This window comes from Rattus norvegicus, chromosome 7, assembly GCF_036323735.1.
Source record: "Rattus norvegicus strain BN/NHsdMcwi chromosome 7, GRCr8, whole genome shotgun sequence".
NCBI classification, from domain to species: Eukaryota; Metazoa; Chordata; class Mammalia; order Rodentia; family Muridae; genus Rattus; species Rattus norvegicus.
Window position 1 is genome coordinate 41,561,404 of NC_086025.1, and position 72,089 is coordinate 41,633,492.

Consider the following 72,089-nt stretch of genomic DNA (forward strand, 5'->3'; position numbering starts at 1 on the left):
GAAGAATTCAGAGGGGAGAGGAGGAACAGGAAAAGAGGTGGCAACAAGTATATCATTATATTCCTACTTGTGAAAAATGTCAGTTTAGTGTAAAAATTGTATTTAGCTTTATGGTATTAACTTATAATTTATCCCTTTTCACGTTTTTGTGTGTTTATTGTTTAACATATTTCAATTAATGACATACCATTGGCTCCATGACCTTTAAAATAGCAAGGCTTTAATATAGTCAAAATACAGTAAGAAGCCATAAAATGGTCATCAAGAAAAATAGAATGAAAAACTTGGGGTTGTAGTTGAAAATACAAATATCAAAACAAGACTGGATACCCTAAATTAAGGAAGTCATGGAGAAGATTTTTTTTCCCATCTTTATTGAATTGGGTGTTTCTAATTTACATTTCAAATATTATTCCCTTTCCCAGTTTCCAGGCCAAAATCCTCTTACCCCTTCCCACTCCCCTTCTATTTGGGTGTTCAAATACCCATCCTTCCCCCCATTACTGCCCTCCCCCCAATAATTCCATTCACTGTGGGTCAAGCCTTAGCAAGACCAAGGGCTTCCCCTTCCACTGGTGCTCTTACTAGGCTATTCATTGCTACCTATGAATTTGGAGGCCAGGGTCAGTCCATGTATAGTCTCCGGGTAATGGCTTAGTAACTGGAAGCTCTGGTTGGTTGGCATTGTTGTTCATATGGGGTCTCAAGCCCCTTCAGCTCTTTCAGTCCTTTCTAAGATTCCTTCAACGGGGGTCCCGTTCTCAGTTCAGTGGATTGTTGCTGGCATTTCCCAATATATTTGCCATATTCCGTCTGTGTCTCTCAGGAAAGATCTACATCCGGTTCCTGTCAGTTTGCTCTTCTTTGCTTCATCTTATCTAGTTTGGTGGCTGTATACGTATGGGCCACATGTGGGGCAGGCTCTGAATGGGTGTTCCTTCAGCCTCAGTTCTAAACTTTGCCACCCTATCCCCTCCCAAGGTCATTCTTGTTCCCCCTTTAAAGAAGGAGTGAAGCAGCCACATTTTGGACATCCTTCTTGAGTTTCATGTGGTATGTGCATCTTGGGTAACTCGATAATTTGGGGTAATAGCCACTTATCAATGAATGCATGCCATGTGTGTTTTTCTGTGATTGGGTTACCTCATTCAGGATGATATTTTCTAGTTCAATCCATTTGCCTATGAATTCCATGAAGTCATTGTTTTTGATAGCTGAGTAGTACTCCATTGTGTAGATGTACCACATTTTCTGCATCCATTTCTCTGTTGAAGAGCATCTGGGATATTTCCAGCATCTGGCTATTATAAATAAGGCTGCTATGAACATAGTGGATCATGTATCTCTGTTATATGTTGGAGTATCTTTTGGATATATGCCAAAGAGAGGTATAGCTGGGTCCTCAGGAAATGTGATGTCCAATTTTCTGTGGAACCTTCAGAATGATTTTCAGAATGGTTGTACCAGTTTACAACCCCACCAACAATGGATGTGTGTTCCTCTTTCTCCACATCCTTGTCTGCATCTGCTGGCACCTAAGTTTTTTATCTTAGCCATTCTGACTGGTGTGAGGTGGAATCTCAGGGTTGTTTTGATTTGCATTTCCCTTATGATAAAAGATGTTGAACATTTCTTTAGGTGTTTCTCAGCCATTCGATATTCCTCAGGTGTGAATCCTTTGTTTAACTCTGAACCCTATTTTAATAGGGTTATTTGTCTCCCTGCAGCCTAACTTCGTGAGTTCTGTGTATATTTTAAATATAAGCCCTCTCTCAGTTGTAGGATTGGTAAAGATCTTTTCCTAATCTGTCGGTTGCCATTTTGTCCTAACAACAGTGTCCTTTGCCTTGCAGAAGCTTTGTAGCTTTATGAGATCCCATTTGTTGATTCTTGATCTTAGAGCATAAGCCATTGGTGTTTTGTTCCGGAAATTTTCTCCAGTGCTCATATGTTCGAGATTCTTCCCCACTTTTTCTTCTATTTGTTTGAGTGTATCTGGTTTGATATAGATGTCCGTGATCCACTTGGACTTAACCTTTCTACAGGGTGAAGAATGGATCGATCTGCATTCTTCTACATGTTGACCTCCATTTGAACCAGCACCATTTGCTGAAAATGCTATCATTTTTCCATTGAATGGTTTTGGCTCCTTTGTTAAAAACCAAGTGACCATAGGTGGCTGGGTTCATTTCTGGATCCTCAATTCTATTACACTGGTCTATCTGACTGTGTACGTACCAATACCAGACAGTTTTTTTTTCACTATTGCTCTGTAATACTGCTTGAGTTCAGGGATAGTGATTCCATGGGAAGTCCTTTTATTTTTGAGGATAGTTTCAGAAATCCTGGGTTTTTTTGTTATTCCAGATGAATTTGCAAATTGTTCTATCTAACTCTATGAAGAATTGGATAGGGATTTTGATGGGGATTGCATTGAATCTGTACATCGCTTTTGGTAAAATGACCATTTTTACTATATTAATCCTGCCAATCCATGAGCATGGGAGATCTTTCCATCTTCTGAGATCTTCTTCAATTTCTTTCTTCAGAGGCTTGAAGTTCTTATTTTACAAATCTTTCACTTGTTTGGTTAAAGTCACAATGAGGTATTTTATATTATTTGGGACTATTATAAGTGTCTTGTTTCCCTAATTTCTTCCTCAGCTTGTTTATCTTTTGTGTAGAGGAAGGCTACTTATTTGTTTGAGTTAATTTTATACCCAGCTACTTTGCTGAAGTTGTTTATCAGGCTTAGTAGTTCTCTGGTGGAACTTTTGGTGTCACTTAAATATACTATCATGTCATCTGCAAATAGTGATACTTTGACTTCTTCCCTGCCAATCTGTATCCCTTTGATTTCCTTTTGTTGTCTGATTGCTCCGGCTAGGACTTCGAGAACTATATTGAATAAGTAGGGAGAGAGTGGGCAGCCTTGTCTAGTCCCTGATTTTAGATGGATTGCTTCAAGTTTCTCTCCATTTAGTTTGATGTTAGCTACTGGTTTGCTGTATATTGCTTTTCCTATGTTTAGATATGGGCTTTGAATTCCTATTCTTTCCAGGACTTTTATCAGGAAGGGGTGCTGATTTTTGCCCATTGCTTCTCAGCATCTATTGAAATTATCATGTGATTTTTATCTTTCCGTTTGTTTATATAGTAGATTACGTTGATGGTTTTCTATATATTAAACCAGCCCTGAATCCCTGGGATGAAGCCTACTTGATCATGATGGATGATTGTTTTGATGTGTTCTTGGATTTGGTTTGCAAGAATTTTATTGAGTATTCTTGTGTCAATATTCATAAGGAAAATTGGTCTGAAGTTCTCTTTTTGTTCAGTCTTTGTGTGGTTACGGTATAAGAGTAATTCTGGCTTCATAGAAGGAATTCTGTGGCACTCAGTCTGTTGCAATTTTGTGGAATAGTTTGGATACTAATATTAGTATGATGTCTTCTATGAAGTTCTGATAGAATTCTATACTGAACCCATCTGGACCTGGGCTCTTTTTTGTTAGGAGACTTTTACTGACTGCTTTTATTTCTTTCGAAGTTATGGGGTCATTTAAATGGTTAATCTGTTCCTGATTTAACTTTGGTCACTGGTATTTGCTAGGAAATTATCCATTTCCTCCAGTTTTTCAAGTTTTGTTGAATATAGGCTTTTGTAGTAGGATCTAATGATTTTTTGAATTTCCTCTGATTCTCTTGTTATGACTCCATTTTCATTTCTGATATTGTTAATCTGATATTGTGTCCTCTGGTTAGTCTGGCTAAGGGTTTATCTATCTTGCTGATTTTCTCACAGAACTAGCTTTTGGTTCTGTTGATTTTTTGTATAGCCCTTTTTGTTTCTACTTGGTTGATTTCAACTCTGAGTTTGATCATTTCCTGCCTTCTACTCCTCCTGGGTGTATTTGTTTCTTTATGTTCTAGAGCTTGTAGGTGTACTGTCAAGCTGCTGATATATACTCTCTCCTGTTTCTTTCTGTAGGCACTCTGAGCTATGAGTTTTCCTCTTATCACAGCTTTCATTTTGTCCTATAAGTTTGGGTATGTTGTACCTTCATTTTCATTACATTCTAAGAAGTTTGTCTTTCTTTATTTCTTCCTTGACCAGGCTGTCATTGAGTAGAGCACTATTCAACTTCCATATTTATGTGGGCGTTCTTTCCTTATTGTTATTGAAGACGAGCCTTAGACCATGTTGGTCTGATAGTATGCATGGTATTATTTCTATCTTTTTGTATCTGTTGAGACCTGTTTTGTGACTGATTATATGGTCAATTTTGTAGAAAGTACCACGAGGTGGTGAGAAGAAGATATATCCTTCTTTTTAGGACAGAATGTTCTATAAATATCTGCTAAGACCATTTGGTTCATAACTTCTGTTAGTCTGTCTATGTCTCTGTTTAATTTCTGTTTCCATGATCTGTCCATTGATGAGAGTGGGCTGTTGAAATTACTAATATTGTGTGAGGTGCAATGTGTGCTTTGAGCTTTAGTAAAGTTTCTTTTATATATGTAAGTGGCCTTGTATTTGGAGCATAGCTATTTAAGATTGAGTGTTTATCTTGAGGGATTTTTCATTTGATGAATATGAAGTGTCCTTCCTTATCTTTTTCGATGACTTTTGGTTGAAAATCTATTTTATTCAATATTAGAAGGGCTACTCCAGCTTGGCTCTTCAGACCATTTGCTTGGAAAGTTGTTTTCCAGTCTTTTACTTTGAAGTAGTGTCTGTCTTTGTCTCTGAGGTGTGTTTCCTGTAGGCGGTAATATGCTGCATCCTCATTATGTATCCAGTTTGTTAACCTCTGTCTTTTTATTGAGGAATTGAGTCCATTGATGTTGAGAGGTATTAAGGAATAGTGATTGTGCTTCCTGTTATCTTCATACTTGGGCATGAGATTATGTTTGCGTGCTTCTCTTTGTTTTGTTGCAAAAAGATTAGTTTCTTGCTTTTCCTAAGGTGTAGCTTGCCTCCTTATGTTGAGCTTTACTATTTATTATCCTTTGTATGGCTGGATTTGTAGAAAGATATTGTGTAAATTTGTTTTTTTCATGGAATATCTTGCTTTTTCCATCTATGTTAATTGGAAGTTTTGCAGGATACAGTAACCTGGGCTGGCATTTGTGTTCTCTTAGGGTCTGTATGATATCTGTCCAGGATCTTCTGGCTTTCATAGTCTCTGGTGATAACTCTGGTGTGATTCTGATAGGTCTGCCTTTATATGTTACTTTTACATTTTTCCCTTACTGTTTTTAATATTCTTTCTTGTTTTGTGCATTTGGTGTTTTGAATATTATGTGACAGGAGGAGTTTCTTTTCCAGTCCAATCTATTTGGAGTTCTGTAGGCTTCTTCTTTGTTTATGAGCATCTTTTTCTTTAGGTTAGGGAAGTTTTCTTCTATGACTTTGTTGAAGATATTTACTGGTTCTTTGAGTTGGGAGTCTTCACTCTCTTCTATACCTATTATCCTTAGGTTTGACCTTCCATTTTTTCCTGGATTTCCTGTATGTTTTGGGCTAGTAGCTTTTTCCATTTTACATTATTTTGACAGTTGTGTCGATGTTTTCTATTGAATCTTCTACTCCTTAGATTCTGTCTTCTATCTCTCTTGTATTCTGTTGGTGATGCTCGCATCTGTCACTCCTGATCTCTTCCCTAAATTTTCCATCTCCAGTGTTTTCTCTCTTTGTGCTTTCTTTATTGTTTCTCCTTCCATTTTTAACTCCTGGATGGTTTTCTGCATTTCCTTCTTCTCTTTTGTTGTTTTTTTTTCCAGCAGTTTTTAAAGGGATTTTTGTGTTTCTTCTTTAAGGGCTTCTAGTTATTTACTTGTGTTGTCCTGTATTTCCTTAAGGAAGTTATTTATGACCTTCTTAAAGTCCTCCATCTTCATGTTAAAATGTGGTTTTAAATCTAGATCTTGCTTTTCTGGTGCGTTTGGATATTCAGTGTTTGCTTTGGTGGAAGAATTGGGCTCGTCAAGGTAAGAGAATATAAAATATATAACATATAAAATATATATTTATTTTTTATAATACTAAAATTTATATTATTATGCATCCTGATTTATATTACATCTGTATGTCTTCTCCCACCTTTTCTCATACACACACACACACACAAACACACACACACACACGTACACACACACACAAACAATGATTTTTCAGCTCAGGTAGAAACTTAGTAATTAATTTTACAAACACTTTTAACATACAAATAATCTCTCAAAGTAGAAAAATAAATAATACTACTATTTAGGGTTTCAGTTAACACTTTATTTCTTCAAGTATTCTTTTAATTCTAACACTTGTCTTTTTGAGAAAATTCCCTTGATGATTATTACTTGATGGAAAATTTCCCTCTTGAATATGTTCTTAAAAGCCACTCCAATCTCTTAATTTCCAAATTCATGGAAAGAGTTTTACTTTTCTATATAACAATCTTCTCCCCTTTTATTTTCTCATCACAAGCTTTAAAACCTAAGCAGATGGATTTCAGTTCCTGAGTTGCATAATAGAAAAAACTACTAAGATTATTAACTCTTGTAAACACCTATTATTTCATAAATTGAAATTACTGTGTACAAGATTAATCATCTAACATGAACCCTAGTAGACATATTACTTAGTCAAATGTAGGAATGCTCTGAATAACTCCTCTGGTCTTCCGTACTGCTGGTGTTTGTGTCTCAAATCTAATGATTTGGGAAGATTATGAAATTTATTTAGTCTAATCCAATTTTTTCTCTGTTAACCTTGGAACTCACATTTTGAAATTAAAAACCCTAATTTTAAGAATTGTTTTGGTTATTTCCCTTCCCCACTGGCCCTATTTTTAGGTTATTTTAATTATTTACATTTCAAATGTTATGCCCCTTCCCAGTTAAACCCCTTATTCACTCCCCCATGCCCTTCTGCTTCTATGAATGTGCTCCCCACCCACCCACTAAGTTCTGCCTCAGTGCCCTAGCATTTCCCTATGCTGGGTCATCATGTCTCCACATTCCAAGGGGCTCCCCTCCCATTGATGCAGTAACCCACTGCTGGGGATATGATGGCCTCCATGTATACTTTCTGGTTTGTGGTTTAATCTCTGGGAGCTCTGGGAGCTCTGGGAGGTCTGTTTGGTTGATGTTCTTCTTCCTGTGGGGTTGCTAACCCCTTTAGCTCCTTCAGTCCTTCCCCTAACTTGTTGCTCCACTAGGGTCCGGGTGCTTAGTCTGACGGTTGCCTGAGTGCATCCTTTTCTGTATTAATCAGGCTCTAGCACAGCCTCTCAGGGGACACTATAAGAAGGAAGACCAAAGTGTGGATGCTTCTTCAGTCCTACTCAGAAGCAAGAAGGAGGGATCTGGGTAGGAGAGATGAGGGGGAGGGAAAGAGGGCAGGATCCAATGTGGGAGGAGACAGAGAAGAAATACAGAAGGTGCCAACCAACCAGAGCTTCCAGAGACTAAGGCACTACCCAAAGACTTATACATGGACTGACCCTGGCTCCAACCTCATAGGTAGCAAAGAGCACCAGTGGAAGGGGAAGCCCTAGGTCCTGTCAAGGCTGGACACACAGTGAACGGGATTCTTGGGGGGAGGGTGGTAATGGGAGGAGGATGGGGAGGAGAACACACATATAGAAGGGGAGGGGGAGAGGTTAGGGGGATGTTGGCCTGGAAACTGGGAAAGGGAATAACATTTGAAATGTAAATAAGGAATACCCAATTTAATAAAGATGGAAATTTTTTTTAAAAAGTACAGAATGTCAGGAAACAGTCATAATTTTAATATAAGAATATGTTCTCAATATTTTATGAAAAAAATTGTTAGGCAGGGCTTATTGTCAACACATGCCTGTATTCCCAGTATTCTGGAGGCAGAAAAAGGCAGATTTTTTTCTGAGAGTGAGATCAATCTTGTCAGCACATAGAGTTGCAAGACACCAAGAGTGACACGGTGAGATTCTGTAAGGGGAAATTATTTCAAAAAAGTATACAATATTAATTTTTTCATAATTTAGAGTTTTGAGGGTCAGAAATATATCAAATAAATCTTTACCATATTATCTCCTTTTCTCTCAAATTTTAGTTTTTCCCTTAGCCTCGATTACTTCCTATCTTCTCTGCCAAAACATCTTATATTAAAGTAGTTTTGCCTAGATATTCTCAGCAATCTCCAACCGTTTCGAGAATACACATTACTCAATCTGTGAATGACACATTTCAAAAGTTGGTAATTTAATTAAACACCTATTTCCTTTGCACAATTTTGCATGTGTGCAAATCCCATTCATTCCAGCAAAGAAATGTAGAAATTGTTTTATATCATATGAACTTGTCTCTCATGGGAAAATGAAACAGCAGAGCATATATTCATTAATGGGGCTTAGGGTAGAACAGGGGTCCCTGAGCTGACACTGAAATCAGGATTCTTTTTTCTGAGACATGATCAGGTAACATACTGAGTAAGGATAACAATATTGTTTTATAACAATTCAACTTTATAATTTAAGTAAAAACTATTAAGTTTTATCATGATACATTTAAAATGTTTAATAGTCCCATGACTACTTTATGTAAGGAGAATAGTTTTACTAGAACTTAGAGTGGGCCTCAGAAGAGTATAATTTTCCAGGACACATTTCAAAGACCTCCTTTGACTCTAATTTATTAGCATTTTAATATATATGTAACTACATTACACTATTAGGCTAACAGTAGACTCCAAGGATCCATTAAAAAAAAACCTTTGTTTATATTTTCTCTACTGCTATTCACGGTGCTCAAAGCATGTTTGTGATTTAAACAATGTAAACTTCCATTTATTTGGAAAAAGTTATTGATGATATTACAATGAAGAAAAGCAGTTGGAAATAGATGGTTAAAATATTTTGTATCCATATAAAAAAGTTTAATTGCAGTTATAAAATTCAGAGAATTATGCTCATCCTATAAGCCACACATAGCCAAACAAAGAGCCCAGTACAAAGTGGAGAGTTACCTCCCCTTGACATGTTGGTCAGGTGTCCCTTAGAGATGCCCAGAATAATATAGCAATTGACTTTGCTTTTTATTGCCCACCAACAGTTAATGATACAATCATATTGCTGAAGACATCATAACTCTTGGTCAAATGACATGAACAATCAAGTTTTTACCAAAATGGAGGCACCCTTCTTCTTAGTTTTCTGTCAGAATACAAGAAGATGTTGCAGGGCATTTGATCACAGTGTGAATCCCAAGACTGTGTATCTCAGTCCTGGCAGACACTTTTCATCCAGAAGCTTTCTTTGTCTTGTCAACAGGATTAAATAAATTCAACCATAGGTCAAGAGGCAGAGCAAGCAACCAGTTGACAGGAAGTGGACATAGGAGAAAACTAGAGAGTAAAAGGAAGTCAAGAAGACTGATAGAAACACAGGAAGTAGAAGGGAGAGGCATTTAGATTGAGGGTTTGTGAGTCATCTTGGGGACACGGAGCTTCCTTTGGGGATGTTGGATGGGGGGCAAGGTCAAATGGGTGCTTTCTCTGCTTCTCTTTATTAGCAGATTTTCACTCTAGCATCTGGCTTCTGAGTCTTTATTAGTAAAATCAAACATTTGAGATTTTGTTTTTTAAAAAAGCAACATGAAGCTGTATGCCTACTGCTGGAGATAAATTTTCATCAATAGTCTTATTTAATAATAGTGTCAAGTCTTGGGGCCTCCCCTTGAGCTGGATCCCAATTTGGGCCTGTCACTGGACCTTCTTTTCCTCAGGCTCTTCTTTATTTTTGTCCCTACAGTTTTTATTTTTTTTTAGACAGGAATAATTATAGGTCCAAGTTTTTGACTGTGGGATGGCAACTCTATCCCTCACTTGATGCCCTATCTTTCTAGTGGAGGTGACTATTACTGAGGCTATGGTGTGCTCACAAAAAGGGGCCTATCATGACTGCCCTCCAAAAGACCCAACAAGCAGCTGAGTCAGATACAGATACTTGAACCCAACCAATGGACAGAAGCTGTTGAACCCTATGGCTAAATCACGGAAAAGTAAGAAGAAACTGAGGAGGAGGGTGACTCTGTAGGAGGACCAGTAGTCTCAACTAACTTGAACCCTCGAGTTCTCTCAGACACTGGGCCACCATGCAGGCAGCATACACCAACTGATATGAGGCCCCCAACACATATACAGCAGAGGATTTACCAAGTCTGGACTCAGTTAGAGAAGATGCACCTAATACTCAAGGGACTGGAGGCCCCAGAGAGTGAGGAAGTCTGGTGGGGTGGGAGGTAAAGAGGTGGGGACATCCTTGTAGAGGTATAGGATGCATAGGATGTATAACAGTCAGAGGGTGGACCAGAAGATGTACAAAATCTGGACTGTAAAAAAAGATTTTAAAAAAATCTTATTTAACCTAAAAGCCACAATAATCACTAGAACAAGCATTATGAGGCTATCTAACTATTTTCTGATATAATTTAAGATCCCTTTACAGGAAAAGTACATTACTGGTACTGTAGACCAGGCCAAGAGCCCATGCTTCCTATGTTTATAAGTCCCCAAAGTGACCCTATTGTTACTAATCTGCTAAGTGCGCATAATATTAAATTGCTCTCAAATTAATGTCTCTATATATGTAGATCAATGCTATCTCTCAGACCTCATTAGCGGAGGTGGACGTGTATGTGTGTGTGTGTGTGTGTGTGTGTGTGTGTGTGTGTGTGTGTGTGTGTGTGTGTTGTGTGTCCATGGCAACTATTAATGCAAATACATCTGTGGTAGGGCGCTTACCTAGGAAGCGCAAGGCCCTGGGTTCGGTCCCCAGCTCCGGAAAAAAAAAAAAAAGAAAGAAAGAAAAAGAACAAATACATCTGGACAATATAAAGAGTGTTCTCGGAGTTCACAGTCACAGATGGAATATTTAAATCAAACCCCTGTACCCTCAATCTCAGGGATCACTGAAGAAGACGGGGTTAGAAAACTATTGGGAGCCAGCAGTCTATGAAGAATGGAATAAAATGGTGATTTCTGGATCTAGTAGGACTGCTGCTATCATTACCTCACAACAGATGCACAAGAACAAGCCACTCAACAACTCTCATGGACTGGTAGGGGCTCCAATCCCACAGCCAAAAGCAAAGGAATCATTGGCTGCTAATGATTTCTGTACAAGTTAGAGTCAGTTTTCTTTACCAGTATCGCCTCTGGTAAATCCACAAGATGTAGTGAATTGCATGACACTCAAAAATATGTGTTTCAAATTTCTCACACATTGCAAACTTTCATATGGTTTGCTACATAAAAGTGAAGATAGTTAGGAAATAGTTTCCAACATTGGCTAGGAATAACATAGCAACATAGAATCATGCAGTGTTTGAAAGTTAATATTCCTTATCAAATTGAGTACATTTGAATCAGTCCAAAGACTCAACTCCTGGCGTACATATGAAGTTGTCTTAAAAGAGTTTTTGTTTAGGAGTTAAGAAAAATATGAAAGTAGTAACATTCCATGAAATAGAACCATACACTGAATAAAAAGATAACCATTGTAGATCAGAAGATAGTGGTCCTAAGGAGACACTTCCTAACTGGATCTTTTGAAATTCATTGAAATTCTTATCAAACACTCTATTTATTTTGTGTTTTTTTTTTGAGGAAGTAAAAAACAAATTATAAAGTTCATTAGAAATAATTATAGAATCACTCCCAAAAATTTATGAATAATTTAACATTGAACCTAAAATATTTATCAACATTTCCTTTTTACCTAACATATCAGAACAGCCAAGCAGGCAGGGTAATGATGCCGGTTCACTGACAAACATTTTGAAGAACAGAATGCAACTGATACTCAAGAGCTGACTCCACTTAAATCATTTATTTTTGACAAAGAAACTGAAGTGAAAATAATTCAAATTTTAAATTAATTTCATTTAAAATTTTCAATGTTGGAATGCCCTTTATGTATAGAAATGCAACTTATATATTGAGTAATACCATAATAGAATTATTTGACATAGTTTTAGACAAAATTTAGAATTTTCAAGTTTAAAGTGACAAAACCCCTTCTGAGGACATTCTTTTTTAAATCATTTTTAAGTGGGTCAATTCAAAAAGATGTGACTCATGTGGGATTCTTTTTTTTTTTCAATAATGGGGAGTGGAATGAAAAGGAAATCTCAGTTCTCAAAATCACTGGCTAAAGAAGAACCATTTTGGACTTGAATATAGTTTCTACTATTTTAAGGCACAAAACGTTCAATTCACATATCTATCACAGGAAAAAAATGTTAAGAAAAGAAAGTGTGGTAAAATGGAGATGAAATATAAAACTAGGCAAAGGTAGCCTCACGTGCTCTTTTATAACTCATGTGTCCCTTTGCCTATTTATTCCTTCTTTATGATTTAATGTCTTTATAAAGTGGGATATTCATAAAATAACAACAGGAAGTATTACTTCATCAAAAGAGGGAGCCATGAACTTTCTTGTTCTACATAATCACTGCCCTCAATTTTACTGTCAATGTAATTTTTTTTTAAATTACCAGATTATTAATTGAAATAACTTCCAAACTAATAGATTCAAGATTAAAACCTGAAGCTGAATGGTAAGGACAAATATGTTCTATGAGTGACAAAAAATAAAATAAAGCAAAAGGCGTTTATGCTATCCTAAGAAAAGTGGATTACCTTCTTCTAATGTCTAAGAATGGGTTATGACATGCTATATGCTGGAAATCTTGCTCTCTGTTGCTAATCTCCTTCCTAAAATCTGGCATCCCAAATCTGCTTTTATAAAAATTTAATTCCTCTAATTTCTTTCCAGGATCCTGTGCTCTGGGATTCTAGTTCAGCTCAGCCAATAGAAATACAAGAGTTCACGAGACATGACCAACAAAAAAATCTTTGTTTCTCTTCCAGTATTCCAGCTCACATTAGACAGGCACCAAGATAATTTTAATCTCTGTTAGATGAGATTGTGATGTTGTCACATGATTTATCTTTCATGCTTCAATAAATATGAAGGTTATCCCCATCTCTAAAACTTCTGTGGCTTCACTAAACTGTGCAGCCTTTAAAATCTTCCATTATTAATGAAACTACTTCATTCTATTGAATCACCTAGAACAGACCTTTGTTTAAAAATTGAACTTTTTTTTAATGCACCAGGAGTGGTTATATGCAAAGAATTTTATTGCGGTTCTCACATGTTGAATTTGAATCTTCTTGGTGTTGGATCACATAACACTGATGTTCCAGAAGCAAAATATGATGCCAGTGACTGGCAGCATGTTGATATGTCAGCATTACTCTCTATACCACGTTTGAGTTTTCTGATAGGAAACAAAGATTCATGGGAAAGTTTTAGTTATCATGTGTTTTTGAATACTCCACAGTTTGTATTTAACTTTCAAAAACAAATAAGAAGCTTAATATTTATCATTTTCTCATCAGTAAATCAAAGAATGAGAGAATTTATATTGTTGTCTAAAATAATTTCATAAGTTTTGGCAGCATTAAGACAAAAAGTTAAAGATAGATAAATTTAAAAATAATCCAAATTTTCATGTATGTTTACATATTTTTATGATTTGGATACTACCTTGACAATTTGACCCCATAAGATTTGATGAACAATGTTATGACTACAAATATATATTTAAAAAAACACAAATCTTTGTAATAAGTTGAACAATGTTTACTAGATGGATCATTTTCTTGGAGACATATATATATATATGTGTATGTATATATATATATATATATATATATATATATATATATATCTTAGATATAATAAATATATCTAAGAAACTAGATAAAGTGGTATATTGATTGTATAGTTCCAGCATTCCTGAGGCTAACCCAAGTAAGTTGACCTGAATTTAAGGTTATCCTGGGCCACAGAGCATGGTAACTCCATCCCCAGTCACCGAAGCAATTCTAGAATTGAAATTGAGCTTTACTATAAGCTTACTATATTTGACCTCAATGTCACTCCTTTTTTGAAATAAATGTTAGTAAAGGTAAGTGTAACCTCCTTTTAAGCATGTGTTATCTGTCTGCAGTGAACTGAAGTGGTGATACCTAGAGTCAATGCTAAAAAGAATCTGTAATCCCTTTCCCAACTGCCTTGTCTGTCCTCAGTGGAAAAGGATGTGCAAATTCTGCAAAGACTTAATATACCAGGGTTGAGGAAATACCTGGGGGTGGGGTTGCCCTATTCTATCAGAGGAGTAGGGGAAATGGCAGGAGAGACTCCTTGGTAGATGAGGCAGACATGGGCAGCAGCATTTGGGATGCAAATAAATACACATATGAAAGAAAATTAAAAAAAAAGTAACTGCAGCTGTAATTTCCGTGAAGGTTTCCATGCCAGAGGAACAGATTTCAATGGGGTAGCATTCAGCCAACACATCAGCACATTGTCAGATATGCCAGGGCCAAAATAACCAGCCACAGCTGAGGCTTGGCAGGCAATTAGACAGGTGATTCACCTGTAGAGGTCTGAAGTAGTGCACAAATTATTGTGTTTCCTTAAACAATGAGAAGCTTGCTGCTGAAATACTTATTAGATATTAAAATTATGCTATTTGATTCATCATGAAAGAAACTCAGTAACTGCCTCTGACTATTGCCACAGAGAGTGTAGAATATCTCAGAGGAAACCACTAACAGTTGAGGATAACGGCTTAGAACACCATCAAAACGCTATGACAGAGAAAGAATTTTTCACTGAAGCTGCAAGTGTTTTTTTTCACAGAGTTTACGACTTTGTGATTATTTCTCACTAGTTCTGCATTATCTTCTACCCAAGAAGACACAAAAGTTTACTGTTACAGAATACAGAGTGCTGTTTATTCATCTCTAAATTAATAGATATTATTTTAAGCAACCCCTAAAGAAATAGAAAAGTTATTAAAGAGTCTCCCAACCAAAAAAGGCCAAGGAGTAAATGGCTTTAGTGCAAAAATCTATCAGATCATCATAGAAGACCTAATACTAATATTCTCCAAACTATTCCACAAATTAGAAACAGAAGGAACACTACCCAATTTGTTCTTTGAAGCCACAATTACATTGTACCTAAACAACAAAAAGACATAACAAAGAAAGAGAACTTCAGACCAGTTAAAAATTCCCTCATGAATTTTGCTGACAAAATACTCAATAAAATTCTTGAATTGGAATCCAAAAACACATCAAAATGATCATCCATCATGATCAAGTAGGCTCCATGCCATGGATGCAGAGATGCTTCATTATATGGAAATCCATCAAGGTAATTCACTATATAAGCAAATTCAAAGAAAAAACCCATGTGATCATCTCCTTAGATGCTGAGAAATCATTTTATGAAATTCAACACCTCTTCATGTTAAAAGTCTTGGAGAGATCAGGAATTCAAGGCACATATCTAAACATAGTAAAAGCAATATACACCAAATCAGTAGCCAACATCAAACTAAATGGAGAGAAACTTGAAGCAAACTCACTGAAACCTAGGTCTAGACAAGGCTGCCCACTCTCTCTTTATGAATTCAATATAGTATTAGAAATCCTAATCCAAGCAGTTAGAGAACAAAAGAGATAAAAGAGATACAAATTGGGAAAGAAGATGTCAAAATATCACAATTTGCAGATGATATGATAGTATATTTAAATAACCCCAAAAATTCCAACAGAGAACTATAGCTGATAAACAATTTCAGCAAAGTGACTGGATATAAAAATAACTCAAATATCAGTAGCCTTTCTCTACTCAAAGGATATTCAGGATGATAAAGAAATTAGGGGAGCAACAGCCTTCATAATAGTCACAATTAATTAAAAACATGTTGGTTTGACTCTAACCAAGTAAGTGAATGATTTGTATGACAAGAACTTCAAGTCTCTAAAGAAAGAACTTGAAGAACATCTCAGAAGAAGGAAATATGTCCCATGCTCAAGGATTGGCAGGATTAATATAGTAAAAATGGCCATCTTACAAAAAGCAATCTACAAATTCAATGCAATCCCCAATCAAAATTCTAACACAATTCTGTATTACAAGCTGTATTACAAAGCAACAGTGGGAAAAAAAGGATATGGTATTGGTACAGAGACAGGCAAGTAGATCAATGAAATAGAATTGAAGACCCAGAAATGAACCCACACACCTCTGGTCACTTGAACTTTGACAAAGGAGCTCAAACCACGATGGACAAAAGATAGACAGCATTTTCAACAAATGGTGCTCGTTCAACTGGAGGTCAGCATGTAGAAGAATGCAAATAGATCCATTTTTAAGGATTTATTTATTTATTATGTATAAGTGCAGTGCTCCTGTCTTCAAACATACCAGAAAAGACCATCAGATTCCAGTTCAGATATTTGTGAGCTCCCATGTTGTTGGGGAGATTATAGCTTAGGACTTCTGGAGGACTTCAGTGCTCTTCACTGCTTAGCCATTGCTCCACTCCAAGTTGATTCATTCTTATCTCCTAGTACAAAGCTCAAGTCCAAGTGGATCAAGGACCTCCACATAGAACCAGATACACTCAAAGTAATAGAGGAAAAAATGGGGAAGAGCCTCGAACAGATGGACTCAGGGGAAAATTTTCTGAAGAGAACACCAATGGTTTATGCTCTAAATTAAAAAATTGTTAAACAAGACTTCATAAAATTGCAGTTTCTATAAGGCAAAGAGCACTGTCATTGGGATAAAACAGCAACGGACAGAATGGGAAAAGATCTGTACCAATCCTACATCTGACTGAGGGTTATTATCCAATATATACAAAGAACTCAAGAAGTTAGACTGCAGAGAATCAAATAATCCTATTAAAAATGGGGTACAGAGCTAAACAAAGAATTTTCAAATGAAGAATATCAATTGGCTGAGAAATACTTACAGAAATGTTCAACATCTTTAGTCATCACAGAAATGCAAATCACAGCAACCCTGAGATTCCAGTTCATACCAGTCAGAATGAATCAAAACCTCAGGTGGCAGAACATGCTGGCAAGGGTGTGAAGAAAGAAGAACACTGCTCCATTCTTGGTGGGATTGCAAGCTGGTACAACCACTCTGGAGAGCAGTCTGGCAGATCCTCAGAAAATTAAACATAGTACTAACTGAGGACCCAGCTATAACACTCCTGGGCATATACCCAAATGATTCTCCAACATATAACCAAGACACATGCTCCACTCTGTTCATACGAATCTTATTTATATTAGACAAAAGCTGTAAAGAATCCAAATGTCCTTCAACAGAGGAATGGATACAGAAAATATCTACATCAACACAATGGTGTACTACTCTGCTATAAAAAAACAATGATTTTATAAAATTCTTAGGCAAATAGATGGAACTAGAAAATATCATCCAGAGTGAGGTAACCCAATCACAAAAAAGTACATATGGTATGCACTCACTGATAAGTGGATAGTAGCCCGAAACTTTAGAATACCAAAGTTACAAATCAGAGACCACATGAAGCTTAAGAAGAACAAAGATCAAAATGTAGATGCTTCAGCTCTTCTTAGAAGGGGGACAAAAACAGTCACAGGAGGGGATATAGAGATAAAGTATGGATCAGAGACTGAAAGAAACATCATACAGAGACCACCTCACCTGGGGATGCATACCATATACAATAATCAACCCAGACAATATTGTGTATGCTAAGAAGTACATGCTGACAGGGACCTGATATAGCTTTCTCTTGAGAGGCTCTGCCAGAGCCTGACAAATAACAGAGGTAGATCCTTGCAGCCAACCATTGACCTGAGATTGGGGTCCTCAATGGAGGACTTATAGAAAGGACTGAAAGAACTGAAGGAGTTTGCAACCCTACTAGAGGAATAGCAATATCAACCAGGCACCCCAGATCTCCCAGACACTAAATCACCATCCCAAGATTACAGAGTGATGAACCTATGGCTCCAGCCACATATATAGCAGAGGATGGCCTTGTGAAAGGACATCAGTGAAAGGAAAGGGCCATTGTACAGTCAAGGCTTGATGCCCCAGTATAGCAGCATGTCAGGGTGGGGAGGTGTGCTAGAGTTGGATGGGGGAACAGACTCATAGAAGCAGTGGGAGAGTGGGTTTCTGGAGCAGAAACTGGGAAATGGGATAACATTTGAAATGTGAGTTAGAAAATGTCCAAGGAAGGAAAAAAAGAAAAAAGAAAAAAAAAGAAAAGAAAGGACAATATGAATTCAGCAAGAATGTTCCCACAGTCACAAATAACAAAACTAATACTTTATTATCAAGCAAATGCACCCAGGAGGAGTAGAAGGCAGGAAATAATCAAACTCTGAGCTGAAATCAACCAAGTAGAAACAAAAAGGACCATAGAAAGAATCAACAGAACCAAAAGTTGGTTCTTTGAGAAAATCAACAAGATAGATTAACCCTTAGCCAGACTAACGAGAGGACACAGAGAGTGTGTCCAAATTAACAAAATCAGAAATGAAAAGGGAGACATAACTACAGATTCAGAGGAAATTCAAAAAATCATCAGATCTTACTACAAAAGCCTATATTCAACAAAACTTGAAAATCTGCAGGAAATGGACAATTTCCTAGACAGATACCAGGTACAGTTAAATCAGGAACAGATAAACCAGTTAAACAACCCCATAACTCCTAAGGAAATAGAAGCAGTCATTAAAGGTCTCCCAACCAAAAAGAGCCCAGGTCCAGACGGGTTTAGTGCAGAATTCTATCAAACATTCATAGAAGACCTCATACCAATACAACAGAGCCATTGACATGAAGATTGTGCAAGGAATCTGCAAGACATTCTATAGATTGCATACAAGTTCATTAGTTTGTTGAATAAAAACTCTTGATAATGACTTTCATTTTGTGAATTATATGTTTGCTTTTTCTTGAGGAGCAGGCCAGGGATTAAGAAAAGATATCACTAAGGACTCAGATATAGCACTCTTGGGCATATACCCCAAAAGATGCTCCAACATACAGCAAAGACACATGCTCCACTATGTTTAAAGTAGCCTTTTTTATAATAGCCAGAAGCTAGAAAGAACCTATATGTCCTTCAAGTATGGATACAGAAAATGTGGTACATTTAGGCAATGGAATACTACTCAGCTATACTGCTATACACCGATTTCATGAAATTCTTAGGCAAATGGATGGAACTGGAAAATATCATCCAGAGTGAGGTAACCTAGTCACAAAAGAACATACATACATGGCATGTAATATCCACAAATAAGTGGACATTAGCCCAATAGCTCAGGATATCCAAGATACAATTTACAAAATGTATGAAGCTCAAAGCAAGGAAGATCAAAGTGTGAATGCTTCAGTCCTTCTTAGAAGAGGGAACAAAATATTCAAAGGAGGAAATATAGAGACTAAAGGAAAGGCCATCCAGGGACTGCCCACCTGGGGACCCATCACATAAGAAGCCACCAACCCAGACACTATTGCAGATTCCAAGAAAAGAATACTGACAGGAACCTGAGAAGCTCTGCCAGAGCCTGACAAATACAGAGGCAGAGGCTCACAGCCAGCCATTGCACTGAGAATGGAATCCCCAATGAAAGAGAGAAAGGACTTTAGGAACTAAAGATTTTTGCGAACTCAGGAAGAACAACAATATCAACCAACCAGACACGCCAGAGCTCCCAGAGACTAAACCATCAACAAAAGAGTACACAAGACTGCTGGTTCCAGTCGCATATGTAGCAGAGGATGGCCTTTTCTGGCATCTATGGAAGGAAAGGCCCTTAGTCCTCTGAAGGCTCTATGACCCACTGTAGGTGAATCCCAGGGTGGGGAGGAAGGAGGGAGCAGGTGTGTGTGTAGGGGAGCACCCTCATAGAAGCAGGCGGAGGGGAGATGAGATAGGGGTTTGCCTGAGGGGAAAACAGAAACAAAGGTGATAACATTTGAAACGTAAATAAAGAAAATATCCAATAAAAGAAAAAAATGATAACAAAAGATATCTAAATAACATCTATCTCCTGCATTAAAAAAAGGAAGAAAGAAAGAAAGAGAAAGGGAAAGAAAGAAAGAAAAGGAAAGATATCACCATGTGGTCCTAGTTGACCTGTGTCATTTGGGCCTCTGCCCCTCTGCCCCTGTGCCCATCTACCCCTCTAATCCTTTGCCCCTCTGCCTGTGCCTGTGCCTAGGACTAAAGGCATGTGTCGGTATGTCCAGAACACAATTATCAAAGGAGAGTATGAACACAGCTATCCATTACCACAAACTACTAGGACAAATTTTCTACACTTGAGAGAAATATAGGAGAAAGAAATTTGTAGTCCAGTGGATAAAACACTCCCTGGGGAAACATCCTTCCTGACCATCGTATCTCCTTTACTAGGTAAGTATGCTATACTTTAGACAGCTGAAATGGTGATTATTTTCCCGAGTGGGGTCTGATATGCCATACCATAAGAATAAACTCATTTTCAAAGAAAGATGTGGATTTTTTTTAGACTGTTGTGTGTTTCGTTAATTTTGTTTTGTTTTTAGATAATATTGAGCTAATGGATAAGACACATAAATAAAGACAGTTTGTTTTGAAAAGGAAGGTTACTTTCCAAAGCATGTTGGGAAATTCCTTCAGCACAGTATCACTCATACGAAGGAGTCACTCATGACCAGTTCTCAGAATACATGCCACCCTAATTTACAGATAAATATTCAAGTTTTGTTTACATTTACTGGAAATGCATTTTAGTCCATTATAATCCTGTGGAAGGACAGATATGAGACTAATAATTAAAACACTGCCCATGTTTGCTCTTTTATTAAGCCTGTCTTATCACTTAGCTTAAAAGAAAAAACATATAACATCAACTCACAGTACTTCATGATCAGTGGATACTAGTTAGGCAAAGTTATCAAAAATGTAGAGAGAACTGGCTTTATTGACAGCTAGCTCTGAGATAGATGTCTATGCATTGGATCTGTATTCCAGTTGAAATTCTACTGAAGATGATACTTGACCCAAAGCCTTTCTCAATAATCCAGAATTCATTATTAGCCTTATAATCTGCCACTTTGCTCAGTTATACTTGAATAAAATATCAAGGAAGACACGGAAAAAGGTTATGTTTTGGTTCAACACCAATTTCATCTATTCTATTATTCTATTATTTTTGTTTACTGTTAAAGTGATCTATAATTGTACCATCCAGTTATTACCATTACAACATATTTACTTACATTATTCACAGTTTTTAATAAATTTGCACATTTAAATTAACACATTTTAAAAGCCGAAGTGTTACCAGATTTACAACTTAATAAGCCTTGCTTAAATAAGTATTCATTTACATATTATTATTTAAATATATTTTATTCATTATCATATTACTGAGTTAATTTCTTAATTCAGTACATATCACTTAAAGGACCATGGCAAATTGTCATAAATGTTGTCATTAGTTCCAATGATATTTTTGATGCAGTCAATGCTGAGCGAACTGGGAAACAATGGAAATAACACAGAGCCAAGTTTAGACATCATTTGCATACAGAATCAACTAGTGGCTTAGAAGGGCAATTTGATTACATTGCAATTCTTACATTATGGAAAAATGCATAATTAGCTCTTCCTCAAAATAAAAATGGCCTCTACAGATGGATTTTCCTTTCTTATCCACAATAGATCTGCCAGTGATATTATCACACTGTCAGTATGAAAATTCTTCTCGTAATTACTACTACAGAAACACATACAAACTCATTTGATTCTGGGATTTATTTTTAGGCAAAATATTTAGAAATTATTTCAATTCTCTTTTGTAAAATGCTTGCCAGCCCCTAGAAGTTATTGAGCTAATATTGTAAGAAAAAAAAAATGAAACTCGTTGTGACAAAGTGAAGACAGTTGAAAGCATGATTCTACAGTTCTACAGAAAGTGATGTGTTATTTGAATCAGCAAACTATGGCCCATGGATCGAAATTGACCTAATTCCTGTTTTCATACTAGGAACTTTATTTCATAGGAACACATTCTTTTGTTTCCATAATATCAATAATATTATTAAATGTTATTCATAAAAATAAGGATTCAAAGCTGTAGAGAGCACTATCACCATCTTTGGTTGTAGTAACACCATGGTGATGATTCAATTCATTGTTCTTATCCTTGCAACTTAAGACTCATAAATCCTCCAAGTTTCAAAGACAGAATTGCTTCCAAGAGGAAACTAAATTTTGCTCTGATTGATTCCATTCATGTTTCTTCACAGTTGGTATCATCTACTGTTACCAATGAATGGTAAGACCTAATGGTAATGGTCTAATAAAATGGTCACAGAGGAAACTCCTTTCAAATTTAAAAATTGTCAAAAGTGAACACAGTTATATATGTCTATTCAGCATTAACAGACCACTGTCAACAAAGTCACACATAAAACTGCATGTGAAAATAAGATTGCAGTAGGTTAATAAAAACAGGAGACACATAGACTGAGGTCTTTCAGGAATAATTTGTTTTACTCAAAGAACTGCATTTTCTGGATCATCAATACAGGTAAATTCCATAGGACTGTGGTTGTCACAGGGTATGATGGTAAGATAGAATGGAGGGTAGAAGAGAAAAAAGTAATATACACCACAATGGTCCTATAATCTGATGAAGATTACAGATCATAAGAACAGATGAGCAAAGAAATCATTTACCTATGGTTTCTTTTTATTGTTTTCCTCTTCTTCTTCTCTTCTTCTTTGTTTCTTTCTTCTTTTCTCTGTGGGTGTCTGTCTGTCACAAATATGCCATGATATGCATATATGCATGTGGAAGCCAGAGGACAACTTGCAAGATTCAGTTCTTTTCAATTACATAGGTTCTAGGGGTGAAACTGAGACAGTATTTTTTAACCCAACAAGTGAATTCACTACCCTTTATTATTCTTTTGTTCCTGTTTTAACTACCTCCTTTCCTTCATAGAACATTATTACAGAATTTTTATTTGTATGAAGAATAGTTCCATCGTGGCATGCCAAATAATTACATTTCTTGCAGGTGACCAAAGCAAAAGATAATGGATGAGTTGCCATGAGAACAAAGTTACTGCTCTCTTCTGCAAGACTCATAATGTAGATTTAATTCACAAAGATCTACTTACTGCCTTCCAAGTTCTGGAAATAAAGACACGCACCATCATACTCACGTCATTTGGTTTTCTAGATTTATTCCTAGTTTTCAATAGTTAATGATTGTTAATATCTTTTACAATATTGTAAATGTCGCTTTGATTTCCACTGATGAAGGGATGAGTTGAGAGTCATACCCAAGGTTTATAAATACTTGGTTTGAACTGAGCTCAGAGCATTTCTTTCTAATTACATTTAGACTTAGGCCTGGAAGCTTCTATTCTCTGTACAATTTAATCTTCTGCAAGGCCAGACCTTGAAGGCTTTAGCTTCCAGCCCTCATCTGCTAACCTAGGCCTAGAAGGTTTCAGTCTCTGAAACTTACTGATGAATAAGCTCAATTTTTTTCTGAACTCTGGCTGGCTGGTTCAACTCAACTGTTCTAACTCCAACGCATCTCCAAGCCAACTGATTAAAATTGATTTTTACTTTGCTTCTCACTGAATGGTTCTGCTTAAAAACTTGCCTCTGAACTACATGAACTGCATTATGCTGACTGCATGAACTGCACAGAACTGGGTAGAAATGCATGAACTACACAAACACAACTGCATTCAACTGAACTGCATAGAACTCAAGAAAACCCCCTCTCTCCCTCATTGTTCTTAAGTACCCTCTCTTTCCTGTCTATTCTCATGAGAGTTGGGTGTATCCTATCTCTGACTCATTCTGTCAAATTTTCAAATCTTTCTCTGATTCTTTACTTTGTCTGCCTCTCAATTAGATGTCATTGTTTGAGACTAAAGTTCATATTAAAGGCCTATCTGTATCAGAGCCAGAAGGATTAAAGGTGTATACTGTGGAGGTGTCTGTATTCCAGTCAGTCACACAGGCCGAGGTTTTGGACTTCATCTCTTACCAGAATAGCTATGTTGCTGGATTAAAATTCCTCTACAAAATATAATCACTGCTTTCCACATTTGGTTTCTTGTCTTAAATCCCTCCATATATGTTCCTTTCAACTCCTCTTTTGGCCCTCATCCTCAAATTAACATCTTTTCTTCTTCTTCTTCTTCTTCTTCTTCTTCTTCTTCTTCTTCTTCTTCTTCTTCTTCTTCTTCTTCATCATCATCATCATCATTGCTGCTGTTGCTGTTGTTGTTATATAGATACATATGTACACACATATGCACAAAATATGTAATTTTATTTGACATGCTTGTTTTTGTTGTTTGTGTGTATATCATTTCAGGACTGATTACTTTCTATCAGATAACAAATAAAGAGGCTCATCTCTAAAAGAGGCTATTTCTCCCTTTCAGAGAACCCACAAAAATTTCCTTCTCCCACTCAGCCTGATTCTTGAAAATTCCAGTGTTTAGTCCAGTTTAAGCAACCATTTCTAGGGGAAAAAATGGTTTTACAACATTCATCCTGGTATTCTCTCTCATAATCTTTTGGTTCTTCCTTTTGCAATTACCTTGTGCCGGAGAAACAGAAACTGTGGTACAGATGCATCTGCTGAGGCTAGGATGCTCGTGATCTGTTGGTCTCTTTACTATGTGCAATTCTTGTGCTCTGTGTTGGTTTTCATTTGCTGTAAAAAGAAGAATCTTTGATGATTATTGGTAGCTACACTTATCTGTGTGTATAAGGATGAAATTCAGAATGTAGTAAGGAATTATGCTTACCTAGGAAAATGTCAGCATAAGATTCCTTTCAAAGGTACATGACTTCACTGGCTCAGAAAGTTAACTAACTAGACATAATTTAACCTCTTTTCCTTTTTATTAAAATATAATTACATCATTTATCTTGCCTTTTCCAACCTCCTATCTTCCCCATGAGAATCCTTAGAATCACCCATGTGACCTTAGAATGCCTGATCCTTAAGCTAATTCTCCTCTTCTGTCTCCTGGGACACAGATTACCTTTGTGTACTCTTTTGTCTATCCCAACCTTCTGCTCATTAATTTTGCTATCAATATTATCATGTTAACAATTTTGATATTAACTAAAATTAATATTATCCCTATGAGTAATTTTATAACTATATTTCAATATTCTGATACAAATATACTACTAGAAATACATTCATTTCTAAGAGTCATGTTTTGTCTCTTAAAAGAGCTAACTCAAAAAGCCACACTTTTTGATTAGTAGTTTTTTGGACATAGCAAAAGATCAATAATTGGTATTCTAATAGTTTTGCAAATGTTTTCTAAAAAGCTATGTTAAGTGCATCATTATAGTCTATAGAACCTGATTTATTGAACTAAGCTAAATGAACTCGTGCTTTTTCTATTATAAGGAGAACAATAAAGGTCATTCATTTATTGGTTCTTCATGTACCCTTTAGATGTCTTCTCATTTACTGAGCAACATTTGTTAGTTACAGGATGAATGTGGACAGAAGTCTGTAATTCTTTGTTGTTCTTAATATACTCAGAAAGCCAGATGTTAAAACGCTTAAAACATATGACAACGTTTTGTTGGATGTTCAAAGTATATTTGCTTGCATTGATATCAATCAACAAGTCCACATTTATATTTAATACATTTTTGTCTTATGGGCAAATCAAAAAAATAAAAGGATAGGTAAGAAATGATTTTTCAAGGGCAAACATAGTTGTTCTTAAGAAGGCAGATGGTGAGAACAGGAAAATTCAAAGTAATTCATGGGAGAAGAGTCCATTGAAGTACTAGGAATCAGGTTGGATTGTTCCATTCTGTAAAGATCATCAAATCATAGGGTTACAGTAAATGTCAACAACCTTCTCTCCCCTACCATGCATTCTATGTTACAATCATACAGTCTGATCACCATAATTCTTTTGTGACTCTGGTACTTATCTGATAGCAGAATATTGTAACAGATACATGAAAGAGGACTGGCTTCTAGAAGTAATATTTGAAGGTCTACCTAGCAATGTTTTTACCACTTACTCCAATATTTCCCATTAGTGAATGCTAGACATTGGCAAGGGCTTATGACTTCAAATAAACCCACTCCTTGAATTACTGACCTGAGTGGGAGGGGAATAGCCAGTGAATCATTGAAAAAAATTAATTGGTAGCAGAAAAGATAACTTTTCCCCAACTAAAATTCTATTTCAGACAACAAACCTTGAAATTAAAGGTGTTTCACTGAAAAGCTAAAGGCCTGATTGTGTAGAATCCACTAAACCTCTCATCCTGTGGTCTCAAATGTCCAGGGTCATCTCTGTGGCTTCACCAAAATGCAGTCATGCAGTGTAAAATCTGTGTTACATGTCAAGTCTCTTGTGTAATTATAATTAATAATTGCTGAGTTTCTAAACCCTTAATCTAAAATGAACACAACCTATTTTCTTAATATTAAGATACTTATACAATAAGAATCTTCCTCAAATCTTAGATTAAACTCACCATTAAATAATATTTGGGAGAGTGAAAATAGTTGATTTGGTTTGGTGTATATGTGTTTAAGAAATGGTGTAGAAAACTAAAATTGTGTAATGAGATGGAGCCTGTATGAAAGGACAAATAAATTTTATGAACCATAAAGCACTAGGATAATATAGTGTTAGTCTTTTAATTAGGATAATGCATTTAGAGAGAACAAAGTTAAACCCTAATTTTTAAGATAGATGGGTTCAGAGCTATTAGTTCCAACGAAGGAGAAGGAGACTAGATGACTTTTGGCATCGTTCCCTTCTCAATGTACACAAAAGGACTGAAAATGCAGGTTAGTGTTAGGCATGGTAGGAAACTAACACAAAATGTAAGCTTATCCTCCTGTGAAATGATGGTGAGGCCCCATCTGCAGCAATCCGCACTATGATTGCCAGTGAAATGAAGGAGACAATGTAGATGGAAAAACTCAGGAAATGGACATTTAATGGCAACGATGACGGATGCCTCCAGAAAAAAAAAAGGAAGATTAAGGTTTTTCAGAGTAAAGATGAAAATGGAAAGAGCAGAGAATAATGATTAAAATGTATAGGATGTCCCTCCAGTGCCTTCTACCTTTTGAAAATATCTCAAAGGAAATGAATCAATAGCAGTATAACACCCATGGAGTGAATGATAACAGTTCTCCTGATTTTGATTCGAGGGCTTCTCTGCTTATTTATTTAGTCCTTAAAAGTATTGATTTTGGTATGGAGGCTGGTATGATTATTTTTCCTACCATACAGACCAGAAAACTGAGGCCAACGAAGTTCTCTCATGTAAAATGATGTTTAGAAACTGAGTTAGCAGTTCACTTCTTCCAAGGTATGCAATGAAATATTTCTGAACTGCAACATGGCCAACATTCTTAGTATACAGAGTACGAAACCCAGAAAGAGGCATTTTATAAACACCTTAAGATGTAATGCAAAAGGTCCATGATTCACAATTAAAGAAATAGAAAATTGATTAAGTAAATAATTCTTCATTGAACTTTGACAAATTACCTTCATTACATCCTTTTAAGGATTAAATTTACACCTTAAAACTTCATATTATTGAGTGATCTTCACGCTATTATTTTTAGCGTTTGCTTAACTATAGGCTAGCCGTTCTTGTTTATTCTGTAAAACTGTTGCTTCTGACATACAGTGTAGAGAAAAATAATCATCTTAATAGTTTATGCATTTAGTCAAGAAAATAATTTGTATCTGGAAACTTCAAATACATGGGTAATTTCTGTTCTTTCTTCCTGTTTGTTTTTATTTGGGTATTATGTTATCCTCGATACTATTTCACTAAGCATTTGTTTTCTTGTGAGGGTCTCCTGACTATGTGCTTTACCAGTAATCATACACTATATACATTTTTTGTGATCCATTTGATGTGACATTTGTATATGTTAATCCCTATACAGTGATTATTCACGTATAAGATTTATAGGAAAGTCAGTGAACCTAGAGGAAAGATGTTAAATTCGAGAGTAAGAGATGCATTTGAGTTCTCCTCTTGATCCCAAGGTCAATGCTCTACACTGGCTGCTCACTTTACTATAATTATTCAGGCAATTCTGTTCTCTGATCACGTTGCTGAAATGTTCCCATGAGTCTTTTGCCAGTTTTAGGAATGTTTGAGAATAGTGGATAAACACAAAGAAACTGACAAATCATATAAATTAAACTTAATCCTCAGAGCCATGCTTTTATGGCCTAAATCTCTAAAGTAAAAGTGATAAGATTTTACAGATATGATTTTTTAAATTATATGTGATAGTAAAGACCATTTCTCGTCCATATTCAATCAGTAATCTCTGTCAATATTTATTTTCTCATAGTCTCTCATAAACATGACAATATTTATTTCTTATTACCAAAGCTGGACATTACCAATGTCTTAGAAGGCAATTCAACAATGTTCATTCCTATTCGATTAAAGTTCCTTATGGAACATCATCCTTCATCACATTGACTTCATTCTGAGCTCCCAAGGGCAGAAACTAGATGATAGCTAGTAAGGACAGAGGCCAGTTTTCTCAAACAGAGATACCCAAAGCATATTTCCTGCATTGTGGGCCTGGAAGCTTAGGGTTGTTTAATTCCAGTTATTATAGCATACTACCTACTTCAATAGTTGTAACAATTTGCATTTAGCTTTACTCAATCCCAGGGCTTCAGAAGGAAGGTATAGTACACTGTTCTCTTGATTCTTGTTTTTTTCATATTAAAAAAGTACTTAACCCACAGCCTTATAATTGATCACAATCCTTCTGTATAAAAAGAGATTTTAGGATGGGTAAATTTTCTTTTATGTTTCTAATTCCATAGTAATAATTTATAATTTGTAAACAAAAGGAGTAGAAAAGCTTCTGCTTAATAAAGAGGAAAATGTAATTTGGTGAATAGTATTTTGTACTTATGACCTTCTTCAAAGGAATACAGAAAAGGTTGTGAGTGAATCCATATATACTGATTAATCACACAAATAGACATATAAATCTATTCAATTCCATAGAGGGAGGTGGCTTAAATGCTTTTAAATTTCAAATGTTACAGGGAAAAATTATCCTGCCCCTACAAACCCTTAGTGATTTGTTATAAATTCTAGATTGCTTCCTATATAAACTAAAGAAAAATATGGGGGCTTGGGGATTTAGTTTAGTGGTAGAGGGCTTGCCTAGCAAGCGCAAGGTCCTGGGTTCGGTCCCCAGCTCTGAAAAAAAAAAGAAAAATATGGAATAGCATGAAAATATGTCAAAAATAACAATATGTAACTTTATATTTAGTTGCCAATATATTTTCACATTAAAGAATACTTTAATACAGTGATTTAGAAACTGAACTTTCAAAGAATGCCAAAATTAAATTCAACCTCTCTTATTTATACAAGTGTGATCTTAGATGTCTTTCTTGCCAAATTTAGGTCTCAGAGTTTTCAAAAATGTTATTCATTATGCCTGATTAACATAAAAAATGCTGTGTCACCTAAATTATGAACTATGCATAAAATTACTGACCTTGTAATTTTGAGGTTGACTCACTTCAATTGTTAGAATTCACTGTACTCAAATTCAGTGGTACAAATTAATAAAATAATTTAATATCATCTTTATTTTCATAAAAATAGAAAAATATGTATAATCAAATTTATGGTTATGATTCATTCCAAACAAACAGCTTTAAAAGTTCTAGAAATTTCCTCCCACTTCCTCTAATTTGCCAAATTGTAGCAATGTCAATAACTTAAGGTTTTCAACTTCTAATATTTGGTGACATGTGATTATCGTAGAGCCACTCCTTTTAAGAAACATTATTAGCTTTTGCTGATACATTAAAATATTATCAGATCCAACAAATACAGAAATAGTCATTAATCTAACTTAAAACTTAATCAATATTTTACTGAGCCACTAAAGTGTAAAAGATGAGAACAAATATTGCTTTAGACTTATTCATTTTTGGTAATTTGAGAAACAATGTAATCAGTGCCTTGGATTCAGTGTTTTTCTCACTACTAAGTATGCCAGGCCATAGAGAATCTGCATTTAGTTTACTTCGCACATCTTGAATGTATTTCATGTATTCCATTTTAAATGTTTTCTTATGATCTATTTTCTCACCAACCTCCATATGCCTCCATGGAAGACGTAAAAAAAGAAACTATTCCATATGTTTTATGTAAAATATATTGAATGCAGAAAATTGAGCATGAAACTGTCTACTTAGAAAAAAATGAGTGGAATAATTGCATGATTTTTCCCATCCAAGTGAGAGGTATTGTTTAATTGTTCTTTTTTTGCATTTAGGTTTCTGAATTCATAATTCTAGGCATTTACAGTGTAAGCCACAGCTATAAATTTGTACAATTCATCTTTTTCTGTTGGTTTATAAAGGTAAGAATATGTTACTACAGGGACATGTTCTGTGATCACACTCACAATTCTGTGATGGGTTCTGAAGGATGATGACAGAGACCAGAGCAAGACTTTTTTTCTGTCATTAGCTTATAGTGTATGAGCTCAATAGCTCTCCTGAAGAACTTAAAGCAACTTAAAAGATCCTTCATTCTGTAAGTTATCATAATTGTGCACAAAAGCCATAAGCCAGAGAGGGATATTTCATTAGGACTGTTGTTCTCAACCTGAGGGTCACAACCACTTGGGAGGTCACATATTAGATATTATGTTTTTCAGATATTTACATTATGATTCACAATACTAGCAAAATTAAAGTTATGAAGTAATTTTATGGTTGGGGGTGACCACAACATGAGGAACTACATTAAAGAATGACAGCATTAGGAAGGTTGGAAACCACTGTGGTAGTAAAATTGATGATTATGGATTAATTTGAAACCTTAATTTTTGCATCTGGTACAACTTAAAGAACTTAAAATAATTTAACATAACCCACAATAATGTGGATTATGGTGTTTTAGAATTTGGCTAAGTAGCCATTTATCCCTTGATCCATTGACAAAAACACGGTTACAAAATTTAGGACACTCACCTTTTATTAGAGAGACTTTACTTTCTTATAAACCCATAACATTCATACTAAGCAAGTCTTTCTGTCTGTGTGTATGTACATATGCATGTTTGGGCATCTTTATGTATATGTGTGAAAAGGAAAAAGAAGAAGACAGTTGGTGTATTACTATGCGTGTATCATACATGTCAATTTAATATTTACCAAGTTTCCACTTAAAGGCTGATGTGTTCTAAAACAAACAATCACAAATCATGAAGGAGGCAGAAAATTGTGGGCATTCACACAAATATAACACCCAGATTTAAATGTAATCATAATTTTATTGCCAAATTTTACAAATAGTGTCTACTGTCACTCATTATTCAGTATATATTTTCTATTCAGACATAAGGATGCTAGTACTGAATTAAATAGGTTCTGTTTTTTCCATTTTGTGTAGTATATATCTGCTCCTATAAATGTCAGCAATCTACTACTACATTTGTATGTGGGAAAATTAAAATAAGTTGGCCTCCTAGCAGCAGCTGACTGAGACAGATGCAGACACTTACACCCAACCATTGGACTGAAGTCAGGGAACCCTATGGTTGAAATAGGAGAAGGACTGAAGAAGCTGAAGGAGAGGGCAATGCCATAGGAAGGGCTAGAGTCTAATTAGCCCAGACTCCAGGGAACTCCCAGAGTCTGAGCCACCAATCAAGACCATACACAGGCTGATCCAAGGACGCCTGGCACACATATAGCAGAGGGCTGCCTGGTTTGGCCTCAGTAGAAGATGTGCCTAATTCTCAAGTAATTTGAGGACCTGGGGAAGGGAGAAACCTGGTATGAGGGGAGGCACACTCTCAGAGGCAAGGGGAGGAGGAATGGGATGGGGGAGGCAATGGCTGAAACGTAAATAAATAAAAGAATCCTTTGCTGAGATGGGCATGCTCAGTTTGATTCTTTTACTCTTGGCTCCAGACTTTTTCAGATGATTTTGGAAGTTCTTTCTCTTATTCACAATAAAAATTCCTTCCCACCTCCAGCCATAGAGCAGCCATTTCAGGGGCCCCTTGCATGTACTACGTTTACATGCATGTACCACAATATGAAGTTTGTCAACAAAAAGATATATATGCAAGCTTGACATGGTAATGCACATGTTTACTCTCAGCACTCCAGAGGCAGAGGCAGGTGGATCTCTATGAGTCTGAGGCCAGTCTGGTCTACATAGTTCCATATAGCTAAGACTGTAGAGAGAGACCCTGACTAAAAATTATATACAAAGAGTCTAAACATTCTCTTCAAAAGGAAGATATTTCAAACTGGAATTTTAAAAGAAGGAGGTAGAGGAGATGGTGTAATGAGTAAAAAACGTATTGCAAAAGCATGACTGAAGTTCACATTCACATAAAACCAGTGCTTTAAAAAAAAGGAACATCTATCTATGTGCTATGTACAATACACCGCCTCTAATTAAAAGACTCAGTAAGAAACAAAAGAAGGTGATAAGAATGGAACAACTTGCATTCTCCTGCATGTTGACCATCAGTTGAACAAGTGGATCAAGGACCTCCACAAAAAACCATTGAATCTAACAGAAGGGAAAGTGGGGAAGAGCCTCGAACCCATTGACACTGAGCAGAAGAACACCAATGGCTCACACGCCAAGGTGAACAATTGACAAATGGGACCTCATAAAATTGAAAAGCATCTCTAAGGCAAAGGACATTGTCAGTGGGACAAAACAGCCACCAACAGATTGAGGAAAAAAACCTTTACCAATCCTACATTTAATAGAGGGTTAATATATAATACATATGAAGAACTCAAGAAGTTAGACTCCAGAGAACCAAATAACCCTATTGAAAAAAGGGGAACAGAGCTAAACAGAGAATTCTTAATAGAGGAATCTCAAATGACTGAGAAGCCCTTAAAGAAATGATCATCATGGAAACGCAAATCAAAATGACCCTGAGATTTTCTCACACCAATCACAATAGCTAAGATCAAAACCACAGGCGACAGCAGAGGCTGGCAAGGATGTGGAGAAAAAGGAACACTTCCATTGCTGGTGGGACTGCAAGCTGGTCAAACCACTAGGAAATTAATCGGGCAGTTCCTGAGAAAATTAGAAATAGTTATAACTGAAGACCCAGTTATGCGACCCCAGGGCATATACGCAAAAGATGCTCCAACATATAACAAGGAAAAATTCTCCGCTGTGTTTATAGCAACCTTATTTATGATAGCCAGAAGCTGGAAACAATCCAGATGTCCATCAATAGAATAGCGAATACAGAAATGTGGTACATTTACACAATGGAATACTTCTCAGCTATTAAAAACAATGACTTCGTGAAATTTGCAGGCAAATAGATGGAACTAGACAATATCATCCTGAGTGAGGTAACATGGACACAAAAACACACACACAGTATGTACTCACTGATAAGTTCATATTAGCCCAAAAACTCACAATGCTCATAGTACAACCCACAGACTATATGGAGCTTAGGAGGAAGCATGACCAGGGTGTGGATGCTTCAGTCCTGCATAGAGGGGAGAATAGAATGATAGTGGAAGGTGGATGCAGGGGGGACCTGAGAAAGAGAGAGGAGGGGGAGGGAAAAGAGAGGTAGAATCAAGTACTAGAGCAGAAGGTAGAGAGGTGCAGAGGGTCAGGAAATTGAATAAAAAATATGTAGCAGTGGGGGATGAGGAACTGGGGATAGTCACTAGAGGGTCACAGAAACCAAGAAAGCCAGTGGCTCCCAGGACCCAAAGGGATGACTTTACTGAAATGCACAGCGAAGGGGAAATAGAACCTACAGAGACCACCTCCAGTAGATAGGTACAGCCCTCTGTTGAGGGATGGGGCATACACCCACCTGAAAGTGACATCTACTAGAGAGAACTGACTGAATTTCCCAGAGGTTATCATTTGCCAGTCCCTTTTGGTTATGTGAGTCTGTTTTTGTATGTTTGTTTGTTTGGTTGGTTGGTTTTCCTTCTTCTAATTTTCCTTCTCACAGCTGGGACTTTTTATAATGGGATGTCTTTATCAATATCAAAGACCTATTATTTTAAAAGTAGTTTTTTTTAAATAATTAAACACATTACTAAGCAATTTGTAAGTAATGGTGACTTTCATGGACATTATCACACATCTCTTGTGCCTCAGGCAAATTTAAAATATGGAAACAATAAATATAATATTTTCAAATTCTTATAAACATTACAAAGTCAATGTTCTTAAAATGTGATAAAATAGGCGAAAACAGAATATTAAACACATCCTTTAGTAGATGAAGGCCCCAACGCTCTTCCTGGGAGGATATATTTAATTGAGAAGGGAGAGAAAAATGAGCCTCTTGAATAAGAGCAGTATTTGGAGAAGGATATTCTATCACGTACTGTGATGCAGTCATGGGAAAGTTATATTTTTAAATGGAGCCAGCAGTGACTCGTGTGGAATTTTTTTTTCCTGCAGACCGTTTACACTGGCAGTTTTCGACATCCCAGACATTTCCTATCTGCTCCCTCAGGCAAATCAGCTCTCACAATGCCTTTTTTCCAGCCAATTCAGCTTCTAACAGCTACCAAACATTTCTTCCAAAACAATCAGGGAACAAGGTTCTGACCCCTGTTCATGTGTCTTTTCCAAGAATGGACACAAAATACTCATATTAAGTTTTTAAATGTTAAGGAATGAGAAGTTCATGACTCACCCAGTGGAAGAGAAGTTTGGAAAGGTCCCTCCCACCTGCTGATGTGAAATGCTACTTTCATAAGTATTTTCCCATCATTGTGCTTTTTGGTTTGTTTTTTTTTGTTTTTTTTGTTTGTTTGCTTGTTTGTTTGTTTGTTTGTTTATTGAGGCTTATTCACTTTGAATGACACAGAGCACTACTTGCCATTTATTTCCGTAATGTTTAAATTCGGAAGTTCTAAGTTGGGCAAAACGTTGCAAATACAGGCACATATGTATACGCACACCTGAACTCACCCAGATCAGTGTTCTATTAGAAGTCATATTTCAGAGCTGTTTTGGTCGTTTTTAGTTAATTAAAGCTAAATTTACAATTATCAGTCATTTATGAAGATAGGGCTCTTTTGTTTTCTTTATGAAAAATCAGTTATTCCTTGTGGGAAAAAAACTAATAATGAAAATGTTATCTGCTCATTTGTGTTCAGAACACGTAGCACTGCTCTCTCCACAGTTAACCATGACTAAGTGATAAAACAGCTTATTAATGTTCTAAATACGCTGACACATTTCTCAATCATCACTGAGTTTGAACTAATATCATTTGACTTATAAAACAGGGAAAAATAACAGGCTGTTTGAAACGTGTATACTCAGTAGCATTCAGTTTCAGCGAAATACTTTAAAACTATTTTTCAAACATAGGTTTGAAGGCTTTGGCAAAATGCAGAGCCTCTTGCCTAAGCATGCTTCCTTTGAGTTTTCAAACTCAGTACATTTCAAGAGAAATTTAATTCATATGTTTCCAGCAATTTTGCATTTTACTTATTTAAATGGACTTTTCTGAGGCCTCTGTGGGGTCTAAGTAGTCAGTATGTATTACCAGTTCATAAAGAGTCCCAAACTTACTTTAAATTGAAATATGAGAGTAAATTGAATTTAAAATGATAAAAATGAATTTGTGTGCTTGTTCCAAGTTGTAGCATGCAGCTCAGTGGCAGAGTTCTTGCCTGGTATATGTTACATCTCATCTCAGAAATGTGCACATATGTATACATTCATGCACAAACACATACACACTCAGAAAGACAGAGAGAGAGAGAGAGAGAGAGAGAGAGAGAGAGAGAGAGAGAGAAGGAGGGAGGAGGAGAGAGGTAGGGAGGAAGTGGCATTCACTACATTCAAATCGTATAAAATTATACATTATTTTTGGACAGTTTTCAATAATCAGGTCAGCCAAGCATCCAAATTTAGGGCTGCGCTGGAACATCTTTAAAGGCTCTGGTCTAGATCACTGCAGGGTGTAAAAATATGGGTCCATACTTGATGTCCAAATAGGCTCTTGAAGGGAACTTGAATCCTTTTGAAATGACTGGAACTGCTGGGCATGTCTTACCTCTGGTGGCTGTTCTTCTGGCTAAAATGCTCTAGTTCTCTGTGCTGCTTACATTCTTTTGCAATAGCCCAGGTACTAGGTAAGGGGATAAAATACAATTAATTCTGTAGGGTTAAAATGAAAATCCATTGACTCAGGCTTAGACTTATGGCAATTAAGGTGAGTCTGCGCACAGCAAATGCTAAATAATAAAAATGGTATGTGGGCAGAGTGATTTCTGCCTATAATCCAACACATGGGACAAAGAAGTAAGCAGACATTTGTCCTAGCTAGTCAAGGCTACATAGAAAAGTCCTTTTAAAAGCTGAAAACAAACAAAAATGTGATAGTTATGTGCATTTATATTAAATTTATCAACAAAACTACAAAATTATTTAGTAACTGTTTGGTAGATATTTTCCAGACTTAAATAACACTTGGGTTTTCAGTGCAGGAAATTAAAACTTGGGAGCTTGTATATGTTAGGTAAAAGCTCTATGCCAACTCCTAGCCATTCTCTCTCTCTCTCTCTCTCTCTCTCTCTCTCTCTCTCTCTCTCTCTCCTCCCCCTCCTCCTCCTCCTTGTTCTTCTCCTCCATTTTCCAATATCTTTCTCTCTTCCCTCTTTCTTTTCTGTTATTTCTTTTTCTACACAAAATCATAAGTCTTCCAACTTAACCATGAATTCACTGTAAATCTCAGGTTCCACTTACACTTAAATATGCAATCCCCTGCTATAACATCTAAAGTAGGTAAAGTAATTAACAGGAGCGACTGTACCTGGTATATTGAGCTTTGTAAGGGACTCTGGTTCGTGTGTGTGTGTGTGTGTGTGTGTGTGTGTGTGTGTGTGTGTGTGTGTACACAGCGACTACTAGAGTTGGAGCACTGTAAGGATTAGCGCTGTTTATTGACAAGCACACTGAACTAGGAAAAGAGGAGCATTGCCAGTCTGAACTATTATGACATGCAAAACTGTTGAAAGTTTCTGAACCTTTCTATGTCATTCCTCTTCTACATGATAATATAGACACAGTCACCAAATGGCTAAGTGTATAGAACCCCAAATAAAGACCCAAAAATTGTGGGTAAATAATGACTCTCTTATTCCAGAAACTTCTACATTTCATCACAAGGTTTTATTCCTTGAGGTTGGTATTTGTCATTGATAAACCACAGACAAGATCAATAAACACATATCAGCCAGACTGATTGAGCTAGGCATGAGATTACTTTTTGAATTCTCGTGAAAGTACAAATTGGTCCTCTACATTCTAAACACTTCCACATTTCCCTTCTTGAAACATTCAGGTTAATAAAATAATTAACCTCTGTTCAGGTTAATAGAATAATGCTTACCTAATACATATATTACACAGTTTGCTACTGTGTCACTGTTAAAATAGACTTTTATTGTTACTATACATATATAGGCGCAGAGATTATATATTGATTATATAATTGTCTACTCTTCTGAATTATCAGAGAATATTAAAGTATAGTAAAATAATCACTGTCTGACTAGATAGAAAAATTGTTATAAGATGAATTAGTGTATGTAACATGTTGAAAGGCATACTGCTAACGATAAAGAAAAGAGATCATCCTTCAGATTTCAGGGATAAAAATTATGTTTGCAAGTTCTCAAAAACTGCCACTCATACACCATTAAGTTTCTCTGATGCTTGACATCAGGGGTCAAATTCTGACTGGGTAGGATGTAGCTTTCTCTGGTGTTTGCTTGTTTGTTTGCTTGGCTTGTTGTTTGGTTTTGTTGTGGTGTGGTTTTGTTTTTGTTTTTGTTGTTGTTGTTTGCTAATGAAGATGTCAAAGATGTTACTACCATAATTCGGCTGATGAATTCTAATAGCCAAGGTATTCTTGCTGAGTTTTAATGATCTCCATTTTTTTTTTATCCCAGATAAAAGAACAATGAGGTTTTAGATGCAGGAGTAGATGGAGATGTTTTTTTCTAGATCTATTGTTACCAAATGGTCACGTGTGAAGATTTAACAAAGTATTTTCAATGCTTTATTAGCCCTGTCTCTAAATATATCTACCCCCTACTTCCTCTCATTAAAAAGTAGTTTAAGGGACATAGTAGTAGGCAGGGAAGCTGTGCTTACTTGAGTCATGGATTACCCTTTCTCGTCTTAATGTGCAACTCCTCCTCTCAGTGCTACTTCCTTCTAATAAAATTCAAGACAAGTGTTCAAAATTATGAATGAATTGGGGAACCACGACAAGTGGGATGAGGAAACACATGCTTCTAGTGCCTTGAGTAATAATGAATCTCCTCATAGAAATCAGGATATACATTTAGAGAAATGGCAGCTAATGCATGAAGTAATGTTTAAAAACAAAAATTTTATGGGCAGCACTGTTCTCACAAGCCATGTCAGAAACAATTTTTACAAAATGATAGGACAACAATATCAACTAACCAGACACCACAGAGCTCCCAGAGACTAAAGCATCAACCAAAGAGTACACATGGAGGGACCCATGACTCCAGCTGCACATGTAGCAGAGGATGGCATTATCTGGCATCAACAGGAAGGGAGGCCCTTGATCCTATGGAGACTGGATACCCCAATATAGAGGAATGCTACAGCGGTGAGGCAGGAGTGGCTGGTCGGATGCGGAAGCTCCTTCATGTTTGCAGGGGAAGGTGTAGGGGATCGGAAGTTTGTGGAGGGGAATCTGGGAAGGGGGGTAGCATTTGAAATACAAATAAATAAAATAACCAATAAAATAAGTATACAAAGCTTGTTTTGTTTTGTTTTCCAGAGCTGAGGTCTGAACTCAGGGCCTTGTAAAATAATTAAAATTGAAAAAATTATGACTACTGACGTAATAGTGCCAGTTAAAGTGATTTGTGATCCAAGACAGTTATTAGTCATATTTCTTCACAAAAGAATGATTGGTAAATCCCATGGTGATACTGTTCTTAAATTTTTGTGGAAACCCTAGATACTATTTCCAAGAGAATGTACACAATTTTTCATTATTGTTAACTGCAGTGAAAAGAACATACTAAACAAACATGATAGTCATGATTAGTTAACCAGTCACAGGATACAAAGTATGCATTAAAAACTAGCTGTGTCTTCACATATGGCTCATAAAGTATCTAAAAATTTAATTAATAAAACAATAGCACAGCATCAAAACAAAGTGATACTTAAAAATAAATGAATACATAGAGTAAAAGACCTATGGATGTAAAACCATAAGATGTACTCTAATTTTAGAAGTAGACACAAAACATACATGGCCAATATGTAACGATTTTACTTTAATAATAATAACTTTTCTATTTCAACATACTGAAGACATCCTAGGGTTGTAAATTAGAGAACTTAACATTATTACAATATCCATACTACACAAAGTAATCTATAGCTTTGTTGTAATCACTATCAAAAATTGCAAATTATCATCAAAAATTATGAACACAAAATGTCCCCCAAAACTAAGGAAACCATGAGAAATACAGCAAACATGAGACATCACATATCATGACTTAAAAACATATTTTAAATCAGTAGCAAGTAAATTAGTGTGGAATCCTGAATATAGATACATCTAGACTAAAAGAAGAAAAAGAAAGCCCAGAGGGAGAGCCATGTTGGCAGAATGAGCTGATAGCCACATAGAGTGACAGCAAACCCAGGAACAAAAGCCTCTTCAGTGAACAGAACTAGAAAAAGCGATTATCCAAATGTGAAATTCAACCCTCCCTTTAAATTATCCAGAAAAATTAAACTCTAAATAGACTCAGGGCAATGAAAGACCCCCGGAGAGGGGGGACCCTCACTCAAGTCTTGGGATGACTCGACCCCCAAGAACTCATGTGAGACTGTCCTTGCTGTAATAAACATGAGTTTTATTGATAGGAACCAGTGCACTGGGGTCAAGACTCGTATCCCACGCAGGGGCAGTGGAGTTCGACCCCCAGTAACTAAGACAAGGGGAATTTAAAGGAAGGAAACTCAACCCCAGCGGGTAGGGAGGGCATCATTGGAAAATGTCTAGAATACCAGTGAAAAATCACAAGGAGGAGCTTCCTGATTCTCAAGATTGTTTACTTTATGGTCCACCAGTTCCTGGGAGAAGCTTCCTGCTTCTCAAGATTGTTCTCTAGGGCCTTATCTCAAGTCCTTTTATCTAGTTCCTGAGAGAGCAGGCTCAAGAAATGTGACCTTTTACCTAAAGGTAGAGGGCAGGGTCTGGAATTTGAGGTATTTGGGGCTTTTTTAAAGTTCTGACTTCTTAGCTGCATTTTTTATTCTTTCAGCAACAATACCAGGCCCAAACAATAAATATATTGAAAAAAAAAAAAACCTCTTGGGAATGTCTTTAAATATTGGCCTTGGCCAGGTCCCTTTAGTTGTAGCATCAAAGGCCCCATTATGAAATGCGAAATAGGCAAATGAGTCAGCATCAAACTACAGAAGACTCTGTGTCATAATCAACAGAATCAACAGAAGGAAAGGGCAGGAGCATGCACAGGTTATGTGTGAAACAAGTTAAATACATAAGAACATACAGTAAGGCAATGATGAAACCAAAGACATGAGCAAGTGAGTAATCTGATTACCTCATAAGATCCAGGTGAGAAATTCCAGGCTGTCAGTCTGCTGCAAGTGATAACTAGCATCACAGCAACAACAAGAAAAATTCCCATAAGTATCCAAGTATCTGCAGAGATGCTCATCATCATCAGGGAAATTCAAAATCAGAATGAGGTGTCTTCTCCCACCTCATAGGATAGCCATTAACAAAGATAAATAAATAAATAAATAAATAAATAAATAAATAAATAAATAACAACCTGTTCATGGAGATAGGGAGACATTAAAACCAGTGCTTGGAAATAAGACTACTTACAGAGAAGACTGTCATGGATACAATACCAGATGGACTACAACACAACTGTATTTCCTTTGTTATTTAATAAAGTGCCATTTGTTATATATTAATTGGTTATTTTGTAGTTTTATCACAGAATTTTTTCATAAAATAATATACTATTTCATAAGTGTGTTTGCATGATGATTATTGAAATATCTTAAGTAATTCTACTTATTGGAATATTTATTTCTTAAAATATTTGGTATCTTAAAATTAGGTACTTACGGAAAAGAGTCTAGCATGGCTGCCCTCTGAAAGGTCCAACAAGCAGTTGACTGAGACAGAAGCAGATACTTACACCCAACCAATGGACAGAAGTTGGGAACCCCTATTTTGAATTAGGGAAAGACTGGAGAAAGCTAAGGAGAGTGACCACATAGAAAGACCAGCAGTCTCAATTAACCCAGACCCCTGAGATCTCTGAGACATTGAGCCACCAACCAGGGAGCATACACCAGCTGGTCCCAGGCCCATGACAAATATACAGCAGAGGACTACCTGGTCTGACCTCAGTGAGAGAAGACGCACCTAAGACTCAAGAGACTTGAGGCCTGAGGGAATGAAATCTAGCAGCATGTGGGGGGTCTGGGGATATCATCTTGGGGACAAGGGAGGAGAAATTGGATGAGGAACTGTTGGAGGGCAGAACAGGAGGAGGATAACAACTGGACTGTTAAAAAATTAACGATAATAAATTAAAAATAGGAACACTTCTAAGAATTCAACATCATTCTATGAAACCTAAAATTCACATAGATAAAATGTATAAATGTTGCAGATATATGAAGGAAAGACTTAGATGTTCTTGATTACAGATACATTCTCATTAAGCAAATTTTAAAGCACAAACAAAATTTGTGTTATAGAATCACACCATATTTGGAGTGTAAATATAGACTCTATTTTGTAAATAGTTAACCCTGAATGTAAAAATCTATGTATTCATACAACTATTAAATTTTTAGAATTGTGTGGTTTTTGTTTTTAATTTATGTGCATTTTGCATTGCTATAGGTTGATCCAAAAGTTACGTTTTAAAGATTCATTTATTTTAATTTACGTGTGTGTCTAAGTAATTGTCATAGAAATGTAGGAATTCACATAGACCTGAAGAGGGCATTCAGTCCCACGGAGTAGATAATATGGCAGTTGTGAGCTCCTTGGTATGGGCCAGGAACCAAATGTGCGTCTTTTTCTAGAAAAATAAATAAATGAATAAAAAACACTCAACCAATGAACTAGCTCTTTATCCTATAACCCAAAGTATTCTATATGATTCGTGTGTGTGTGTGTGTGTGTGTGTGTGTGTGTGTGTGTACACTTATTATAAATCTGTATCTCTAGCTCCATTAAAGGAATTATAAAAATTAAGTTGACCTTCATACAGAGAGACCAGATAAATAAATACACTTGCCTCAATTCCATTAAATGGACTGACAATCATCACATTTAATTTTTTTATTCTTCAGACTATTCCACAAAATAGAAACAGAAGGAACGCTACCCAATTCCTTCTATGAAGTCACAATAACACTTAAACCTAAACCACAAAAAGAACCAACAAAGACCCAACGAAGAAAGAGAACTTCAGACAAATTTTCCTTATGAATATCGATGGCAAAATTCTCAATCATGCTAGCTGAATCCAAGAACACGTCAAAACGATCACCCATCATGATCAAGAAGGCTTCATTCCAGGGATGCAGGGATGGCTCAATATACTTAAATCCATTAACTTGATCCACTATATGAACAAACTATTAGAAAAAAAACCACATGATCATCTCAGTAGATGCTAAGAAAGCATTTGACCAAAAAAATCAACACCCCTTCATGATAAAAGTCTCGGAAAGTTCAAGAATTCAAGGCCCATACCTAAATTTATTTTATTGTTTTAATTTTTTTTTACAGTTCAGTTGTTAAACCCCTTCCAGATCCTTCCTCCCACAGTTCCTCATCGTATTCCTCTTCACTGTGTCTCCAAGAGGATGTCTCCCTCTCAGGCGCCCCTACTTTGGAGCTTAAGTCTCTCAATAGGTAGGTGCATCTTCCCTCACTGAGGCCAGATCAAGCAGTCCTCTGCTGTATATGTGCTGGGCGCCTCAGATCAACTAGTGTATGCTGCATGGTTGGTGGGTCTATGTCTGAGAGATCTCAGGGGTCAGGCTTACTTGAGACTGCTAGTCTTCCTATGGGGTTACCGTCCACATTCAGTTTTATTACTAAAATTTCTGTATTGTTCTGAAGAACTGTCTTTGAGAGATTTATTAATTTTTACTGGTTCTTGAAATGTTAGCTTTAGTTAATTATAACACAATGTAATATGTCTTTGGCAGTGACAGGGTAGTCAAATACAATGCTGTTTCTGGTCAGTAAAGGACTAAGCTCTCGCTTCTAGCACAGTGATGCTTTCAGAAAACATGCTATTAACAGAGAATCGCACTCTGGATTTAACAAGAGAAAAAGAATTTATCTCATGACATGAGTTATTACTTTGAGTTTATATTTAGAAATTTTAAATGTGTCCATGTTTTCCAACTCAGTTGCCCTTAAATATTTTCTGTCATTTTTTTTCTGACTTGTATTTCATTTCACACATGAAAAAGATTAATACAATGTTTCACACCATTCTTTTGTATGCTAGCTTTTCTACTTTTGATTCTTTTATTAAAAGGGTCTCTAAAAAAAATCATCTTAAAATACACAGCTTTGGAGAGATCCAGGTGAGAAATTCCTGGCTGTCAGTCTGCTTTTGCCCACAAATGTGAATCACTGTGACTGACGCAGAAAGCAATTTCTGTTGTCCCACAGATACGAGACATGAAATCTAATCTACACACTGTTGTTTTATCCCACTTGCAGAGAGCAGAAGGAGTTTGTATGAACTGTGGATGTTTTCTTTATCAATTTATAAATCAATGAATTTTTAAGTAAAAATTCAATTTTTTACCAGTTATTGAAAACTATGGTATATCTGAGAGGATGCTACGTGGGCAGTACAAACAGAAATTAAACACTAATTCAAACACACTTGAAACTCATCTTTAGAAAATGAAATAGAAGTAACAAACCTTCTTTCCGTCCCACAAATATTTCATATTCTCGAAACAGTAAAACTCAACACTGTAGACATTTTTGTTGGTGGTGTTTATTTTGGGGTTTTTGTTTGTTTGTTTTCTTATTTATATTTTTAATCTGTACCCCAGGAAACCACATGTTAGTGTGATAGCCCCCTCTGTTTTCTGTCACTCTACTTTTTTTCAAGTCTAACCTCCATAGCTGCTTAACTTTTAAGAACAGAATTACTTTGGGGAAACAATAAGTTAAAAAGAAAATAGGTGCTTAGCTCCAATTTTACTATCAGATTCTGTGATTTTAACTATAAAATTCTGCAAATGAAGAAGACCGTGGGTGTATATTTGTATGTGTTTGCACCATTAAACTTAATGTAGTCAACTTTCACAAGTATCAAGATTTATTTCATTTTTAAGGTCACAGTCACCAAAGACTATTGTGTAGATAATAGTAGAAGTTAGTCAAAGAATACAAAATTTTCATTTAGAAAATATAGTTTAAGTTCTAAAGATTAAGAGGGGTGGGTCAAAAAAATTTAAAAAAAAAGATCAAAAGATTACATATAATCTATAACTATATATATAATTGAAAACTGCTGATTACATTTTAAATGTTCTCACTAAATACAAAATCAGTTAATATTTACTATTATAAACCAGTAAATCGACCTATTCTAACTGTTCATCTGTCCTGGAACTGACAACATAGAACAGGCTGGTCTTGAATTCACAAAGTGAGGGCCCTTACCTCTTGAGTTCTGTAATTAACAGTGTGCACCATAATTCCAGGTCTCCCCTGTGTATATTTAAGGATTTCAGTTTTATTGTTAACTAAAAGAAGCAAATTTGTTGAATAGAGGAGAATAATATGTCCATCTATTATTCAAAAACCTTTAAAGGACAAATACTGTTAAGAAGAAGGCCAACATGAACTCTAACAGTTGATTAGAGCAAACTTCTAAATTCTTTTTAATTATAACTGAGCAATAATGAGTAAACTACAATACATACTAACATTTTAAAAGGGCTTTCCACAGACTTCCATATTTTTGCCATAGCACATGTGATCCCTCACATACACACAACACAGACATGCTTAATAAATAAAAAAAAAGAAAAAACAAAATAAATGAAAGTACAAACATTCATTTTAACCTGAAATAAATGAAAAATGGATTAAGATGAAATAAAGTAATAGAAATCTTTGACTACTGTATTGTATCTATGGTGATGAAAATGTCCATTTACTAACCATTCTTAATTTAGAGTGAACTCATCACTAGTTGATGTGTATGTGTGCATACGAAGTGAAATACAATGTTCATGATTGTGATTAACACTCAAATGAAAGAGAAGGCAAAAAAAAAATGAATGTGGTCAGATGTTGTGGCTTTTACGTTAGTTCAGTACTTGAGAAGCTTAGGCAGTAAAAATAACTCTGAGTTGAAAACCAGAGTGGGCTCTGGAGTGATACCTTCTCTCCAGAAATCAACAACAAATGAAATAAAAAATAAAATAAGTATAAGAGTAAGTTGTGCAGAGTTGTGAAAATATTCTGAAATTTTTCCAATAGAAGACACAAAAATATATTTACCTTTACCAAAACAGGCTGGATGATATATTAATCTTCATGCTTCTTTTTCTTATAATTTTATTTCTGTTAAAAATAGTCTCTAATTCTATTGAAATTCAAGAATCAATATCCCAATATTGTTGAAGTCGTGATTCCTATTAGCAAACATTCCATCTCTTTCCATAGGAGAGAAACTATTCGAAGTCTGTTACCCATCACTGCTGTAAGGGTTCCTTTGGCCAAGGGAATATGGGCAGATGTGCCAAGGTCCTGATTTTGGTGAGAGGCTATGAGAGGTATGGCAGGTCTGTACTTCATTCAACAAACTCTTACGAAATCTTCACATCCCAGATGTATGCTTCAAACAAGTCCTAGAAACTGATATACAGGGAAAGACCTACAGATCACATTAAACTTCAAAAGTCCGCGTCTAACTTCCAGTTCCTAACATAAAATGTGATGAATAAATAAATCTACAATTATACGAGGCACTCAAAGGCAGAAGTGCTTATTGTACTTTCCAATAAATCTGTCAGAGCCCAGTGTAATTTATAATGTTTGCTTTACTGAAAATATAAATGTGCTTAAAGAAGAGAAACTGACTTTGGATTAAACTAGTACTTTGGTATCTTTGTTGTTGTTGTTGTTGTTGTTGTTGTTGTTGTTGTTGTTGTTGTTTTAGTTCTGGGAAGATGCAATTCAGGATACTTTCAATTAGCCAAATCGCCCCACACTCTTCCTCATACAGTCTGGAATCTACATATAACTTGTAGAGAAATCACTTCTAAAATATTGGATTTTTTCAAAGACATTGTGAGTATTTCAAGTTTAAATTTAATTTCTTCTTTACATACATTACATAGTAACCACCTCCACACTCCCCCATATTCACTTTACCTGTTTCCCTTCAAAAAAAAAAAAAAAAAAAAAAAAAAAAGATCAGCTCTCCCAGGGATCTTAACAGAATACGGCAGTATGGCATGACAAATTACAGTAAGAGTAGGCACAAACCTTCATTTCAAGGCTGATCAAGGTGACACAGTAGGAGGTAAAGTGTTCCAAGCCAGCACAAAGGTTCAGATGTACCTCCTCTCCCACTATTAGGAGTACCACAAGAACTCCAACTATGCAACCATAACATATATGTAGAGGCCCTTAGTTAGTAACACACAGCATTCCTGATTGTTGTTTCACTCTCTGTGAGCTCTTGTGAGCTCTTCTTAGTTGATTTTGTGATCTTCTGGAGTCCAGGATGCCTCTGGCTGCTAGACTCCCCTCCTCCCTTTTCTTTTAGTTCCCCTGGCATTGCATACTGTTTGAATGTTGGTCTCTGCTTGTGCTCCTATCACTTACCGGACAATATCTCTCTGAAGCTAATTGAGCTAGGCACGAATCTATTGAGTATAGCAGAATATCATTAGATATCATTAGGAATCAATTCACTGACTTTTTTGGGGGGCGTGGGGGAGCTGTCATATTTGGTTCTATTCTAGGTCTCTGGGCAGACCAGTCTCTAGTTCCTGGCCATCAACTCAGTGCTAGATATGGGCTCTCTCACATGGTCTTGGCCACAAGTTGAACTATTCACGGGTTGTCCACTCCCACAAGTTCCACCCTAGCACATCCTGCAGGTAGGACATATTGTAGGTTGAAGATTTATGGCTGAATCGATGTTCTGTTCCAATACTGATATCCGTGCCTATTATAGAAAATGGCTGGTTCAGACTTCGTCTCCCCCATTTCATTAGAGTCTGAAGGGCTCTCCATGGAGATCTCTTACCTGGCTAAGTGCGTGGGTTCAGGCGAGGGGGAGAGAACTTGGGCAGGAAGTGGGGACTACTTCTGCTGCTCCTTTTTGCCACTGCTGTTTTGGTTACCCAACCAGGCTGAGCCAGCAGGAGACTTCCTGACTGGTGAGGTGCAGGGGAGTTTCTAGCAGCCATTTCAGGAGAGCAGATCTCTTCCCCAAGCGGCGGTGTTACAGCTCTTATGACAGGAGCTCTCAGATGACTGAGTGATTCTTGCACACCTTTAATCCTGAACATGATTCTTAAATACAGTTTTTGGGTGGGTCAGTGTCTGACAGCAGGTACTTCCTGTTGCTTTGGCCTGGGAGCTCTGGAAGACCTCATCTACATATTTGGGGGCGTGGTCCTCCTTCTAAGTCTGATCTGTCATGAACCTAAGTGACCAGTGGTCATGTCCTCACCTGTGGCGGAAGGGTTTGGGGCATTGTCCTGTGTAACTGATCTGTCTTGAGCCTTTATAACCTGTGGTCACGTTTTCACCTGTGGAGGAGGGGATTGGGGCATTGCCCTATGTGACTGCTCTGTTTCAAACCTCTCTATAGGGGTCTGTGGGGGCTGGGGGGCTGCAGCTAATGAGGCCTTGATCTGGGAGGCTGGGAATGTACCTGAAGTCCCTATTAGGGTTCACAGGGATTCGACCTGTCTCGGCCAGGAATCAGGGTATCTTTCACAGCTCGCCACCCGACAAGATTCAATCTCACAGATTCCAAGATGTTTCCACTCTACTAGGTTTCTACATAACCATGTGTGTGCCACAACCTCCAGTAGTCTCCCCATTTTGTAAAGTACCACTTTTTCTTTATCCATTCTTCAGTGGAAGGCCAACTATGCTGTTTCTAGTTTCTGGCTATAACCAACAAAGCAGCTATGAACATGGTACATGCATGAGAGAACATTAATGTTCCCAGAATCCAAGGGTTTTATATTTTCAATTTATTTATTCATTCATTTATTATTTATTTATTTACTTACTTATTTACTTTAATTCCATATGGTAGCACCAATCTCCCTCCAGTCCACCTCACACAGTTTTTTCCCACCATAACTCTTTCCTTTTCCTCTGAGAAGGAGAAGCCATCGCTGGGCCCCAACCCACCCTGACACATCAAGTCACTTCAGGTCTGAGCTCATCCTTGACCACAGAGGTCAAAGAAGGTAGCCGAGTTAGGAAAATTCAGAGACAGCTTCTACTCCAGTGTTGAGGAACCCACATGAAGACAAAGCTGCATAACAGCTACATACATGTGGGAGTGCTAGGTCCAGCTCATATATGTCTCTTGAAGGCTCCATGTTCCAAATACATTGACTGTGTTGATCTTATGGAGTCTCTACCCCTCCACCCCCCAGGTCCCTCATCCATTCCCACAGTGGTTCCACAAGGTTCCCTAAGCTCCTTCTAATGTTTGCCTCTGGGTTTCTGCATCAGTTTTGATCAGCTGCTTGGTGGAGCCTCTCATAGGACAATAATGATAGGTTCCTGTATTCAAGTATGACAAGGTAAAATTAATAGTGTCAGGGACTGGCTTTTGCCCACTGATGGGTCTAAAGTTGGGGCAGTCATTGGCTGGCCATTTCCTCAGTATCTGTAGTGCTAAGAGAAAAACTCATAGCACCAAGCAAGGACCTTTAAAATGATATTAGAGAGATCTCATATTAGTAATTAAAAAACATAGCTGAAAGTTCTAGAACAAAGAGAAGCAAGCACTTCCAGGAGGAGTAGACAACAGGAAATCGTCAAACTTGGGACTTAAATCAATAAATTAGAAACAAGAAACCAACTCATAAAATTAACAAAACCAAGAGCTGGTTCTTTGAGAAAATCAACAAGATAAACAAACCCTTAATCAAACTAACTAAAAGCTAGCATTACTACATTGTCCATTTTACCACATTCTATTGCTTCAAACATCCCATAACTTCAATGGGAAGTTGAATAATAAATTCCACCTCACCATAAAAGAAACTACAAAATCACACTTCAAATGGATGAATATAGGCAAGATTGTTGCTGTCATCAATGAACCTGGCACCCAGGTATGAAAATGGACACAAAAATGATTTGAATTTTGCTTAAAAGAGGAAATAACTAACAGGCACATATTAAATATTCACAGGTTCTAAATCTTATATCATTTCCAGCAGTCTCAAAAACAAACAAACAAAAAAAAAAAAACTGGAGAAAGGCATGTTCAGGAGGAAGAGAGGTGAGTCAGTGGTTAAGACTGTATTTTTCTTTTGGAGAACCATGTTATGATCAGGATGTACAAAAGCCATCTCACAATCACCTGTAAAACAACTTCTACAGGACTGACCCCCTTCTGATGGCTGCAGGCATTTGTGTTCTCTCTCTCTCTCTCTCTCTCTCTCTCTCTCTCTCTCTCTCTCTCTCTGTCTCCCTCTCTCTCTCCATAAATATGAATAAAATGTTTTAAGAGTGACTTTAATGTAACATCAAAGAGAAATAAAAGACAATGGTAGATTGAGCTTAATGCTTTCATGAAGTTTACATGCAAAGAAAGTATATTACCTAGAAGAGAAACATCCCATAGCAAGAAGAATAGCAGGATATGATATGGAAAGAAATTGAAATCCTATTTGGAAATTGCACAAGCCTTTAAATACAGTTCTATGTCAGAGGCAGATTAAGATAGCAGGAAGTGATGTGTAATTTTTAAGGCTATAATCTTACAGCACGTGTCCTTTGAGTAGCAATCAGGTGCTCATGGAAATTCAAGGAAAGATACTTTCAGACATTAATACAGCACACTGTGTTTCATTTGAGCACACAATTCCATCCAAACAGTTACTTTAAAAACCTTAGTTTACATTTCAGTAACTATGTTATACTGAATACACAGCTAATATTTTTAGCATATTGAGGCTTAGTTTGTGGATTAAGAATTTAAAAAAAATGTGAATGGGATTTTTCCTTGATTTCGTTCTACTTTTTATTTATTTTTTTTTACTGGATGTTTTTATTTACATTTTAGGTGTTATTCCCTTTCCCACTTTCCTGGCCATAAGCCCTCTGTCCCATTCTATCTCCCCTTTCTTCTATGATGGTCCCCCTCCCCAAACCCCCCCTCATGCCCTGACCTTCTTCTACATTGGGGGATCCAGCCTTGGCAGGACCAAGGGTTTCTCCTCCCATTGGTGACCAGCAAGGCCATCCTCTGCCATATATGCATCTGGAGCCATGGGTCAGTCCGTGATAGTCTTTGGTCTTTGGATAGTGGTTTAGTCCCTAGGAGCTCTGGTTTGTTGATATTGCTGTTCTTATGGGGTTGCAAGCCCCCTCAGCTCCTTCAAACCTTTCTCTAACTCTTCAAATGGGAACCCGGTTATCAGTTCAATAGTTTGCTGCCTGCATTCGCCTCTTTGTTTGTCATGCTCTGAGCCTCTCAGGACACAGCTATACCAGGCTCCTGTCAGCATGCACTTCTTGGCTTCATCAATATTGTCTAGATTTTGTGACTGTATATATATATATATATATATATATATATATATATATATATATATATATATGGGCTGGATTGCCAGGTGGGCTTTTCCTTCATATATAGAAGAAAACTGACTTTTCTATGTTGAGTTTACATGCTTCTACTATGCTGAATGTGTGCAAGAGCTGTGGGACCTTTCTGGAGGAGTCATTACGTTGACTCTTTTCTGTTCTAGTTGAATCCACTTTATCTTTTTCGGCCATCTTTTGTGTTCTAACAAAGACTTTAAAGATACTGACTAGTTTAAGGTTCAGAGATATTCACAAAAGAGCAAGAAGAAAGTTTATAAAAAGCCAAGTTGGTGGATAACCTCAAGGAAATGGTGATTACTGGACTCAGTCAGGCAATTATACATACGAACTCATAGTAGTTACAACAACATGCCTACAGCAAAGACAGAGATTTGGTTTTGTCTAATGGTGTGACTCTGGTAGGTCAACCACGCACCAGGAGCGAGTCTCGTTTTCCATTATCATAAATAAGAGGGAACAGAATTTGAACTCATTGAGGAAGAAGATGCCAATGAAGATGGAGACAGAGACAACGAAGCAGAAGAGCAGGATGGGCATGTGGAGGAAGAGAAGGAAAAAGAAGGATACTCCGATTTGTGTGGTGAAAGGGGAAGGTGGAGAAGGTGAATCTGAAAGAATTGAGGGATGTGTGTTGTGGTTGAATTCATTATATGAAGTTGTCAAAGAATTGTGAAAATATTAATTCAAAATGTGTCTAGAAACCCTTTTCAAGCTGAAGTTTGTCAGCCCCACTATAAACAAATAAAACCAAACTGTCCCAAGTAGGCATTTACTATCTATTAACATATGGTGAAACATCTTCAAAATAGACTACACAAGGGTTGGGGATTTAGCTCAGCGGTAGAGTGCTTGCCTAGCAGGCGCAAGGCCCTGGGTTCGATCCCCAGCTCCGGAAAAAACTAAAAAAAAAAAAAAAAAAAAAAAAATAGACTGCGTGAGTATAAAAGGGATTTTCTTGGCTGGACGTGACAAAAATAAGACTACATCACATAAAATGTCAGAAAACCTTAATAATTTTGCACTTAGCATCATAAAATCCCTTTCGTCTTCTGTTTGTGTTAGTAAGGATGCTATGAAAGATATCATAGCGTTAATTAATATAACATCATGGCAATTTCCAGAATGATTTCATTATCAAAAAAGAGAAAAGGAAAGCTAGTCAGTGTTTAATTATTTCAGATCTCTGTTAACAGAGATGGTATCAACAAAAAATAGGGAAGCATGTGAAATGGCAGCTGTTATTTCTCTAAATTAAATAACCATTAATCAATAGCTTAGGGCTACTTCAATAGAAAGTAGTCGATTTTGATTCAAACAATAATGGTAATTACCAGATTGGGACTTTTAATTGACGTTTTCTGGAATATATTTCGTAATTCTTTGCATCTAACTGTGCCTGTTTCTGTAGAAGAGTATCATGGGACAAAGGGCTAATACTAACAAATACTTCACATCCCAAAGACTTGTAGGATGTCAAGTATTTGCTATCCTCTCATCTTATGGTTGGAATGAAGGTGAACACTTTCACTAGGGTCCTTTTATAAGGACATTAATTCCATTTCATTCATGGGAGCTTTACCCTCAAACTGATTACCCTCCAAATGACCTGCCTTCTCATATACTTTTATTAGGAGTTACAATTTCAATAAATGAAGAAAGAAAGATGTGAGAGACACAAAACTGCTACAATTTTGCTTTGCCTTCTTTTTTAAATTAAACTATAACATCTAAAAAAAAAACACATATGCACTTCCTTCTAGTTATTTTTACCGAGTTGAGAAGGTTAATTTTACGAAATTTAGAATCATGGTGGAAGCAAAACTCTGGTCATATTTGTGAAGAGTTTTCTAGGTTATGTTAGTTGTTGTAATATCAAACCTAAGTAGAGGTATCACTGTGTACTGGAGTCCCAGATTGAATAAAAGGAAGACGGCAAGAAAGCCCTTTAACTAGTTCTTTCTAAGTGCTTGACAATGGATGCAATATGACCATCAGCTACATACTCGTGCTTCAGTTTTAACTGTGCCATAACAGACTGTGTACTCAGATTGTGATCTAAAATAAATCCTACCTTCCTTATGTTGCTTTTGACATGTATTTTATCAGAGAAAGGAGAGATTTAAATAGCACACTGTCCTCATAGAATTTTATGCCCTATCTTCTAACTGTGCCTATTTTCTACTACTTTGTTAAAAGATGATCCATAAGTATGCCATGGAGCCACTGACACGTTCTCTAAATGGTGTTAGCAGGTGGAAGGGTTCAAAGTAAAAACCAAAATGAAACAAAAACAAAAAACAAAACAAAACAAAACATGCTCAAAATAAGAATGGTTTTCTTGAACATTTTATGAGAGAGACTTTGAGGTAAGCACAAGTTATAACGAAAAGCAGTTAATGTTGTTGAATAATAAAAGAAATTTCTAAATATAAGTAGACAAAAAGATTGCAGAAGTGAAACACTGGAAACATTAAATGGTTATTAAGAACAGTTAGTAAATGCTGGAATCATTTTCTGTTGGGAAATCTGTGAACACAATCCCATTCTGTAAGACCTTAGTTTCTGATTATTTTTCTGAGCCAGTACATTTGTTTGTGTAAGTTTATTTCGGTTAAAATCCTAAGATATTTATGAAACATTTAAATCTAAATACAGAATGTTTCACAGGTGATGAATGAAAGTCTTAGCAGGAGCCAACCCTCTCTGCTCGGTTTCTCAGCCTCTTTATTTGCTTTTGTTTTGATATTTTAGCAAAGTATTAATTTTGGTATAATCAAGCTACCCAGCTTAATATCTATCATTATGACAGTTGATATGAATATGCATATATCTTTTACAGAAATGTTTTCAAAATCATGTACATTACCCTGATGATGATCTAAAAATAGTGTTTCTCAACCTATTGGTTGCTACCCATTTAGATGTTAAATATCATTTCCAAAAGTGGTCTCCTAAGACTATCAGAAAGCACAGATATTTACATTATGATGTAAAATAGTGGCAAAATTACAATTATTTGGTCGTCACAAAAATAATTTTATGGTTGGGGTTATCAAAACATGATATATGATATTAAACATTTGCATAATTAGGAAGGTTGAGAACCAATGGACTGAGAGTCACCTTTTAAATTTCAAGGCAAGGTTCTTGTCATGTGTTCAACCCTCTTGAATCATATGGCAATCACTGATAATGTGATAAGCTTGCCAGCCTAAGCTTAAGTTAATTATAACAGATATAATAATTTCCTAAGCTAACAGAAGTAATTAAAATTCAAAGGGAAAAGATCTTGCCTTTATTATTTACTTTTGATTTTTATTGCCACATAGATTCATTGCTATTTTTTTTTTAATTTTAAATTCTTTTTTTTTTATTAACTTGACTATTTCTTATATACATTTCGAGTGTTATTCCCTTTCCCGGTTTCCGGGGAACATCCCCCTCCCCCCTCCCCTTCCTTATGGGTGTTCCCCTCCCAACCCTCCCCCCATTGCCGCCCTCCCCCCATAGACTAGTTCACTGGGGGTTCAGTCTTAGCAGGACCCAGGGCTTCCCCTTCCACTGGTGCTCTTACTAGGATATTCATTGCTACCTATGGGGTCAGAGTCCAGGGTCAGTCCATGTATAGTCTTTAGGTAGTGGCTTAGTCCCTGGAAGCTCTGGTTGCTTGGCATTGTTGTACTTTTGGGGTCTCGAGCCCCTTCAAGCTCTTCCAGTTCTTTCTCTGATTCCTTCAACAGGGGACCTATTCTCAGTTCAGTGGTTTGCTGCTGGCATTCGCCTCTGTATTTGCTGTATTCTGGCTGTGTCTCTCAGGAGCGATCTACATCCGGCTCCTGTCGGTCTGCACTTCTTTGCTTCATCCATCTTGTCTAATTGGGTGGCTGTATATGTATGGGCCACATGTGGGGCAGGCTCTGAATGGGTGTTCCTTCAGTCTCTATTTTAATCTTTGCCTCTCCCTTCCCTGCCAAGGGTATTCTTTTTCCTCATTTAAAGAAGGAGTGAAGCATTCACATTTTGATCATCCGTCTTGAGTTTCGTTTGTTCTAGGGATCTAGGGTAATTCAAGCATTTGGGCTAATAGCCACTTATCAATGAGTGCATACCATGTATGTCTTTCTGTGATTGGGTTAGCTCACTCAGGATGATATTTTCCAGTTCCAACCATTTGCCTACGAATTTCATAAACTCGTTGTTTTTGATAGCTGAGTAATATTCCATTGTGTAGATGTACCACATTTTCTGTATCCAATTCCTCTGTTGAAGGGCATCTGGGTTCTTTCCAGCTTCTGGCTATTATAAATAAGGCTGCGATGAACATAGTGGAGCACGTGTCTCTTTTATATGTTGAGGCATCTTTTGGGTATATGCCCAAGAGAGGTATAGCTGGATCCTCAGGCAGTTCAATGTCCAATTTCCTGAGGAACCTCCAGACTGATTTCCAGAATGGTTTTACCAGTCTGCAATCCCACCAACAATGGAGGAGTGTTCCTCTTTTTCCACATCCTTGCCAGCATCTGCTGTCACCTGAGTTTTTGATCTTAGCCATTCTCACTGGTGTGAGGTGAAATCTCAGGGTTGTTTTGATTTGCATTTCCCTTATGACTAAAGATGTTGAACATTTCTTTAGGTGTTTCTCAGCCATTCGGCATTCCTCAGCTGTGAATTCTTTGTTTAGCTCTGAACCCCATTTTTTAATAGGGTTATTTGTTTCCCTGTGGTCTAACTTCTTGAGTTCTTTGTATATTTTGGATATAAGGCCTCTATCTGTTGTAGGATTGGTAAAGATCTTTTCCCAATCTGTTGGTTGCCGTTTTGTCCTAACCACAGTGTCCTTTGCCTTACAGAAGCTTTGCAGTTTTATGAGATCCCATTTGTCGATTCTTGATCTTAGAGCATGAGCCATTGGTGTTTTGTTCAGGAAATTTTTTCCAGTGCCTATGTGTTCCAGATGCTTCCCTAGTTTTTCTTCTATTAGTTTGAGTGTGTCTGGTTTGATGTGGAGGTCCTTGATCCACTTGGACTTAAGCTTTGTACAGGGTGATAAGCATGGATCGATCTGCATTCTTCTACATGTTGCCCTCCAGTTGAACCAGCACCATTTGCTGAAAATGCTATCTTTTTTCCATTGGATGGTTTTGGCTCCTTTGTCAAAAATCAAGTGACCATAGGTGTGTGGGTTCATTTCTGGGTCTTCAATTCTATTCCATTGGTCTATCTGTCTGTCTCTGTACCAATACCATGCAGTTTTTATCACTATTGCTCTGTAATACTGCTTGAGTTCAGGGATAGTGATTCCCCCTGAAGTCCTTTTATTGTTGAGGATAGCTTTAGCTATCCTGGGTTTTTTTGTTATTCCAGATGAATTTGCAAATTGTTCTGTCTAACTCTTTGAAGAATTGGATTGGTATTTTGATGGGGATTGCATTGAATCTGTAGATTGCTTTTGGTAAAATGGCCATTTTTACTATATTAATCCTGCCAATCCATGAGCATGGGAGATCTTTCCATCTTCTGAGGTCTTCTTCAATTTCTTTCCTCAGTGTCTTGAAGTTCTTATTGTACAGATCTTTTACTTGCTTGGTTAAAGTCACACCGAGGTACTTTATATTATTTGGGTCTATTATGAAGGGTGTCGTTTCCCTAATTTCTTTCTCAGCTTGTTTCTCTTTTGTATAGAGGAAGGCAACTGATTTATTTGAGTTAATTTTATACCCAGCCACGTTGCTGAAGTTGTTTATCAGCTTTAGTAGTTCTCTGGTGGAACTTTTGGGATCACTTAAATATACTATCATGTCATCTGCAAATAGTGATATTTTGACCTCTTCTTTTCCGATCTATATCCCCTTTATCTCCTTTTGTTGTCTGATTGCTCTGGCTAGAACTTCAAGAACTATATTGAATAAGTAGGGAGAGAGTGGGCAGCCTTGTCTAGTCCCTGATTTTAGTGGGATTGCTTCAAGTTTCTCTCCATTTAGTTTAATGTTAGCAACTGGTTTGCTGTATATGGCTTTTACTATGTTTAGGTATGGGCCTTGAATTCCTATTCTTTCCAGGACTTAGATGCTGAGAAAGCATTTGACAAAATTCAACACCCCTTCATGATAAAAGTGAAAATGAAATGATCATGTGGTTTTGTTCTTTCAGTTTGTTTATATAATGGATCACGTTGATGGTTTTCCGTATATTAAACCATCCCTGCATGCCTGGGCTGAAGCCTACTTGATCATGGTGGATGATTGTTTTGATGTGCTCTTGAATTCGGTTTGCCAGAATTTTATGATTCATTGCTATTTTTAAGAGAATTAAAAAACTATAATATATATTATAAATGTATGTAAGAATAAAAAAATTCAGTTTTCTTCATTATATGAATGTCTCTAATTTGTACCACATGGTGCAAAGAAAAATATCCAGAGTTTTGCTTTTGAGTCAGTATTTGTGGCTGAATTTTCTATGGAAATGAGTATGTTAAATAAAACTTGCTGTGTAAAGTTTTGGCATGAGAAAATTGAATAGGAACAGTTGTGAGATAATTGGCATACTCATTTTACATCTTGTTTGACCACCTTAAATGGACATTAATTCCACCAACGCAGGAAGGTAAACAGGGAAAAGCTGGTAAGCCCACTGAGGCCAGGCCGTTCTTTTCCTTTCCTTAACATATCATAACCTTTTCCAAATTTTTTCAGCTCTCTGGCAGTTTTGGACTCTTTCCATTTTCAATTAAAATGTCCTCTGGGTGGTTCAGACCTTGCAACGACTTCCAAACGCATATCAAATTATTGGTTTTATTCCAGTCATTCTGCCAGTAGACTCTACTTACTTATCCTATGTCTTTGAGACGTTTTTGACTGTTTCCTGGAAACTGGAATGTTTCCTCAGCCACATAAAGCTATAAAGCGTTTCTGATATACTGCTGCCAGCCCACACTAACCATCTCCTGTGCCTTTTCAACATAAGAACCTTCTTTGATTTCAGGCACACCGAGGTTCTAACACACTATGATTACATCAAGAATAGGATACGTGATATAACCTTCATGACATTATTACTTCTGCTTCTGTATACTCTGCATTATAGAGGATGCTAACTGAAAGCTGAACTGCTTGTACTATTGACCAGATTTTATTTATTGACATATTGTTAATGATGTGAAGCCAAACTGAGCAAAAATCAGATCCCAAAATCTTTACTTACTGTCTAGATAGCTATAAGCTACAAGACCTACACAACAGTATCCAAAATGATCCAGTTAGGCAAAGGATGCAATAATTCAGAACATGTCTAATGTGCAAGATATATTGTGTAACATATAACATATATGTTCATATAATGAGAATACTGAAAATATGTAATAGCCAAGATCTGCAAGATACATACATAAACACCCATCATTAAAGGACAAAGAAAATGTGATATTTGTGATACACACACACACACACACACACACACACACACACACACACACACATATATATATATATATATATATATATATATATATATATATATATATATATATATATATATATAATTTCGTACCAAAACCTGAGAAAATAGCTATTTGTTACAGGGTAGATCATTGGATACAACCTTTGAATGGTGATCTTTTTGGTGGTCAAAGGACCCTTTCTACACTGGTCCCCTAAGACCATTTGAAAACATTACATTATAGCTCATAACCATAGCAGCATTCAGCTATGAAGTAGCAATAAAAATAACTTCACGGTTGGGGGGTCAATAACATGAGGGACTGTATTCAAGGCTCATGGCATTAGGAAGGTTGAGAACCACTGATCTAGGATGATCCTGTATATTTTACTACACTGTGAATATGACCTGATCTCACCTACATAAGTAATTTAAAGTATTTGACAAGATAGATTCAGTTAATTGAGAATGATAGTATTGTCACCATAGCCAATATTGCATTAAAAGGACAGATGAGCATAAAAGTATGAGGTACTTAATTGAGGTATATGGATTGAAAAGTCTTAACTAATGTACATCGTGAGGACCAGAGGATAATGTTGATTCCTGTGACATAAAGATATATACCATTTTTGTCACAAAAGCTACATGAGTGACAAGTGATTTTTAAGCTACACTGCTATTATATGTGTTTTATATTTTATAATTTTATATGCATATATAGTTTTACTTTTTACATGTATTTACTTTTTCATGTTTTTTTTCATTTCCAGAGTGTGCCACAGTGCTTATGTGCAGGTCAGTAGACAACTTACTGGAGTCAGTTCTCCCCTTCCTGTTTGTTTCTCTAAACTCCATAGTGTTCCTCTCAAAGTTCCACAATACAATCAGGTTTTATTTTAATATATGGAGTAGAAGCTTGACACAAATTTGTTTAAACATAAGACTAGCTTTAAAAGTAATTTTATGTTGATTAAGTTTTCTACATGTACTTTGATCATATATGCCCCTTTCTCAATTCTTCCCAAATGTAATGCCCCTTGTCTATAGAGTCTGTCTAACTTTATGTCTTTTTATAAATATACTTCTTTTTACCTGAAGTAATTGTCATGTTAGATGCTTACTACTGAATAACCTTACCCTTTCTAGTTCTTTCTAAATTCTGGCTGGGTGGTTCAACTAAGCTATTCTGGCCTAAACTCCTCTCCCAGCAGACTTTTCTTGGCATCTGATTGAACTGCTCTCCCTGACCTCATATAATTTTTGCAATATGTTTTACTCTTCTGCCTCCTTCTCATTCCCTGCTTCATTCTATCTTCACCCTGCCTAGCTTGTCCTCTCTCCAATCTGTCTGTGTGAAACAGCTTTAATAAGAAACTCTCCTATTCTCCTGAGAGTTGGGTATATCCTATCTTTGACTCATTCCGATTCTTCATTTTCCCTGCCCTCAATTAGACTTCACTTTCAAACACGACTGCTGCCTTCCATAAACTAAACTACCTTCATTGTTTGGGATCAATGGTGTGTACTGTAGGTTCATTTGCATTCCAGTCTAATCACAGATATATTGAAGGTTTTTGGATGTGATCTTTTCACCAGAATAGCCATGTGGCTGAATTAAAATTCCTCTACATCTTTTTGTTTGCAAAACATTCATATCTAGTTTGGGTTGTCTTGATATTCTTAGATATTGGAGACAATGGAGATTGCACAACTTACCAGGGCCAACACTCTTAAAAAGGACTTTCACTTTCCCACCTTCTATCAACTGTCAATAGCTCTCATCATATAAGGGTAAGATTGTGTGTTCACTTCCCCTTTACATGGTGGGATTTGACTTTTAAGTTCACTAGCTTAGTGTATGTGGTATAACATTTGGATGTTCATATGTGCAGCACCCTAGCTGTGTATTCAGCATCCCAGAATATAATATTTGCTTTTAGTCAGGTGTAGTCATAACTTCTGACTCTTACAAACACTTTACTCCCTCTCTAAAATGATCCCGGAGCCTTGGGTACATTGTGAGCTCTACTACTAAATTATGGACAATTATTTTCTTTTAAAACATATCTGTGTTTCTTACCTACAGGAGTATATCCATTTCAAATTTTTCCATTTTGACCTAAAATTTATGTATCCATTTTTACTAACTCTTCCAAGGTGCTCCATATTAGTCAAGTCCTTTATACCTGCTCCTGGAGAGCAAATGGGTTGGAACCAAATTAGTAAGTTTTTGTGTTTGGAAACTTTGCCAGTGCTTCAAATTCCGTGTTACAAACAAAGTACTATTTTTCATCTCGTCTGACCACAGTCACTCATTTACAGGACCCTGCTATTCAAAATATATATTTATTTATTCTTATTCTTCTCTGTGTCTCTGTTTCTCTTATATCTAGCTGGAAATAGTACAAGGAAGTATTTTCTGGTTCTGTCTGCACTTGATGATCATTCCCATCCCTACCCAGAGTTCCACTTGAGAAATTTTTTTAAAACTTCAATGTTATGCGTACTTCTGTGCATACAACATTCATGCTTTAACCCGAACGCCTTAAGTATAGCTTTCAAGGCCATTCTCTCAGTCTACACATGTGTCTCTATCAGTTTTATCTACACATTGCTGCTTAAAATATCCCATTTACCATATTACCATTTTGGACTCAGCATCTTTGCTTACGTCCACAGTTCGTTTGTTTTATATCTGTTCCATGTATCACCCTATCATCTCATCAAATATTAGGTTAAAAAGGAAAAGCAAAGTTAATATTTCCCTTCAGTGATTACATTTCTATTCTGAACAAAAAAAGGCGTTTTGTTGCACCTATTCTAAATCTTTAAAAGTCTACATTATGCTTAATATATACATCAAGTAAGAAGGAAGTATTCTTGAATAGTTTTTATAAATCCCCCTTGAATTTTTCATACTGACCTGGCTCCTTGATTCATCACAAATGGCGAAATCTAAGAGGTAACCTGTGAATTTAGTGGACTAAAAATATTTTGGAATATATAAATATGTATATATATTAAAATTCCTCTACATCTTTTTGTTTGCAAAACATTCAAATCTGTTTTGGGCTGTCCTGATTTTCTTGGATATTGGCGACAATGGAGATTGCCCAACTTACCAGGGCCAACACTCATAAAAAGGACTTTCACTTTCCCAGCTGCTATCAACTGCCAATAGCATCTCATCAAAAAAAGAGTAAGATTGTGTGTACATTTGGGATTTTTTTTTTTCCGGAGCTGGGGACCGAACCCAGGGCCTTGCGCTTCCTAGGTAAGCACTCTACCACTGAGCTAAATCCCCAGCCCCATCATTTGGGATTTTTTTTTAACTTGTCTTTTAGGAATATTTCTCCTACTGCTTAGTTTTTATGAAAATAAAATAATTGAACCACCTTACAATCCTAGAACAGTTCATATATTAGAACAGTAATGCCCATGTCAGCCTGAAGAATACTACATTTTCTACACCATTATTAATGGGTATAGAATGTATACCCAGACTCTCCTTGGTGTTTCATGCTATGAATCAGCTTCAAAGTTACTGGATATTCTAATGCTACCTGAGCTGCTCTTTGGTCACTCCCTTCCTTAGAAACTTTGTATTTTCTCCCTGTTGGATATTGTTAAGAATGATATCCAAATTGACTCGCTCCCTAAGCATGGTTATCAGGTTCTCCAAAAAGCATACTTTCCTTTTCTTTTTACAAATCAGTAAAGATGTTTTAATTTTATATCATCAAAAACTTTCATATACTACTTTTCTTCTCTAACCAGGGCTATTGATATATATCATTCTTCTATGTATCTTGAGCTAGAACACAATACCAGTTGTACTTTTCTGAAGCATCCTATTATTTTTTATTGACAATTTTATTCGTTAATATTTCAAATGATATCAGCCCTCTCAGTCATCCCTCCAACAAACTCCACCATCCCATCCCCATCTTCCCTCTCCCCCTCCCTTTGCCTCTATGAGAGTGCTCCTCCACCTGTTCATGCCCTCCTGCTTCTCTGCTCTAGCAGCCCCTTATGTGGGGGCATCAAGCCTTCACAGGACCACGTGCCTCCCCTCCCATTGATGTCACCCATCTTCTGCTACAAATGTATCTAAAGACATAGTTCCCTCCGTGTATACTCTTTGGCTAGTGGTTTAGTCTCTGGGAACTCTGGAAGGTCCATTTAGCTGATATTCTTCCTATGGGGTTGCAATTCTCTTCAGTTCCTTCAGTCCTTTGCCTAGGTCTTTCAATAGGTTTCCCAGGCTCAGGGCAATGGTTGGCTGTGGCATTTGTATTGTGCAGGTGCTGGTAGAACCTCTCAGTAAACAGCCATACCAGGCTCCTGCCAACAAGTGCTTCTTGGCATCAGCAATAGTGTAGGGTTTGATGTCTTTAGATGGGATGGATTCCTAGGTGGGTCGGTCTCTGGATGGCCTTTTCTTCAGTCTCAGTTTCAGTTTTTGTCCTTTTCTTTCTTTGGACAGGAACAATTCTGAGTTAAAATTTTTGAGAAGTGTGGGTGGCCTCTTCGCACAAATGTGTACTGTGCCTATCTACTGAAGATGGTCTCTACAGGTTCTATCTCCCCTTCGTTGGGTATTTTGGCTAATGTCACTCCTGTTTGAAGAAACATTTACCATAAAGAAATTTTGTTTTACTTTCTTCTTCTGAGTGATTTTTTTCAATCAAAAGAATGTAATCAATTTTCTCAGATTTGAATCAAATTTTCTATGCCTATCAAATGCATGATAATTGAGGCATTTGTTTGAATCTGTGTTACGTGGAAAGCATCTTGATGGAGGGATATTTCAATTCTTCAAAAGAGGAATGAAACAGTTTCAAATTTTATTTCATTGTTTTAGTTGAAATTCTACCTTGGATTTCTTTTAATTGCTATCTTAACTTTTTAAAATAAATCACAAACATAGTACAAGTCATGGAATAAAGGTTGTAATGTATTTAAAATTTTTTGCCAGCACTCCATTCCCTGAGCCACAACACTGCACACTGCTTACATCCCTGGGGTCCTACTGACACCCAGGACAATCAAGTCCCCTAAGAAGCCCAGCATCTGTGAAGTCTGCCCCATCCCCTCTGCACACCATCTTCCAGTTCATACCTGTACCTGAAATCCTACAGGCCTGCAACCATTAGAGATTACCAGGTAATACCCCTAAAACAATTACCTGCCTGCCTGGGACTCCTCCAAGCAATCCCAACATCAGTGAGGGCCAGCATTGCCCTGTCCTTCTGCACTCCATTTCCCAGGCCAGAGCTCTGCCTGTATTCCAGGAGACTGGCTGTCACCTGGCCAACCAAGTGAGATTCCTCACAGCCCAATCCTCTTCCTGCTTGGTCATTGAAAGCTCAGCAGCTGTGAGGTCTGCCCATTCGCTCTGAGCTACATCTTCCAGTCCACATCACTACCTGCAATGTTGAAGTACTGCAGCCATCAGTGAGTATCAACTCTGCCTGTATCCCTGAAAGCCTGCCCAGGACAAGCAACATCAGTGGCCTGCTACCATCAGGAACTACCAATTCTGCCAGCATCCCTGAAGGCCTGTTGCCACCCAGGACTACCACCCCTAATTCCAATTCCAAAGTCCCGCTGCCATTAGGTACTACCAGGTCTGCCAATTCCAGACAGAACCCGATAGTTAATGGCTCAGCTTAAGAACACAATGAATAAAAGCTAGAGCAATATGAAACCACCAAAACACAGCTATTCTACTACAGCAAGCTATCCTAACAGAAGTTATGACATCCTAACACACCTGAAACACAAGAAAATGACCTTAAATCTAATCTTATGAAAATGTTAAAGGCCTTTAAACAAGGAAACAAATAAATCTCTTAAAGAAATGCAGGAAAACACAGTCAAAGAGAATGAATAAATCTGTTTAAGACTTGAAGATGGAAATAGAGGCAATAAAGAAAACACAAAATGAGGCAATCCTGGAGATGGAAAAAACCTAGGAATCAGAACAGGAACATCAGACACAAGCATCATCAACACAATACAAGTAATGGAAGAGAGAATCTCAGGTATAGAAGATATGATATAAGAAAGTAATACAGCAGCCAAAGAAAATGCTAAAATAAAAACTTTATGACACAAAATATCCAGAAAATTTTGGACACTATGAAAAGACCAAACATAAGAATAAGAGGAATAGAAGAAGGAGAAGAATTCCATTTCAATGGCAAAAAAATTGAACCAAACTGTATAAGGAATTTTCATAGCTATTAATATATAAGTTTTTAGAACACAAAATAGATTGGGCCAAAAATGAAAATTCTCCTGTCACATAAATGTCAAAACATTAAATGTATTGAACAACAACAACAACAAAAGCTACGATAGAAAAAAGGCCAAGTAACATATAAAATCAGACCTATCAGAATTACACCTGACTTCTCAACAGAGACTCTGTAAACCAGAAGGACCTAAGACACCACAGATATCAGCCCAGACTATTATACCCAGTAATATTTTCACTCAGTATAAATGGTAAAACAAGGACATTTCATGACAAAAGCAAATTTAAACAATATCTTTACACTAATCCAGATCTACAGAGGATACAAGAAGGAAAACTCAAACACAAGAAGGTTACACCAAAGAAAACAGAAGAAATACTTTCACACTAGAAAAATCAAAAAAAGAGGAAATACACACACACACACACACACGCACACACACACACACACACACAAACACACACATACTACTACTACTACTACTACTACTACTACTACTACTACTACAACTAATACGACTATGACTATGGCTACGACTACGACTACGACTACTACGACTACTACAACCAACATCAAAACAACAGAAATGAACAATTATTGGTCATTAATATCTCTCAAAATCAATGAATAATTCCCCAATAAAAACACACAGGTTAACAAAGTGGATGCATAAACATGATGTTCACTCTGCTCCATACAAGGAAGAAAATCTTAACAACAAAGATAGGCACTACCACAGAATAAATGGCTGAAAAAAATGTTCCAACGAAGCAGACAATAAAAACAAAATGGAGAGGCCATTCTAATATCCAATAAAATAGATTTTCAGCCAAAGGTAATCAAAAGGGATGAGAAAGGACACTTCATGTTCATCAAACAGAATATCCACAAAGTTAACATCTCAGTTCTGAAGATCTATGCCTCAAATGCAAGGGCAGCCCCATTCTTAGGAAATATTACTAAAGAAAAATTTACACATCAAAGCCAATATAATAGTGGGAGAGTTCCACATGCATTCTCAGCAATGGTCAGACCATCAAAAGAGAAACTAAACAGAGAAATAATGAAAGTAACAGGCATTGTGAATCAAATGGACCTAACAGATATGTAGAGAACATTTCACTCGAACAAAAAGAAATCTATCTTCTTCTCGGCACCTCATGGGACCTTCTGCAAAATAGTCACAAATCCAGCATCAAAAGATAGAGGAAGATTGAAATAAGCCCTCATACCTTATCATCAGGAATTAAACCTGGACTTCAACAACAACAGAAACAAGAGAAAACATTCAAAGTCATAAAAACTGAGCAACGTTCTACTCAATGACCACTGGATCAAAGAAGAAATAAAGAAAAGATTAAAGACTTCATAGAATTCAGTGAAAATGAAGGCATAGATTACCTGAATTATGGGACACAATGAAAGCACTCTTAAGAGGAAATTTCATAGCATTAAGAGCTTTCATAAAGAAATTGTGGAGACCTCATACTAGCACCTCAAAAGCACATTGGAAAGCTCTAGAACAAAATGAAGTAAGCACACTCAAGAGGAGTAGACAGCAGGAAATAATCAAACTCAGCACTGAAATCAATTATCCAGAAACTAAGAGAACACCACCACAAAGTATCAACAAAATAAAAGCTGGTTCTTTTAAAAAATCAACAAGATAAATAAATAACTAACTGAAACATAGAGAGACCATATCCAAATTAATCAGAAGTAAAAAGGGAAGCAATAGACCCTGAGGAAATTCAGAGGATCATTAGGTCTCACTTCAAGAGCATGTAATGCACAGAATTGAAAAGTTAAAATGAAATGAATGATTTTATGGATAAATTCCAATTATCAACATTACATCAAGGTCAGGTAAATAATTTAAATATTCCTATAACAACTAAAGAAATAGAAGCCATCCTTAAATAACAAAAAGTAAACAAACAAACAAAAATCAAAACAAAGGCCTTATGTTTTTTGACTTTCAAAGAAGAGCTAATAACAATATTTCTCAAAGTATTCCACAAATTATAAACAGAAGTAACATTGCAAATCTCATTAATGACACCACAATCACACTGATACCTAAGCCACATAAAGACTCAACAGAGATTATTTCCAATCAATTTCTCTTTTTAATATCGCTGGGTAAATAATAAAATAATTGCAAACCAAATCCAAGAACACATCAGAAACATCATCCACGATATTCAAATGTTCTTCATTTTGGGGATGCGAGGTTGGTTCAATATAAGAAAATCCATCATCGTAATCTACCACACAAATAAGCTGAATGTTAAAAATTACATTATCATCTCATCAGATGTTGAAAAAGCCTTTGACTTGGCTTCTTCATGGTCAAAGTCTTGGACAGATCAAGGATACAAGGCAAATACCTAGACACTATTGTGTCCTTATTAGGGCAATATACAGCAGGACAACAGACAAATTTTAAACTAAATGGAGAGAAAAGTAGAACGATTCCACTAAAATCAGGAACAAACAAGGCTGTCCACTCTCTCGGTTTCTCCTAATCTAATACTTGAAGTTCTAGCTACAATAAAAGAGACAACTAGAGGAGATCAATGGTATATAAATTAGAAAAGAAGTCTACGTATCAGTATTCACAGGTGAGATGATAGTATAGATAAGTGATCCCAAAACTCTACTAAAGAGCTTCTACAGCTGATAAACACCTTCAGAAAAGTGACTAGATACAAAATTAACTCAAAAATACAGTATAAACTATAAACAGGCTGAGAAAGCTAGAGAAATAATATCCTTAAGAATAGACAAAAAATAATCTAAAATAAGTTGGTATAACTCTAAGAAAGCAAGTGAAGACCTATATGAGAAGAAGTTCAAGTCACTAAAGAAAAAACTGAAGAAGACAGCAAAAGATGGAAAGAGCTTCCATGCTCGGGGATTGGCAGTAATAATGATCATCTTACCAAAAGCAAACTACAGATTCAATGCAATTCCCAGCACAATTCCAACACAATTGTTTACAGACCTTGAAAGAATTATTCTCAACTTATCCAGGGAGAAAACCAAAACCCAGGTTAGTTAAAACATTCCTGCACAATAAAAGAACTTCTGGATGAATCACCATCCCAGATTTCAAGCTGTACTATAGAGCAATTGTAGTAATAACTGCATTGTACTGGTAACGAAATATATAGATTGATCACTGGAATTGAATCAGAGACCCAGAAATAAACCCACACAGCTACAGACAGTTGATTTTTGAGGAAGAAGCCAGAACCATACAATGGAGAAAGAAATCATCATCAACAAATTTTGCTGGTCTTATTGGATATCTACATGCAGAAGAATGAAAGTAGATCCATATTTATCACTCTGCAAAAAACTCAAGTCCAAGTGGATCAAATACCTTAAGTTAAAATCAGATACATTAAATCTAATAGAAAAGAAAATGTAGATCGCTCCTGAGAGACACAGCCAGAATACAGCAAATACAGAGGCGAATGCCAGCAGCAAACCACTGAACTGAGAATAGGACCCCCGTTGAAGGAATCAGAGAAAGAACTGGAAGAGCTTGAAGGGGCTCGAGACCCCATATGTACAACAATGCCAAGCAACCAGAGCTTCCAGGGACTAAGCCACTACCTAAAGACTATACATGGACTGACCCTGGACTCTGACCTCATAGGTAGCAATGAATATCCTAGTAAGAGCACCAGTGGAAGGGGAAGCCCTGGGTTCTGCTAAGACTGAACCCCCAGTGAACTAGACTGTTGGGGGGAGGGCGGCAATGGGGGGAGGATTGGGAGGGGAACACCCATAAGGAAGGGGAGGGGGGAGGGGGATGTTTGCCCGGAAACCAAAGAATTATTATTAAGTATTAAATAAATTAAAAAAAAAGAAAAAATCAAAGTGAGATATCACCTCTCACATACATCAAAATGAATAAATTTTTAAAAGACAAAAAAAAAGAAAATGGGGAATAGTCTTGAATGGTTCAGGAAACAATTTCATGAACAGAACATTTATAGCACAGGTTCTAAGATCAACAATTTTTAAATGGGACCTCTTAAAACTGAAAAGTTTCTGTAAAGAAAAGGACAGCCATCAATAGGACAAAATGCCAGCCTACAGAATGGCCAAAGATCTTCACCAATCCTACATGTCACATAGAGCTAATATCCAAAATATATAAAGAACTCAAGAAATTTGATACCAACAAATAAATGACCCAATTAAAAAGTGGTAAACAGAGACTGTGTCCTGCAGTTACTTGATGTGCTATTGTGGCTTAGTCTCTAAGTGGGGTCCTCTCCAATAATCAGAGGATCAGAGAGGGAATGGGGTAGTGGCCACATGGGGAGGCCTAGGTGAGAAGGATGGTGCTATTGGAGTGAATAAACATATTAATTTAATAAACAAGAAATTGTGCCTACTGAGCTATCTCATTTGCTTGAGTAATAAACTGTTAAATGATCTCTATAAGTATCTACCCTGATCAGAACATATTTAGTTATAGCTCTATAGAACTAAAAATAGTTGTATTTTATTTTTGTTTCATTTTAAACTTTTTTTTTACCACATTACATTTGTATAAATACACAAAAGACTGTAAAAGTATTCTTCACATCAAAAACAACTCTAAATATGGAAAGTCGAGTAGCAAGAAACATCATGTCAAGTGTTACAGCTTTTAGAATTGGTTTTGCAGGTTTTCTGAATTCAGTAGGAACCCACCCCTCCAAAAAAAAGAAGCATCATGTCAAATTTCCCCAACACTAAACTTAAAACGCTGAGGTTGTTGCCTGTACATTTAAGAATAAAGATGGTTGAAAAGTAGATGGGGACTGTGGGGTTCACATGAAGGAAAGAAGCAAGGTGTTCCCACCAAGATATTGCTAGTTTCTTGGAGAATGGGACAGAATGGAAGAGAAGCCATACCAGATGGTCTGCTATGGAGCTGGAGATGAGACTGGGGGATTGCATTAGAAGGAGAGGAAAAAGAATGGAGATCTATCTTCTTCTCTGACCAGTATGGCATTTGGATTCCCAGGGAATCTGAGGATAGTATTTATACCTAAAAGTAAAGTAAGTATGAGAAATGTACAATAAAAAATAAACTTATGGTAAGTTTTAGTTTCTAAATTCAAACCATGCTGAATGCTATAACTTTATTTAATCTATGGAGAGCAAATACTCACATAGTCTAAATAAGTGTAAAATAGTGTAGATAACATTAAAATGCTATGTTAAGCTTTTTTTCTTTTGCATGAAAAGCTTTTATAGAATTGAGATGGAAATTAACATAGTTTCATTTTTAAAGATTACTCTCTTTGTAAATAATATGAATTCATTTTAGATAAGTAAATTTTAAATAATACTTTTTCTAATTTTAAATGGCCAGTGTTACCTGCAAGCTAAAAATAGTGAACTGTAAACACGTATTTGAATCGATCTGCTGCCAAAACCAATAAATACCAGTAAATGATACTTTAAAATGTGTTAACCCATGAATAGTAATACAATATAAGATACTCTTTAAAAAGCAAATAAGGAAACAAACCAGAAATTGCATCAATATGATTCAAGAAGCCTGGAAGAAGCAAAGCTGTGCTGGGAAACATGTGGGCTTGAGTGGCTGGAATGAAAACTTTTGATAATATCAAACTTAAGCAGGAATTGGAAGTACTGGGCTGAGATACTGTGTCAACTATAAATGCTTATACAATCACTTTAGAAACCCGTTTATCACAAAAACAATGCCTATTCTATGGCAGGGCAATCTTAATTGTACAAATCCTTATAATGTTTACCATACATCATCCCAATTTGAATCTTCCTACCTCTCTGTGAACAATACAACAGATAATTGAGCTGCTGTTACTATATATAATATTGTAATTGATTAAAAATAATTTTCTAAAGTAGATTAGTCTTTAAAAACACTTGTATTATATATGTAAAAGTTTTTTGTCTTGAGTATATGGATGCATGTGGATTCTATGAATACCTGTTTCCCTAAGCGACAGAAAATGCTGCCAGATCCTTGAAATTAGAATTACTGAGAGCTATGAGTTGCCATTTGAGTCCTACAAACCAAACTTTGTCCTCTGCAAGTCCAGCCAATGCTCTTAAATGTTGAGCCATATCTTTTGCCATGACTTTATCTTTTTTTTTTTTTTTTGCTTCTTTTTTTCGGAGCTGGGGACCGAACCCAGGGCCTTGCGCTTCCTAGGCAAGCGCTCTACCACTGAGCTAAATCCCCAACCCCATGACTTTATCTTTTAATAGTATTGTTATGTATTAAGACAAGAAAGCAAGAGCAAATTAAGAAAATATATTATCAGGAAAAAGTTCCTGTGAATGAAATAGAGACTGTGGAGTCAGAAGGGAGGGAATGGAAGTATTTTTATTTAATTGAAGGCTGTTCCCAGACTCCCAACCCATTCAGTTATTCTTGTATATTGAGAGATAATAGCTTCCTTTGTCCCAGCTGCTAATGGAAAATGAGTGAAAATAGCCAATAATTCATTATTAGAAATACGTTAATTAATTTGATTGGCTTGGAGCAATATCTAACTCATGATAAGTGATCAATATTACAAAGAAAATTCAAAAATAGATTATATGGTTCGAAACCTGTGAATAAAGCCATAAAAACATGCCAAAAATGACCTTTAGTTTATTGTTTGGTTAATTAGAATAAGAGTACTGCTACCAAATTAGACAGGGAATAAAAGCACTTTAGCTTTGATAGACAATGCATTCAGTGTTCAGCATGTTAATTTTTAATTGCCTGAGGGACATCTTATTAAGTGTGCTCATTAAGCAAGCAATCAGGGGTTTAGAGGAAAAGTCCATAGTAAAGGTAAATATCTGGGAATCTTCTTTGTGTAGGATCAGGTGACGTCAATGTCTGAATATATTTCATTTACTGAAGAATATGTATAAGGGACAGAAGTTCACACAATACAAATGGAACACTGATAGAATAAAAAGAACCCCAAGTAGGTATAATCAGACTTAAAGAAAAGTAACACACTCTTTCATGAAGACAAAATAGAAACATATAAAGTTAAGGGAGGAAATATTTTCAAATAACATCAATATTTGGCTGACATAAATATTTGGCTGAGTTTAAGTCAGTGACATAAGTTCTACAAGAGCAAATGGGACAGGAATAGATGTCTTTAATTACTTCTGAGTTCTTACAAGCACAGTGATGAGCCTTCGTGTTTCAATTCATACTTTATACTAAGAGAAAGTTAATATTTTATCTCATTTGTCAAAGTTCTTTGATCTCTACCAAGGGAAACCTCACATTCACTATCTTGTTTTCAGGTTAGTAAGCATGGCTGGATTCTGTTCCTAAAAGTCAAATCTTCATTGTCCCTATTTTTTTACATATAAAAATCAGTGTACCGGGGGTTGGGGATTTAGCTCAGT